Genomic DNA, 72089 nt, shown 5'->3' with positions numbered 1-72089 from the left:
TTGGACCATACATGGAACATTATATTCAGTTTTGTGCACTATGTTTTTGTGATAACACTGATAGACTGGAAATCATCTGGGATGGTAACTGGTCTTACCGTGTCATGAGTATTTGCTGAAATTGGCTGAACTGAGCATGTTGATCCTGGAGAAGAGAAGAATTAGAGGGGTCATTGCTATCTTTAAACAGTCAATTTTAGTGTTTTTCACTCTCGAAATCTCCCTACTTCACCTTTATGCAAATGGAAGGGGGCTTTTGAGCTGGGGAGTAAGAGAGAGTGGTATGATCCCAGCCGTGAGAGCAGAGACATTCTGTTGCCAAGATTAATGAGAGAGACACCAGGGCAGCAAGGGTAGAAGCAGACATTTGTCTTGCTAGGGCCAGAGACTCTTGTTACTCACCTTGTAACTGCCCGGGTTGGGTGATCAGACAACTGATCCTGGGGAGAGCATCAACCCTCATGAGCTTCAGTTTGGGCCAGACCCTCAGCTCCACGCACTGGACTAAGCTAAGATCCTTTCAGTTTCTGTATCTTAAGCTGATGACCAGCCCTGATGGACTCATGAGTTAAACATCTCTGGAAACTATGTTGTGTACATTCCCTTGTCTCTAGGGGTAGCTAAGGAAAACCAAGCAAACTAAAAGTCTCCTTCTTAAAACCCCTTCAGTTTCTGAACTATATTTGGGGAGCTTCCAGAATCAAAGAGAGTGGTGGGTTTATGGTTACTTAGTGTATGTTTTATTATCCATTGGATTGTTTTTATTTATGTACTGTGTATTTGCTTATTTATTCTTTGCTAGGTAAAAACAAAAAACAATGGTTTGCATGCATCCAAGTATGCTTATCTGCTTCTGTGCTGACCCACCTACAATATACCTTAGATGGAGTTTGCAAATTCATGGGGCCTTGAGAATTAGTTGATGATAAGGTAGATCCAGAAATCTGTGTATCTCCCAACAAGGAGTCATCATTATGATGTAGAAAGGAGTAGGGCTGAGGCATAGGTCATTGATGCTCCTACTGCTGTAGAAAATCTGTCACTCAGCACTTCCACCCATGGGCTGCATTGGCAAACCACCAAGATTGAGGATCTGGATTCATTCATTCATTCATCCACTCATTTTTGCTGAACAAGATGAGGTTAATGGCTATAAATGTCACTTGGTGAGTAAATGAAAGCTGTAATGTGAAAATAATTCTGCTTGGTCTGCTTATCTCCAAAGGAAACAACTTTGCAATAGGTTTCAGTTGCAAAGAGATCAATTCAGGCTTGATGTAAGGAGAAATGTCCTAACAAAATGGAGATCCAAATTCCAAAGGTGGGATGGATGGGCTCGGGACAAAATTGTCCACTTATTTCCCCTGTCCCCATGCTACTTGGACTGCCCCGACCCCTTGGCCCTCCTTTCCTTTCTTTCCCTTCACCCTCTTCATAGACCTTTAAGCAAAGGCTAGATCACAGCTATGCCCATCACATTTCCTCAGGGTATTGCACCCAGGGAATTTTACTATTTTCAAGGTGAGTACTTTTTGAATGCTCAGAAAGGACATTTTTATTTATCAAATAAACTAAAGAAACTAAAATTTAAGCTTTAATGTTTTTAACAGCTAAACTTGGCTTTAATATATAAACATGAAAATGAAACATCAAATAATAATTTTCTTTGCTTTTAGGAATTTATGAACTAGCTGTTTTTTTATTTAACCTTATAGAAAAATTCCTATTTTATATGGATGAAATCAGGTACCCTAGGAAGCCTCTTTCACCTCTGAAATTTTTTGGGTCAGTTATCCAACTGGTATTTATTGAGCACCTACTCTATGTCAGGCACTTTGGAGTAAAATGTCTTTCCAAAAAAATGTTAAATTCTGCTTATAGAGAATTAAATCCAATTTTTAATCTCCAAGCAGTGGTCCCCAAGTCACTTTGTCTCAGTGTGATCCTTTGTACAATAACTCTAAGGGCAAAGTGTTTTCAGTAAGACCTTAGTGTTGCTGATTAGTAACTTAATGGTTTAACATTTAATAAATATTTCCTGAAACATGGATTGCTAAGATTTCCAATTTGCATACAGAATATAGTGATTAAGCTATTCATCTACTAAGGTATAGATTAGGAGCCATGAGATTTTTCTTTCTACTTGTACTGTTGTCACCGCTCCCCTGTGTGACCATGGTCTCAAGGTCAAGTCTCTGTCTTGTTTTCCTCTTTCGTAAAAACCTATCCAACCTACATCACACTACTGTAGGATTATACAAAAATATGTCTTTAATATCATGTACTGGATAAATATACTGGATAAATGTGAAAAATTATTATTGGTTTTCAAGAGTTGACATAAATCAAAGCCAAATATGCAAAAGACAAATAACACTGGTGCAATTCCCTATTTCAGCAAATTTAGAAAAGTAAATGCCAACCTATCCTTTGTCAAGGATAATTGGAGTATCTGCAACTTGCTTGCCAGGAATGTGCTGTTAATTTGCAATTTACTCCTTGCTTTTAAAGTAAGTAAATCAATGGTTCATACTTTATAAGACAATTAAAAAGGAATAGTTTCTTAAGAGGCAGATTATGTTGGGAACATTACATTATACTACCTTGTTTACTACTGTGTCATCACGGAGAGTATTAAATGAGTCGATTGGCTAAATGGTATAGGTTCTCCCTGATTTAGTTTTATTTTTGGTAGGGCTGTAGAAAGGCTTACTCATCAAATGAGATAATATATTATTATAGCGCTTCACTAACCTTAAAATGTTATATAAACGCTTGCTATGAAAAAAAGACACACATACGGAGGTTCAGAATCAAGGGTCACAGAGGCAGTGTGGCGCAGTAGCTCCTTATGGTCTCTTTCATTTGTATCAGAGGCCTGAGGTGAAGGTGCCAGTCTCGCAATACGACACAAAGGGCTTTCAGCAGATAATTCACAGAGAAAATTCTGATCAGTCTCATTGACAGGTAACTGACAAAGTAATCACACTATGAAATGCTACTTGGGATCAAGCCTGCTTTATACTTTGGATGCCTTTAGGAATAAGACACCCCCGTGGGAGATGAGGCAGGTAATGGCAGAGTTGCCTCTACTACAGAGGAGAAGTGGTGGTTTGTCTTGCTTCTGAATCTGATTGCAACTTCCTGGGAAGCCTGAAAGAAATCGGGGGCATAATTCATTACCGGGGAGACAGATAGGCAGCTAGATAGCATCTTTGATGGAATATGGGACTTTGAGTTAGGAAGACCTAAGTTCAAATTCTGCCTTACACATTTACTGGGTGACCCTATATGGTCCCTTGACCTCTCTGTGACTTAATTTCCTCCTCTGTAAAATGAAGGGGAGCACTAGATAGCTTCTTTCCCAGCTCCAAATCTATGATCCTGTGAGATTGCTATCACAGGCAAACACCTGCCAGGTTTCAACTCCGGACACTGACGGAACATTCATTTAAAACCCTTCACAATCTAGCTCTAGCTTATCTTTAAAAGAAATTTGTTGGTAGATATTTCTTTCTTTCTTTTTTAAACATTGCTGTCATTTTAAATGAAAGGTAAAGATAAGCAAAATTTTTAAATGGTCTTGATGAAATTATAAGAGAGAGAAAAGAAAGACAAATAATTCCTAGGATGCATCTACAACCCTTAGGGGAAGATGTAGCAGACCTTGCTTTGGTTGAATGAGGCCAGAACTTATTCACTTCAGAGAGAAGAGTGGTCCATATTCTCCCACCTATTAACTCTTATGAGTGCCAAAATGCATGGAGACATTTTCCATATTCTTTCACCAAAAACCTGCTGCAGAAACTGGTAAAGGGGAGATTTAAAAGATTTAAAAGAAAAGAAAAAAGATGATACCAACTCTATGGTAGCATATAAAAGCTATATACCTTCCACCTAGGGATCTTTTTTATTTTAGCAGTAGCCAGTAGAATATCTGGATGGCTGAGACTTATTAAATAAATAGACCATTTTGCTTGAAAGAGAGATATTTATGCAACGAGAAGACAGCTGAAAATATGTAATGCAGAAGCAAAACATGTAAAGGTATAAATACCTCCTATCTTATATATAATAACATAGTATATAAACATATAAGGCCCAAGTGGTTTCTCTTACTAGATTTGGGCATGATTTTCTTTTTTTCTTTTTTTTTTGTGGCAAAGTTAATTGACTTACCTAGGGTCATACAGCTAGTAAGTGTCTGAGATCATATTTGAACTCCGGTCCTCCTGACTCCAGGGTTGGTGCTTTATCCACCTAGCTACCCCAGGAATGATTTTTTTATTTGTACAACCACCTAGGCAATCTTATTGCATGCTTCTACGTGGCTCAGCAAGATGAATTTTTTGCCTCTTGTTTCCCCAAGTTCTCATCTCCAAGGTCAAAAGTCACTGTTTCTCTGACCATAGAGTAAAAGTCTATTCAAATGCCTCTAACATTTTTTGTTTCCCTGGATATGCTCAGAGACTGGAATGCTGGGAGGTGCTGGGGACAATCAAGCATTCAGAGCGTCAGGGGAGATTTCTAGATCAGAATAAATATTACTATTCATTAAAATCACCTAATATGCAATGAAATGGAATCCTTAACAATAACCTGAACACAGCTTTGAAATTCGCATGTTGAATTTATTACATATTCAAAAATAAAAGGGTTGCATGTACAATCTTCTCCCTCTCTCTCTTTCTCTCTCTCTCTCTCTCTCTCTGTCTCTCTCTCTCTCTCTCGTCATCCTACTACCAAACTGAAATGCTCATTTTATATGATGTTTGCTAAGCCCAGAATTTTAAAAAGTAAATTCTTAAACAAACCTAAACATGTGAGAAAAATATTTATTTTTGAGGAGGATTGCAATGACTTACCTCTTCTCAGCTCATCTGGACTTCCGTTAACAAAAGGCCATGATGACTTTGTAACTTCTAACAGAGAAAAAGACAATAAGTGAGACTGAAATGACTGCTGGCTACATTTCTGTGTACTAAAAAATGATCTTTCTGGTCTGTTTTTGATCCTGAAGGCCTAGAAAAGAAGAGAAAAAGAGATCAAGGGGAAGCGACTGCTATGTTGAGGAGAATGGGAAGATCTTTCCCATCCATGAATAGGCCTTTGTGACTTGCTTTGAGCCCCTCAGTCACACAGAAGCCTGAGTCACAAGAGCCTGAGTCGCATGGAGCTTGTGGTGGGAGGAGCTTGCTGAAGGGGTGCAACAGGAAGTGTGAGTGTGGTAGAGCTAGGAGAGAGAGAGGAGGCAGAGCAGCTGGCAGGGATGAGAGAGGGGCATTTTGCCTAAGGGAGCTTGTTGGTGGGGAGACCTGACGGAGGGAAGGCTTGGGGATGGCAGTGCCCCCCGCATTGCTAATGTGTATAGATTTTTTTATTGCTATGATGGATTTGGCTTTCTGCTGTCTCACTTTCTCCTCCAGAGCCATCTGGGTCCAGTGGCCTGACATTCACCAGGACGACTGGAGAGATGGCCCAGGAATAATAATAAGTGTCTGAGGCTAAATTTGAACTCACAAAGATGAGTCTTCCTGACTCCAGGCCCAGGGTTATATCCACTGTGCCACCTAGCTGCCTTTAATAAATGCACCTTTCTAAAACCCAATTTGTCTGACTAATTAATATCAGTCACTAACCATTGGGGAAGGGAAGAACACTAATGAGGACTTATGAGCTACAGCTTAGGAAGATCACCCCAACCCCTCAAGGTTTATCCCTAGAACCCTGAAAGGAGATGCAACAGCCACCTTCTGAGGATCCAGATTGCCAGTGAGAGTGGGGGTTGGGAGAGGAGCTCCAGAGCCTATGCTACATAAACAATATTGTTTCTTCTTCATTCCAGTTCTGCAGGTCCATTTTCAAGGGATAAGCCAATTTTAAATACCCTGTTAATAACAAAAATACCCCCCCCACTTCAATCCAATCATGTGAATGCTATATGACTCCTATTTCCAAAGACCTATTATTCTGGGTGGAGTCAAGTGGAGGAGAGAGTAGGGTATCCTGTTCCCCATTGCAAATATTTAGAAGGTGACTAGGTGTTGTTTGATGACTTACAATGTTATCGAGGTTAGCTGAGTAAACAGGCATCTCTTCTACTTTTTCCAGGGTAAGAAAGTTAGAGACAAAGTAAAGATGATGTTTTCTGTAATCATGAACTGCCTGACTTGGGGAGAAAAAATCCCAATGTGTGAAACTAAACCTAAATATTAGCTGCTGCTGCTGAGCTAGACAAAATGCTGTTTTAGTTCAAGGAAGAACCCCAACCTTTTCTGCTTCCTGCTGCCTTACAATTCACACTACTCTTTCTAATTGTAACGTATCCTTAAATCTTAAAGGCCATATTAGGTTTCCAACATGACTCTTCGATATGAAACAAACTCGTGTGGCAAGATCAAAGCAGTCAGTGATCTGCAACATTAGACAAAGCCTCTCATTTTCCCACGGACTGAGAGCATGGTGCACTTTCTAAACTCAGCTCGGTCATTCTCGTGGGGCTGTTCCCTCTTCCCTCTGGACAAGGCCTATATCAGCACTTCTAATATAAACTGTTAGTTTCAAGGGCCTTTACAACTTGACCAAAATAATTTCCATCATGCTGGAACTGGTAAAAGCTGTCTCTTTTGAGATAGGAGGATTTTTTTTTAAAGAACAGGATTGAAATCTTGAAGGCACTGTTCTGTACTCCAAGAGCTAAAATTACTGCTTTAATTTTTTCCCATGTGGTTAATTATGTGTATATTAGCTTCATATATTCCGGCATTGATGAAGAGCGATTGTGAATCCAGCGCTCTGCCCCTTGAAAATATCGCACAAATGTTGAATGAGCAACTGCATACGTGCCAAGCACCAGGGACTGCTTGACCTTAGAAGCCCTTTATCCCTCCTAACTTCCTTGCAAGGCTCACCATTGTGAAGTGGGTGAAATTCCGGCTGGGAGCGGTCACGCACACCTGTTATCCTCATTGCTGGTATCTCTGAGCCCTGCGGATCGCTTGAGCTCGGGAGTTCTGAGCTGCAATAGGGTTGAAGCCAACCTTGTAACTGCATTAAGTTAACACCAACACGGTGAGTTCCCAGGAGAGGAGGAGTGGGCATCAGGCTGCCCAAGGAGGGGAACCAGCCTGGGTCAGAAATACTCACTCTTGCCTCACATGAAGAGATGAACTTTCTCCTTGCCAAGGCAAACTCCTCAAGAACCCTTGACCCCATTTTATCTGGTCTTCAGCAGGTTCACTTTTTATCACTAATCTTTAATCTCTCCCTACTATGGTCCTTTTTCTTTGCTCCTGATATGTTCATATCTCCCTTAAACTTAAAAAAAAAAACCTTGGGGCAGCTAGGTGGTGCAGTGAGTAGAGCACCGGCCCCAGAGTCAGGAGGACCTGAGTTCAAATCTGCCCTCAGACACTTGGCACATGTACTAGCTGTGTGACTTTGGGCAAGTCACTTAACCCCAATTGCCCTGCCCCCCCCAAAACCCTTACTTGAACTAATGACCCCCACTAATTATTTTCTGACATATCTCCTCTTTTTCGTGGTTAAACTCCTTGAGAAAATCATCCTCCATTGAAGCTTCCATTTCATTCCTTTCAGTCTCATTTTGCATTCTGGGTTCAAGCTTATCGTTCACCTGAAACTGCTCTCTCCAAAGTTACCAATGATCTGTCACTTGCCAAATCTAATTAACCTTTCTCAGTCCTCATCCTTAGTAACCTTTCTGCAGCCTTTGACACTGTTTCCTGGATATTCTTTTCTCTCTTGATTTTCTTGACACTGCTCTTTCTTGGTTCTCCTGCCTTTTTGACTGTTTCTTCTCAGTCTCCTTTTCTAAATTTTCATCTAAGTCATGTTTGCTAGCTGTGGGTATTGTCCAAGGGTCTGTCCTTGGCCCTCTTTTTTTTTACATTATCTCCCTTGACAATCTCATCAGCTCCTATTGATACAATTTTTATCTCTACAGGTGATTTTCAGATCTATTTATCCACCCCTAATTTTTCTTCAGAGCTTCATTCTCATGTCGCCAATTGCCTTTTGAACATGTCAAACTGGACATCTCAAACTCATCATATCTGAACCAAATAATTTATTCCCCCCCCCCTCCAAACTCTCCACTCTTCCCAAATTCCCTATTCCTATTAAAGGCTCAGCCATCCTCCCAGTCATCTAAGCTCTCAACCTTGGTGTCATCCTTTACTCCCCACTTGCATTTGACCTACAAATGCAATCTATCACCACATCTTTGCAAAAGAGACAGCTTTTACCAGTTCTAGCATGACGGAAATTATTTTGGTTAAGTTATAAAGCCCCTTGAAACTAACAGCTTATATTTCTCATTTATGTCCCCTTCTCTCCTGACACTGTGTAAGTAAGGTGAATTTTAATGTAAGTAAGGTAGATTTTAGTGTGTGTAAAGTGGATTTTTCTTATTATTTCTTAGAGTTCAGTTTCCCCGGATCTATGACCATAACAACCTCAGTTTCCCAGGATCCATGGCCATAACAATCTCTGTTTCCCAGGTACTAGATATAAGTTCCCAGGCCCATGGTTCAAAACATCTCTACCATGCTTGTGCAGCATTATATAAGGATAAATAATACAAACATGTGTGCTGAAACTATAAACATCCACCGCGACTGTGCAGTGAGATGTAGGGATGAGGTGATGGAAATTTGTGAGGTTATTGCTGGCAATATGCCTTCTTTGTCTGCTGCCCTATAAAACGGGTGGTCAGTGGTCGGTGAGTTGGGGAAGCTTTATGGTTGAATGCACAAACTAGGATGCTGTGCACCTTGATCAGCCACCATCAAAGATCAGAAGGGGGGAATCTATGTTTGCCTCAACTGGCCCCCATTGAGGCTTGAGGGGATTCAGGGGAACCCTTTAGGGTTGAATGTCTCTACTGGCCCCATGGAGACATAGGGGTAGTTGCCCCCCTTTCTCGCCGACCCCTGTGAGAAGGGTGATTAGGGAATACTGTAGGAGTTTGTAGTGCTTCCGTTATCAGCAATACTGTTAGAGAAAACTAGACTAGAATAAAGCTTATTATTAACCCCTTTGAAGCTGTCTTTCCTGTCTGACCAAATCAAGAGCGAACCTGTTAGGGGCTGGAGTCCAAACCTCCAGTGCCTCCTGTGTATTATTTGTCTAACACACTGTCTCCTTCTTATGTCTTCTCTCCTGACACTGCCACCACCCTGGTGCAGGTCCTCATCACCTCATGCCTGGATTACTGTAGTAGTCGTCTTCTGCTTGATCTCCTTGCTAAAGTCTCTCTGCAACTGAACCCACATCCACTAAGTGGCCAGAGCGACTTTCCTAAAGCAAAGATCTTGTTATATTGCTCTTCCTAGTCAATAAACTCCAGTAGCTGTCTACTACCTCCAGGATAAGCTATAAAAGCCTCTGTTTGGCCTTTTAAGCCTTTCACAACTTGCCTGAATCTTACTTTTCCAGCTTTCTTGTATTTCACTTCCCTACCATGTGCTCTCAAATCCAACTGCAGTGGCCTACTAGCTCATCTTTGCAGGGAAATCTAATTCTCAGCTCTATGGCTGACCCCTGTGCCTGGAATGCCCTCTCTCCTCATCTCATTTCTGACTTTCTTGGCTTACTTCATACTTAGCCGAAATTCTACCTTCATCAAAAAGCTCTTCCTGCCCTGTCTCTCCCCACCAATGCTTCTCCTCTGAGATCATCTTCCATTTACAATATGTATATCCTGTATTTACATAATTTTTGGCATGTTTGCATTTTGTTTCCTCCATCGGAATGTGAGCTCTGTTGTAGGTGAGTCTCCAAAGCCGGTACCTGATTAGGTTCAAGTTTGATAATGGGATGAAATGAAACACTTGTGAGTCATTAAACAAAGGAGGTTTACTTTGTCTAAACACAGCAACGATATAGAGACGAACTCCTTCTCTAGACTTGGCCCCCTCCTTCCCTTGTCTCCATCTGGAAATGTGTCTGGTCAGTATGCCTTCAGTGTATGGGGACCCACGTGATTTTAGGCAGCCTTCAAATCAGAGAGACACCCTACTACACTGATCTGGGACAATTTATGCCCTGAGGCTTGACAGCTGCATCTGAGAAGCTAGGACTAACCAATTTGTATGGGGGGTGGGCGGAGGAGGGGAGGAGGGGAGTCAGGGAAGCTGAATCAGTAAAAATGCTGGTCTGATCACATACCACTCCTTGGTGGCAAGGTACAAATAATATTCTATTAGACTTTCCACCATTTAAATGACTGGACAGACCACCTATAGTGTTAAAAGAGAGAAAAGGGGGAACAAAACCAAAACAAAGCAAAAATACGGAGGAGGACAAAAGACAGAAATCCTAAACCTTTTCTTCCCTATTCAGAAAGACCAAATCTCAAAGTTTCACTGTCTGATCCATGTGATAGGTGGTCTTTATAGTTCACAGTGGGTTTCCTGATGCAAAAAAATGATGATAATGAGCCAGAGCAACACCGAGAATACTGGAGCAACAGCACAGATGACAATAACTGCCATCTAGTCACGGATTTCTTCTCCTGATGTGAGGAGGCAATATTTGGGAGCAGCTCCAGGACCATCAAGGCTTCTGAATGTATGCTTCTGGCAGAGTTGACCATTCTTCCTCTATCATAGTAATCTGTAGTAAAATGACAGATTCGAGTCTTCAGACCCAGATGCTGCATCAGGAAAGCTGGGGCCAGTCACGGAGATTGCATCCAGAAAATGCTCATCCTACCATAAGTTCCTTGAGAGAAGGGATTGGGTTTTTGCCTTTATGTCCCTGGCACTTGCTTTCTGTCTCTGGGGCCATTTCCAGTGGTCCTGATTTATATCTTGTCACTGGACACAGTTGCCTCCAAAGGAGAAAGTGGGGCTGGTAACTTTGTAGAGCCCTCCCTCACATAAATCCAGTTCCCTCGCATGTCATGGCATCACCTCCCTGATGTCACGGTCCTCTTCAGGAATGAAGGGCAAACAACAACAACGAACCTGCTTTTCTGCCAAAGAGAAGACGAGATGACTTCCAGTCTACCCCAGGTCTCTAATCTAGTACTTTTGGGAATAGTCCAACGTGTTCTGAGGCTCATGGCTTTCCCCATGAGAAGGAAGACTTGATTTTTTTTTCCTTTTTGTTGTTATTTTTGGTTTGGGAAGGACTTTTGCAAGCACAAGATAGTCTGTAACTTATAAGAACTTCATAAAGTGATTCATTATTTGGTAAATTGTAGTACTATATGGTTGAACATGTGGAAGAATGTTCATTTCCAGACTGATTATCAACTGTCCCATGTAGATTTTTTTTCTGAAGCTTTTTAATCTGAGACACTAGGGAAGCCAGCCCAAAAGAATACTGCTACATATCTACCAAGTCACTAGAGAGGACTCTGTAGGAATACACACACACACACACACACGGACACACGGACACATGGACACATGGACACATACATATATACATGGACTTTGCCAAACACAGTACAGTAGATTTGGGACTTGCTGAGTAGAGCAAATGTTAAACTGGAGAAGCATGTAAAAGGAATGTCTCAACCTGGGGGTACACTAAAGACAGCTCTTGAGAGGCAATTGTTAAATTGTGAGCATTTACACTGGATATCCACAAATACTACAAAAGAGGGATTAATTTTTTTTGTTGTTTTTGCTTGTCTAGAAAAGAAAATGATGGAGAAAATGTTAGCGACGCAGATTAAACTTAAAATGCATGCATACTTTTTATTCTAGAGAGTTGCACTCTTGTGGCACATTGGCCACAATCCCATTTAATTGTAGCTAACAAGATGCTCTATGACCTGATACCTATATCAAGTGAGAATGCCTTTGTATGTTTCACAAATAAGTAATCAAAGGTGAAAAACAGAGGTGAACAATTCATAGACATATCTATTGAATCAATCAAAAGCATAAGTAAACCAGGTTTAACAATTCTAGTTAATTAAGTTGGGAAGGAATGAATTGCTTCAAGCCATTGGATGAAGTCAGATAAAAAAAATGCATTAAAATTGGCTAAAAAGATTATATACCTCTCTGGACATATATGTATCAGAGAAGGAAATTCTAACAGAAGCATTCCAGTGATTCCTTTGTAAAAGCTAATTAAATTTAATTGGTTAATTGATATTAAAGGGATTTCAATTGGTCAATAGAGTTTGGGCCACACCAGTGGGGGCTTATGAGCAAGAGTGTCAGACATCAACCCTAAATCTTCAGGGTTACCCCTAGAACACAGAGGCTAATACTTGCCCCTGGACACTGGGAAACTTGCCACTAGGACTTGGGAAAAATAAACCCAGAGCCTGCACTACCATAACAACAACAACAACAACAGAAAATTGTAAGGCGTTTTAAGATTCGTAAAACATTTTCTCTAAGTGATAATAATAACTGCATTTTAATGGCATTTCAGGGTTTGGAAAGGACTTTACAAATATTATTTTATCCTTACAACAACTTTGGGAAGTAGGTAGAATCATTATCCCCATTTACAGTGAAGTGAGGCAAATGGAAGTTAAGTGACTTGCCCAGTATCACACAGCTAGCAGGTGTCTGAAGCCAGATTTAAACCCAAGGATTACTGACTCTAGGTGCAATACTCTATGCACATAGCCGTTAATTTGATCTTCCCAACCAACCTATGGGACAGCCAGGTGGTGAGGTGAATAGTGTGCTGGGCCTAAAGTCAGGAAGACCTCAGTTCAAATCTGTCCTCAGACAATTACTAGCTGGGTGACCTTGGGCAAGTCACTTAACCCTGTTTGCCTCCCTCAATTCCTCATTTGTAAAATGAGCAGGAGAAGGAAATGGCAAAACCACTCCAGTATCTTTGCCAAGAAATCCCCAAATAGGGTCACGAAGAGTCAGAAACAATTGAAATGACTGAATAACAGCTCTGTGAGGGAGGTTGTGCAGAATATCCCTGTTTTACAGATAAGGAAACAAGAAATCAAAAAAACTAACTCACCCATGTTCACACAGATGGTAAATTTGTGAGGTGTAACTTGAATACATGACTCCAAGTCCAGTTTTTTATCCATGCTTCATAACACAGCCCAGTGTATCAGCCTAAGCCACTGTTATTTTTCAGTAGAAAATATTGGTGGCCAGGTTTTCCCTAAAAGATGATTTTGTTTGAGACTTGAATTTGATCATCTTAAAACCCTGCCGCCTGGTTCTTCTCTCTGCCTGCCAGCTATGGTTTTGATATGACACTGTTGGATTGTTCCTGAAATCTTATTCTGCCTTGAGGTTCATGCCTTTAATTTGACCTGCAGAAGTGGGAGTACCATTGCAGCTGGTTCATCTAGAATATAAAACCTCCGCAATGAGAAATGAGATGGTTTGAATGGGGCTTGGAATTTAGATGAAGGTAGATTTATAGGATTGGGTTTCATGATTCTTCAAAAGGTAATTATGATACCACCCTAAAGCCAAATATACAGAGTGAATTCAGGACTAGAATTCAAATCAATTGATCCAGGAATTGAGTTTAGATTCATTAGCCTTTTCATCAAGGAGCTCTGAGGGAGACTAGGGAGACTTTGCATTAATAAAATCTGAAGAACAGAAGCATAAGAGAGTGGAATTCAAAATTCATCACGCCTAGATCAATTGACGAATTCCTATTGAGAGTACAGATTTATCACCAAACATTCCCAGGACACAAGCAATATACCAAGCCTGTGCTATGTATGCACTCGGCCTCTGTGCTGATTACTGGAGGGGGTCCAAAAAAAGAAGATTCCCTGGCCTCAGTGTGTTAGGGAAACATGATTAACATAAACCACATCAAATCATATTTTTACTGAATTGCTACTTAGTGCTGAATTGGGTCCTATGTGGGATAAAAAGAAGCCTCTGTGACTCCACGCCTTTAAAGAGCTTGGAGGGAGCTGGAGAGAGAATGCCAAACAAGCGAAAAGTTCTACAATGTGCCTTTTAATAACAACTAATGCAAGCAGCTAGGTGGAGTAGTGGATAGAGTGCCAGGCCTGGAGTCAGGAAGAATTGAGTTCAAATTCGGCCTCAGATACTTACTGTGACCCTAGGCAAGTCACTTATGCCCTTTCTGCCTCAGTTTCTCATCTATAAAAAGGAGACATGCTGGAGAAGGAATTGGCAAACCACTCCAGTTTCTTTGCCAAGCAAATCCCAAGGGCTTTCATGGGGGTCGCATATAGCCAGATATGACTAAATGACTAAACAACAACACAAGCAGAAGAGATATTACAGGGCAGTATATGTAAAACCCATGGGGCAGCTAGGTGGTGTAGTAGGTAGAGCATGAGGTTTGGAGTCAGGAAGACTCCTTTTCATGAGTTCAAATCCAGCCTCAGATAACTACTAGCCTGGTGACTTTGGGCAGGTCACGTAACTCTATTTGCCTCAAGTTACTCATCTGTAAGACGAGCTGGAGAAGGAAATGGCAAACCACTCCAGTATCTCTGCCAAAAAGAAACAAACAGACAAACCCAAATGGGGTCACAAAGAGTTGGGACACGACTAAAAAGACTTGACAACAACAACAAATATATAACACGTAAGTCACAAAGCAGGACAGATGGATGCATGAAACGACAGTGTTACGAATCTATGAGTAAATGTTAACTCAAGCAACGAGGGTTGAGAGGAAATGGAGACCAGTAAGTGTTGCAATTCTCAGAGAAGGTGGGACTTGAAGAAAGAAATTTGTTTTAATTGATTTACTAGCACTAATTAAACATTGACTATGTGCCCTACACTATACTTTGCATTGGGATTTTTTTTGAAAAGCAAAAACAATTTCTGCCATCAAGGAGCTTATATTCTAGGGAAGACATACAGAGTTAATAGGATATAACATAAGTTAGAAGGGAAAACACAAGCAGCCAGAGAAGGGCAGGGGAGACTGGCAAGGCTTCCTGTAGAAAGTGATGCTGGAGCTGAGTCTGCTGACCTCCTTGGCTTTCTTTAAGTTCCAAATGAAATTCATCTTTTATAGGAAGACTTCCTTAGCCCCTCTTGATTCCAGTGCCTTTTTCTGTTAATTATTTGCTATTTATCCTGTATATAGCTTGTTTTATTTATATTTGTTTGTATGTTGTCGCCTCATTAGATTGTAAGCTCTTTGAGGGCAGGGACTTTCTTTTGCTTCTTTTTGTATCCCCAGTGCTTAGCATAGTGCCTAGCACATAGTAGGTGTTTAATAAATGTAGCTGGAATGGGCCCCATATGTGTAGTGAGGACCTCACATGGAAAGCGGGCTGTCGCTGTATGACTCAAAGGTAGGCAGGATAGACATCTTCTCCCACCCTTCTCCAAGAAAGACTTTAATTCATGCTGAGAGGGGAAGCAGGAGGTTGGGACCAAAAAGCTTGGCTACTCTGTTCTCCTCAGAGAGAGGGCAAACCAGGCTAGAATTATATCTCTCTGCTTACTTAAATATTGCTAGTCTAGGGGATATGGGCTCCCATCTAACTTCTGATCAGTTGATCATTTTGGGGGGGATGCCAAGCTCTGTATCTGAGGCTTGACCCTTTTCTCACCAAATACCATTTGCACAATGAATATATATAGCAAATAACCAAGAAATGCATTTATCCAAATCATAGCAAAAAGGAAATTAGAGGAAGTGGGTATAGGAGAATATACATCAGACAATGCAGAAAGAAAGAGCTCTCCTACTGAGAGTGAGATAACTCAGCTCAGTCAAGAGAGATTGACCTTGATCTTACCCAAGTACAAACTCCCCACGGTTTCTAGAGTATCAAGCTGGGAATAGGGAATACGGACATGATGGAGACTGCCAGTTCCTCTCATGTCTTCCCAGAGTCTTCTTCTTTAGCAACCTGAATTAGGGTTGCCTTTGTCTGTCTTCCCCCTGGAAGCTGGAAGCCAGTATGGCCAGAATCAACTAGACACTTGAAGAAGACTCAAAGCCCTGAAGAGGACCAAAGAAAGTTGGCATTCTCTCACTTCTCTCTCACCAATTATGCCTTGTTCCTCATACAGGGCAGGGAATCCACCCCCACCCATAAGGAGAGAGTCCCATGCCAACGGGCTCTGAGACAGGTGTTATAAACACAAATGTTTGATTGATCGAAGGAAGCCAGCTATTCCAGAGGTAGAGATAGGTGGGAAGAGCATTCTAGGAACCAGGATGCAAAAGCACAGAGACAGGAGCTTGTCTGTCTTGTGTGAGAAACAGCAAGTAGACCAGTATAAGTGGGCCAGAGAGTAGTAGACATGAGGAATGGGTGAGAAGACTGGAAAGATAGAAAGGGATCAGGTTGGGAAGAGCTTTAAATACTAACCAGAGGAGTTTATTTTTGATGCTAGAGGGAGCAGGGAGCCACTGGAGATTATTGAGTAGGGGTATAACATTGTCAGACCTAGCCTTTAGCAACATCACTTTGGCAATTGTATGGAGGATGAATTGGAATGAGGAGAGATTTGAGGCAGGGACACCAACTAGAAAACTGTTTCAATAATCCAGGAAGGAGGTGACGAGGGTATGATGTTAGCTGTGTAAGTAGAGAGAAGAAAGCATATGCAGCAGAGGTAGAGAAATAAATAATGAGATTTAGCAACAGGGAGGGGTTAAGGAGAACACTAAGATTGCCAGACTGAATGACTAGAATGAGAGTGGTGTCCTTGACAGTAAGAGGAAGTATGAATAAGTGGTGGGTCTGACAGCAAAGACAGTAAGTTCTATTTTGCACATATTGAGTTTGAGATATCTGTGGGACATACAGTTTGAAATGACCAATAGGCACAGGAAAAGAGAATGGTAACATATATACATGTATTTGCGTATATATGTATCTGCATGTATGGATGTATGTGGAAATAAGATCATTTTCTATATATAGATCATCAGGAAAGAGATAATCGAATCAATAGGAATTGATGAAATCACTAAGTTAGAAAGTATGGAGAGAAAAGGCTCTTGGGAGTATACCCACACTTAGTGGGAATGGCCTGGATGAAGACCTAGCAAAGGAGACTGAGGTGTGGTCAGGCAGAAAGGATGAGAACTAAGTGTCCTGAAAATCCAAAGAGGAAAAAGAATCAATGATGAGAAGGTGGTTAACAGTGTCACATACTGTAGAGAAATCAGGAAGAATGAGGATTGAGAAAAGGTCATTAGTTTTGGAAATTAAGAAAGAGATCACTGGTAATTTTGGAAAGAGCAGTTTTGGTTGAACCTTGGGATAAAAAGCTGGATTTCAGAGTACTTAGAACAAAGTGAAGAGAAAGAAGGTGGAGACTGCTTTTTCAAATTTACCTGAAAGGAGAGATACAGGGCAATAGCTAACAAGGACCCAGTGTGGATTTTTATTTTATTCTACTTTTTTAAGGATGGGGGAGATGAGCTTGTTTGTAAGCAGCTGGGGAGAGATTAAAACTAGAGTGAAAGCAAGAATGATAGTGTGGGCAATCTGCTAGGGAAGATAAGAGACGGGTAAGGGCATAGATAGAAGGATTGGCCTTGGCAGGGCAAGGGCTGCCACCTCTTTATCAATGAAGGAGGAAATAGTAGATCATGATCCCAGAGGGATGTCAGATGAAGAGAAGGGGAAGAGAAGGAGTTCTTAAGAAATAGCCTCATTTTTTTAAAATGAAGATCCTTAAATGAATGAATAAGGGGAGGGAGTGCCATGGGAAACTCAAACTGAGAAGAGAAGGTCTGAATTTGATGTTGCAATGAGCTCCTTTCAGGGGCACGTGAACAGGACTGATTGAGGTAGAAGGTGGGAATAAACCTGTGTTGCTACAGCAACAACAAATGCTTCCGTGAATATTTGGGTATAAATAGAATCTTTCTTGCTTTGTTTGATATCACTGGAGTATCTGACCAGTACTGAGGCCACTAGGTCAAAGGGTCTGAGGAGTTCAATAACATCTCCCTGCCTTCCCAATTGTTTCGAACTAATTTATAAAGCTATCCAGAATGCATTAGCATTCCTGTCTTCCCAACACTCCTTGACTTGTGGATTCTGAGTTTTAATGTGCACTTCTCATAGCACAAGTGATTTGGAGTATTTTCAGCTTAGAGCTGATGGTTTGACATTTTTCTTTTGAAAATTATTTTTTCGGAGCCATTGACCTTTTACAACATCTATTAGGGAATGGCCATTGGGCTTTTCTCTTTGTGTCAATTCTCCATAGCTTTTGGAAGGCAGACTTTTATCTGAGAATCTGAAGAAAGGCTTTATTCCGCTTGATAGGTTCTTTTATTCTAGTTGTAATGAATCTGTTCTTATAAAAGATTTTTTTAAAAATATATAATTTAAGTTGATTTTTTGATTACTTTTTTCCATTATCAAATCTTGCCCTAGCAACAGATCTAGAGAATACTTTGTTCTCTATTTTTCAAATGATATGACTATGTACATTTTAGATCACTTACTCATTAGGAATTTATTGTGTATCTGACATTAAGATGCTTCCAAACAATTTCCCGGTTTTCCTATTGCAGGCATGTCTCTAAAACTGTCACTGTCTTGGTTCAGGTTCAATGTTGGGACAAAATGAAACATACCCACAAGTCACTGAACATTTTAAAAGGATGCTTAGTTTGCTCTAACAGCAAGGATATGGTGGCAGTTAGCTTCTATGGATGCGTGGGATGGGGCAGGGCGAGAGGTTCTCTCCACCAGGCTCCATCTGGAAAGTAATCTGGTCATCTGGTCAGTCAGTAATGGATATAGCGATTTGCATAGTCTCAGACACCCACCAAGTCTGAGAGGCCCAGAGTCCACATGGCTTGGGCATTTAATTGGCCCAAGGCAGGAAGCTGCATCAGAGAAGCTGGGGCCAATTAGGTTTCATGTGGGGAGGAAAGTGCACCAAGGAAGCGCAGGGAAGCTGCAGCTGAAGACAGTTGTGTGTGGGGAGGAAGCTGTATTAGGGTAAAGAAAGCTACATCAGGAAACAGCTGTCCTAACATACCTTCATTACTATAGAGAAGGAAAAGGGAGACAATTTGTGCCAAGTCACACAATTATTTAATAACATTATCTTCTTCACTCTTGGGTGGGATGAAGAGGTAAGGCCACCTCTTCCTTGATCATCTCCCACATCTTCTGCCGCAGATTGCCCACACTACCATCCCTAATCTCTTCCTTACTTTCATCTCTCCCTAACACTACCATTTCTCCTTCATCCTCAAACCTTCACTTGGTCCAACAATCCCTGCTCGTTATCATCCTATATCTGTCTTCCCCTTCTTGGTTAAACTGGAGAAAGTCATCTACATTAGCAACAGCCATTTCTCCTCTCATTCTTTTAAATGGTCTCTCCTGGGTCTATTTTCCAGGTCAGTTGTTTTTCCAATGAGATATTTCACATTGTCTTCCATTTTTTCATTCTTTTGGTTTTGTTTTATTGTTTCTTGATTTCTCAAAAAGTCATTCACTTCCATTTGCTCCATTTTAATTTTTCAAATAAGTTAATTTACTTATTTTTAGTTTTTAACATTCACTTCCATAAGTTTTAAATTTTCTCCCCCTCCCCAAGATGGCATGCAATCTGATATAGGCTTACATATACATTCCTATTAAACATATTTTCATATTAATCATGATATATAGAAGAATTAGAATGAATGGGAAGAACCATGAGAAAGAAAAAAAAAAACAAAAAAAAGAAAATAGTCTGCTTTGATCTGCATTCAGACTCCATAGTTCTTTCTCTGAATGTGAATGGCGTTTTCCATCATGAGTCTTTTGGAACTGACTTAGGTCCTTGCATTGCTGAGAAGGGCTAAGTCTATCAAAATCGGTCATTGCACACTATGGCTGGTTTTGTGCAGCTCTTTTCAGAGATACTTCTAAGGACCTGTAAGTTTTCAGGTCTTCCAAGGTGGTATGATCTAAGGACAGCTGTTTATTAATCTCCTGGCCTGTGCTCTGGTCTGTGAGTGACCACAAGCATTCTTTTCTGCCCTGGAACTGTGAGGAGGGTCCCCCCTCCACTGTGACCACAAGCTCTGCTGTGCTACTGCTCCTCCTTGCCCTGGGACTGCCACCCAGGACTGCAACCAGGATCTGAGTAGGGGCAAAGCAACAGAGTCCTGTCTCAGTGCTAGCAAAGAATCCCCTGGAATCTTCTTATGACCATTTGTTAGACTCCCTCACCATCTGTGGGCTGAGAGGTCCGGAAGCAGCCGCTGCATCTGCCACTGCTGATTCAGTCACTCCCAAGGCCTGCTCGTGGTTTCCTGGGGCTGGGGTTGTGTTGGCACGGCCTTCACTAGACTGAGTTCTACTTTCACCCAGGCGTGACAGACCTTTTCCGTTGACCTTCTAAGTTGTCTTTAGTGTGTGGGCTGAGAGGTCTGGAAATGCAGTCCCCCCGAGGCCTGCTCCTGGCTTGCTGGGGCCAGATCTATGCTGCTCTCTCACCCTGGTGCAACAGACCTTTCCTGCCAAACTGCCAAGTTGTCTTGGACTGGAAATTTGTTTCACTCCATCTTTTTGTGGGCTCTGCTGCTCTAGAATTTGTTTAGAGTCATTATTAAGAGGTATTTGGAGAGGTATAGGGGAGAGCTCAGGTGAGTCCATGCCTTTACTCAGCCATCTTGGCTCCCCCTCATTCTCACTCTTTTTCTATTACCTACAAACATGCCCATGTCTCCCCCATCCTGAAAAAAACTCCCACTTGATCCTTCCACTTCCACTAACTACTGTCCTATATCTTTCCTCTCTTTTGTAGCTAAATTCCTAGGAAAGCTATCTATAAAGCTTTCCTTTCTCTCCTCTAGCTCTCTTCTTAACTCCTTATACTCTGACTCTGGCCCTTATCATTCCCCTGATACTAAGTTTGCAATGATCTCTTAGTTGACAGATCCAGTGATCTCTTCTCAATCCTCATGAGCCTTGACTTCTCTGCAGCCTTTGACACTGTTAATCACTCTCTCCTCCTTGATGCTCTCTTCTTTCTAGGCTTTCAGGACACTACTCCTGCTTGCCCTCCAGCCTATCTGACCCCTTCTTCTCTGTCTCCTTTGCTGGATCCTCTTCCAGACCATATCCTCTAACTATAAATATCACTCAGGGTTTTGTCGTGGGTCACTCTCTCTTTTCCTTCTATAGTACTTCACGTTGTGATCTTATCAGCTTCGAGGGATTTAATTGTGGTCCCTTTGCTGATAATTCTCAAACCTCCCTTTCCTGCCCCAAACTCTCTGTTGACCTCCAATCTTATATTTCCAACCACCTTTCAAACATCTTGAACTGAATGTCCAGTAGATATCTTAAACTCAAAATGTCCAAAACAGGACTCATTATCTTTCCCCCAATCCTCCCCTCAACCCCCTGCTTTTCTATTACCATAGAGGGCGACATTTTGAATGTACCGTTCGAATGCAAAATGTACGCTTGCCAAAAAGATTATTTTATATATAACTCACACAGGGCAAGAGTTCACATGGTAGTCAGGGGCAATGAGGGGAAGAGGAGAGGGTGACAGATTAGATCTGTGGTTTAGGAAAATCAGTTTAGTAGATGAATAAAGGATAGATTGGAAGGGAGAGAGACTTGAAGCATGCAAACCAACCAGGGGGCTATTGGAATAATCAAAGCATGAGGTAATAAAGATCTGCACTGGAGTGGTGGCAGTGTCAGAGTTAAAAAAGAATATTACAGAGATGTTGTGGAAGTGAAATCAGCAGGCCTTGACAACAGATTGGATACGGGGGTTGAAAGATAGTGAGGAATCCAGGATGGCACATAGGTCGTGAGCCTGAGGGACTGAGAGGATAGTGTCGCCCTCTGGTTGGTTGGTTGGTTGTTTGTTGTCCGTCATTCTCCAAGAGAACCAAAATGATCTCACTATGCTAGAGTCAAGTTTCAATATGTCCAACTGTGGCTGATCAGACCAATATGAGCCTGGAGTGCTCTACCACAGGTTGGGCACAAATAGTCCATGTGAACATTTGGGGTGGATTCTCTAAATTTGTGTGTCCTGCAATTCCTTTGAGCTGTTTCAATTCTGCTTTGCTCATAGAACATAGCACCTTCTCTGATGTGGGCACACCATTCTGAGCAGTCCTGTGCCAATGTCTCCTGTGTCACACAATCAATTCCAAAGTTCTTAAGAGAGACCTTGAGAGTGTCCTTGTATTGCTTCTCTTTCCAGTGGTTTCCTATTGCCTCCAGGAGCAAATAGAAAATGCTCTGTTTGACATTCAAAGCTCTTTACAACCTAGTCCCCACCTAACTTTCCAGTTTTCTTAACACCTTACTCTCCTATACATACCTTCCATGTAGTGACACTGACCTGGTTTTTCAGGGAACATTCCATCTCTCAGTCCCAGGTATTCTTTCTGGCTCTCCCTCTGGACCCAGATTGCTCTGGAGGAGAAAGTGAGGCTGGTGACCTTGCACAGCCCTCCCTCACTAAAGTCCAAGTCAATTGCAAATCATGTTATCATTTCCCTGATGTCATGGTCCTCTTCAAAAATGAAGGGCAACACAACAACAACCTTCATGCCTGAAATACTCTCTCTCTTCTGCTCGGACTACTGACCTCCCTGGTTTCCTTTAAGTCTGGAATAAAAACCTACCTACCTACAAGAGGCCTTCCCTGATGGCTCTTAATTCCACTGCCTTCCCTCTATTAATTAATTCCTTTTTATCCTGTATATAACTTGCTTTGTATATATTTGTTTTCATATTGTCTCTCCCATTAGAACTGTATGTTCCCTATGGGTGGGGACTGTCACTTGTCTCTTTTTGTATTCCCAGCATTTAGCATAATGCCTGGCACAGAGTAGGCATTTAATATTTATGGACTGATTGATTCTTAAACATCTGTAGTATGTCTTCTTACCTCATCAGTCAAACAAATTATCCTAAAAAAGACCAAAAAAAATAAAAAAAAAACAAACAAAAACAAACTACCCTATCTTTGAAAAAAAGTTGTTTTAATCATCCAAGATCTGCCATCTCATTTGCCTACCTGAACCCTTCCTCCTAATTGAGGAAATAAAAAACCCAAAACTATTTACAGACATGTATAGTCAACGAAAAAAATACATTTACACATCACCTTCTCTCCCCCTGACCAGATTGTCTCATTCTGCATTCCAAGTCCTTGACCTCTCTATCAGGGGGTGTGTAGCATGGTTCATCATTAGTCCTCTGGAATCCCAGTTAATCATTGCACTAAGCATTCAGCACACTAATATTCCGACACATTTATATAACATAACTTGTTTATTCATTCTTCAATTTATGGGTAACACCTCAGATTCCCATCCTTTGTTCTTCAAAAATAATTTGTAAATATATTTGTGCATCCTTAGAGTTTGTTTTGCTTAAGTCTGAACTCTCCCCTAATCTGCCCTCCCTCTAATTCCCCCAGGTACTCTTCTTTTACTCCTAGTTTATCACTGAATAAAATATATTTCTGTACTCAACTTTGTGTTTGTGTATTCTTCCTTCTTTTGACCCATTCAGATGAGAGATTTCAAGTGTCAATTGTTCTCTGCCTGTAATGTTAAAGCAGAGTGGGACTTTTTTTTTTTTACTGTTTTTTCTTTGAGAATGCTAAAGTAATCATTAAGTAATAAAGTAATGATTAAATCTTACTAGATGCAAAGCCCCAGGCCCACACCCTTTTGCTGTTTAGGTATGAAGTCTTCAGGCCCTAAGAAGGTATATTAGGAAGGCAGAATTTATGATTTCAAAGAGAATCTCATATGTGCCTAAAAGGTCCGGAACCGCAGGATATAAGGAATTCTCTAGGCAGAAGGCAGGAGAACTAAAGCATGTATTTACACTCCACAATAACAAGCCCACAAACCAGCGTCCCCATTTTGATATTTTCATCAAAAGCTTCCAGGCCCAATAAGTCCGCCTCACAAGGGTAATCAGGAGGCCACAGAGAAGTGAGATGCTATAAGGCAAAATCGTATACATGCTTCCCCTCTACGGTAAGAAGATTACCCACTAGCCTCTAGTCAGCTCTGCTACCGGCCCCTCAGCTTCGGCTGTAGGTGTCTCTGGCTCCAACCGGAAAAGGAAAGGAGGATCTTCAAGCTGTCCTCTCCCCTCTTATAGAGTTTTTGACATCATCAAGCGCCGCCTGAACGACCAGGGCCGATTGGTTCTTGACTTGGCCCCTCCCCCAGCGTAGACCACGTTAACACACCTCCCCTCAGCCAGCGCCACGACTCATCACACAGGAAGCTCTGGTCCTGCCCCGGAAGAGCAAGCCCCAGCATCCAGGGAAGCTCAATGAGGCGAGCTGAGTCATTCAAAGAAAACAAAGTCCATTCTGGCTACAGAAGGATATACTTAGAGGTTAGTGTTTTGTTTGGGGCTCTCAGCTGCTGGAAGAGTGTTGTGTGATTTGACCAGATGAGACTCTGGGTAGCTGTTGTTAAGGAGTCCCCTCCCCACTCCCCCCAGCTTGAAAACTCAGAGGTTGGTGCTTCCCTGGTAACTATGTACTGAGATGTTGGACAGAAAGCTAGAAGCCTGGCTACTGGTTTGTGTTATTTGATCTGTTAACATTTTCTGTTTGTATTTGCTCTGAAGTTCAAGGTGCTGGCTTTTCCCCCTTAACCAAGTGAATGCTATATGTATGCTTGATTAAAGTGAGATTGTTAACCCTTCAAGGTTACTTTCCTTAGAAAAGCAGATCAAAGAACCTGTGCTGGCAGCTCTTGTTGCTGGTCTTGTTGGGTCTCACACCTCAGCAGCAGCTGCTAGCTGCATTGTTGTTACACCCCCCTCCCTCCTCCTTGTTTATATAGATATCTGCTTGTGCACCTGATTATGTGAGATAATTTTCTCTACTCTTCCTTGCCCTTCTTCCTCTCTACCTCCATATAGTCTTCCTCCCCTCTCTTTCCATTCTTTCCTTAAAATCATCAAGACATAATAGAACCATTCCCAGACCTTCCCTAATTAGACTTCTTCTTATGGCCTCTGGTGATGGTAGGTTTCAAAGGTGATTCATGTATCCTCTCCCCCTGTTTGAATGGAAGCACTTTACCCTTCTTCAATCCTTTATCTTTACTCATTCATGTTTACCTTTTCATGTTGTTGTTTTTAATCCTGTGTTTGAACTTCAACATTTTCATGCCACTCTGGCCTTTTATCAAGAATGTTTGGAAATCCTCTATTTTGTTAAAGATTTATTTTTTTTTCCCTATGTAGTATTATCCTTACTTTTACTGGGTAAGTATTCTTGGCTGTAAACTCATATCCTTTGTTTGCATTATGGAATATGGCATTCCAAGCTTTGTTCTCCTTTATATGATGGCTGCTAAATCATGTGTGATCTTTATCATGTGTGGCTCCTTGGTACTTGAATTCTGTCTTTCTGGCTGCTTGTAATATTTTTTTCCCTTTGGTCTGGAAGCTTTAGATTAGGGGAATTTTCATTGAGGATTTCTTTTAGGAGGTGATCAGTGGATTCTTTCTATTTCTACTTTACCCTCTGGGTCTAAGAGATATAGACAGTTTTCTTTGAAAATTTCTTGATATAAGATTTCTAGCTTCTTTTTTGGATCATGATGTTCAGCTAGTCCGATGAGTCTTAATTTGTTTTTCTTCTTGATCTGTTTTTAGGTGAGTTGTTTTTGCTTTGAGATACCTTATATTTTTTCCTATTTTTAAACCTTTTGACTTTATTTTAATATTTCTAATTGCCTCATGGAGTCATTGGCTTCTATTTGGTCCATTCAAATTTTTAGGGAGTTTGTTGCTTGAGCAGGATTTTGTACCTCTTATGCCAACCTGTTAATTCCCTTTCCAATTCTTTCTTCCACAGTTGTTATTTCTTTTCTAACTTTTTTTCCTCAAGCACTTTCATTCCATTTATAAAAAACATTTTCAAATTACCAGTATCAAAAATGAAAAGGGTGAGGTCACCTCTAATGAAGAGGAAATCAAAACAATAATTAGGAATTATTTTGCCCAACTGTATGCCCAAAAATTTGACAACCTTAGAGATATGGATGAATATCTACAAAAACATAAACTGCCCAGGCTAACAGAGAAGGAAGTGAAATTTCTTAATGACCCCATATCAGAAAAAGAAATTGAGCATGCCATCAACGAACTCCCTAGAAAAAAATCTCCAGGCCCAGATGGTTTTACATGTAAATTCTATCAAACATTCAAAGAACAACTAATTCCAATACTTTGTAGACTATTTGGGAAAATAGGTGAAGAAGGAGTCCTACCAAATTCTTTTTATGACACAAATATGGTACTAATACCCAAACCAGGTAGAGTTAAAACAGAGAAAGAAAATTATAGACCAATTTCTCTAATGAATATTGATGCAAAAATTTTAAATAAAATATTAGCAAAAAGATTGCAGCAACTCATTACGAGAATAATACACTATGACCAGGTAGGATTTATTCCAGGAATGCAAGGCTGGTTCAATATTAGGAAAACTATTATCATAATTGACCATATCAACAACAAAACTAGCAGAAACCATATGATCATCTCAATAGATGCAGAAAAAGCCTTTGATAAAGTACAACACCCATTCCTATTAAAAACACTAGAAAGCATAGGAATAAGTGGAACCTTCCTCAAAATTATAAATAGCATCTACTTAAAACCATCAACAAGCATTATTTGTAAGGGGGATAAACTAGATGCATTCCCAATAAGATCAGGGGTGAAACAAGGATGTCCATTATCACCCCTATTATTCAATTTGGTACTAGAAACATTAGCTGTAGCAATAAGAGAAGAAAAAGAAATTGAAGGAATTAGAATAGGAAAAGAAGAAACTAAATTATCACTTTTTGCAGATGATATGATGATTTATCTAGAGAATCCTAGAGAATCAAGTAAAAAACTACTTGAAATAATAAACAACTTTAGCAAAGTTGCAGGATATAAAATAAACCCACATAAATCCTCAGCATTCCTATACATTACTGACAAAGCCCAACAGCAAGAGATAGAAAGAGAAATTCCATTCAAAGTTACTGAAGGCACTATAAAATATTTGGGAGTCTATTTGCCAAGACAAACCCAGGGCCTATATGAACATAACTATGAAACACTTTTCACGCGAATAAAATCAGATCTAAATAAATGGAGAAATATCAGTTGCTCATGGTTAGGCCGAGCTAATATAATAAAAATGACAATTTTACCTAAATTAATCTATCTATTCAGTTTTATACCAATCGAACTACCAAAAATTTTTTTTACTGAGCTGGACAAAATAATAACAAAATTCATTTGGAAAAACAAGAGGTCTAGAGTATCTAGGATATTAATGAAAAGACATGCTAGAGATGGTGGCTTAGCCACACCAGATATTAAACTGTACTACACAGCAGCAGTCATCAAAACTGCCTGGTACTGGTTAAGAAACAGGGGTGTAGATCAGTGGAATAGGATAGGTACACAAGTAGGTGAAATCAACAAGTTTAGCAATCTACTCTTTGATAAACCCAAAGAGGCCAGCTTCTGGGCTAATAACTCACTATTTCACAAAAACTGTTGGGAAAATTGGAAAATGGTAGGGCAAAAACTGGGCATAGACCAATATCTTACACCATATACCAAAATAAAGTCAAAATGGGTTCATGATTTAGGAGTAAAAGCTCATACTCTAAGTAATTTGGGAAAGCAAGGAATAGTTTACTTATCAGATTTGTGGAAAAGTAAAGAATTCATGACCCAACAAGAGATAGAGAGCATTACAAAATGCAAAATGGATAATTTTGATTATGTCAAATTCAAATGTTTTTGTACAAAAAAAGCCAATGCAACAAGAATTAGGAGGGAAGCAGAAAATTGGGAGAAAATCTTTGCAACTAGTATCTCTGATAAAGGCCTCATTTCTAAAATATACAGGGAGCTGAGCCAAATATATAGGAATACAAGCCATTCCCCAATTGAGAAATGGTCAAAGGATATGAACAGGCAGTTTTCAGAGGAAGAAATTAAATTATCTACAGGCATATGAAAAAATGCTCTGGATCACTACTGATTAGAGAAATGCAAATCAAAATAACTCTTAGATACCACATCTCTCCTGTCAGATTGGCTAAAATAACAAATCAGGAAAATGATAAATGCTGGAAAGGATGTGGGGAAATTGGAACATTGTTGCATTGCTGGTGGAGTTGTGAGCTGATCCAGCCATTTTGGAGAGCAGTTTGGAGCTATGCCCAAAGGGCTATAGAAATGTTCATACCCTTTGACCCAGCAATACCACTTCTAGGGTTGTATCCCAAAGAAATCACACAAGCGGGAAAAGGACCCATATGTAGAAGGATATTTATAGCAGCTCTTTTTGTGGTAGCCAAGAATTGGAAATCAAAGGGATGCCCATCAATTGGGGAATGGCTGAACAAGCTGTGGTATATGAAGTTGATGGAATACTATTGTGCCATAAGAAATGGGGATGATGCAGACTTCATAACAACCTGGAAAAACCTACATGACATAATGCTGAGTGAGCGGAGCAGAGCCAGGAGAACGTTGTGCACAGCCACAGATATATGGATTCCGTGAGGACCAACCCTGACATACTGCGCTCTTCTCAGCAACCTAAGGGGCAAGGACAACTCCAGGGGACTCACGATGGAGAATGCTATCTTCATCCAGAGAAAGAACTGTGAAGTTTGAATACAGATCTAGGCGCACTACATGATCGCCTTTTTTTTGCTTCTCTTTTGTTTTTTTGGGTTGGTTTTTTTTTGGTTCTGTTTCTTCTTTCTCATGATTCATTCCATTGGTCAAAATTCTTCTCCACGACTTGACTAGTGCATAAATTAATTCAATGCGAAGTTATACATGACAGTTATATGAGATTCCATGCCGTCTTGGGGAGGGAGGGGGGAGGGAGGGGAGAAAATCTGGAACTCAAAACTATGTAGAACAATGTGTGGTAAACTAAAAATAAATAAAGAAATTAAAAAAAAAAACATTTTCAAACTCTTTTTGAAAACTCTTCATCTCTTCCAGGAAATCTAGTTGAGTTTTTGCCCAAGCTGTGTTTTTCTCTGAGGCATTACTTACAGTTATTTTGAAGTCATTTTCTTCTTCTGTGTTTTTGTGTCTTGAGAGTTCCTGCCACCATGATAACTCATTATGATGGGAATTTTTTTGTCTGCCTATCCTTCCAGGCATCCTATCCCTGACTTCAGATTTGATCTTTGGTCTGGGATCTGCCACACTTCTAAAGGAAAGGTCTGGGCTAGGCTTGTTGCTGTTTTCTTGGCGTATTGAGTATTGTATTATTCAGTATCTCAGGGGCAGTCTGGGAACCCATTCACTTTCAGTGCTTCCACAGTGGTTTGTTTTCTGCCCCTCTTGTCTAAGGTTTGGAAGTCATTACCTGGGTTTGGGACCGTGCTAGAGTTGACTGCTGCTGGATTCTACCTCTATCCGTCAGGTAGAAAACCTCTATTGGTTCAGTAGAAGAATCATTGCTCCCCTTTGGTTTGGGATTCCTGCCTTAGTTATTCCCCTGCAGGTTGGGCTAGATCAGGGGTGGGGAAGCTGTGGCCTTGAGGCTACTTCATGAAGGGTTTTTTTAATGTTTGTTCTGTGAAGTTTGGATTTGTTCAGAAGGCCACACTTGAAGACTTAGAGGACCACACGTGTCCTGGAGGCCTCAGGTTCCCCACCCCTACGCTAGATGCTGGCTCCGTCAATCAGCCAATAAACATTTATTAAGTGCTATGTGTAAAACAAGGTGCTAAGTAATGGGGAAAAGGTCCCTGTCCTCACAGGGCTCATATTCTACTGGGAGAGACAAACATAAAAATGACAAATTACCTATAGAATATATACGGAGTAGACAGAAAGTAATCTCAGAGGGAAAGTAATAACTGTTTGATGGAACCAGGAAAGGTCTTCTGGTTGAGAGAAACCGAAACTCTTCATCCCATTTGGGACTCTTATCCATTGTTCCATTGTTTCCACCGACTATAAAATATAATCTGGCTTCCACCCAAACCTAGGGAATTTTGCGTTCCCCTACTAGTGTAAAGGGATGTGTGGCTGCTGAATGGTGGAGAGAATAATGCTAATGATGCCGTTGACCTGCGCAAGGAATTTATTGGGTAGATCACAGATACTCTTGGGAGAGACTTGTAGTCAGAGGGCATTCCAGGGGAAAGAGAAAGAAAGAATTTGAAATAATTGACATGTGTGGGAAGCCAGTCTAATCATGTTTCTGGGCTTGCTTGAAATTCTAGAAACTCTTGAGAATGGTCCATCTCTGGGTAAGATTCTTTTTCTCTAACCTAGTTTGAGCTGAGATCTTATCCTGCTCCCAACCCAAGAGCTCCTTGATATTCCTTAGTATATCCTAATCTGTGTAACTTCTCTGACTTCTGTTTGTGCTTTTGCTTGGACAAATGGCTTTACTTACTATTGACATTATTCAGTATGAATGAAAAAGAATTGATTGTAATTTTTGATGGTCTTCTGCATGATCATTGTTTCATGAAAGGAGACCAAGACAGTGTGTATGAGCTTAAGGATACCCTCCCCCGCTAAGAGCAATTTTACTTTCTTAACTCAGGTCCATATTCTTAGACCAAAGATATCCAGAGCGTAGCAGATAGACATAATTCTAGCCCAATAAGCCTCTTTAAGACTTTTGATTGCGCAGGTTAGGGTGCAGTGAGTAGAGCACCGGCCCTGGAGTCAGGAGAACCTGAGTTCAAATCCAGCCTCAGACACTTGACACACTAGCTGTGTGACCTTGGGCAAGTCATTTAACCCCAATTGCCCTGCCTTCCCACTCCAAAAAAAAAAAAACAAAAGAAGAAGACTTGATCGAAAAAGCTACTAGCCTAGGGGAAATCCTGGGATGTATCTGTCCCTCTCTCACAGCTAGTATGCCAGGAATAGAGAAATGGGCTTTGGTTCTTCTCTCCATAGGGGCAAGCCAAACCTCAGATTGTATTTATCTGTGGAATTGACGAGCTGTATCTATATATTTAAACAACCAACAAAATAATCTTACATTTGGCCATATATCACTATGTAATCTTGGGCAAGTCTGGTAAATTCTCTAGAACCAAGCTCCCTGGTATCTAAAATAAGGGAATCCTAATAAATGATCTTTAAAATTCCTTAGGGCACTATCAGTAACTTTTGAGATCTTTTTATTTTGTAATTAACCAGAGACAAGGGAGACCTTAATGAATTTTTGATTCGGAAACTCAAGATTCAATTGAGTTTATTACTAGGAGGTATTCAGATTCAAAGAAGAAAAGCCATATTGTGCCATAGAAAGAATACTGGGTTGGAAGACAGCGGAACTGGGCTTTTATCCTGGCTCTGTTACTTATTACTCATGGGTGGGACTTTGGGCAAGTCATTTCATCTTTTTGAGCCTGTTCCCTTATCTGTAAAATGATGAGTTAGATAAGATGTCTTCTGAGGTTCTTTCCACCTATGGGTCCCTGATCCTAAAAATATGCCATGGCTTGCAAAGGATAGATAGGTTTCTAAGGCAGACTTCTGAAGTGTTCTGACGTTAGTTCCAGTAGGTCATAAAAATTGTTAAACTGTGGACTGTCTCCCTGCTGGGGTTGGCAGCCCTTATCTATGTAAGGTGAAGGCTATTTAACATATTTTAAGTAAAATGAAATATGTGTCTTTTGTCATGGCTGTGCAGTATGTACTTTTGGCAAATAGACCCTGATGGGTTTTAACTCTAGGGAATGTTTGCTTTATAGGAGCTGTAAAAATGGTTATTTTCCTATTTCATTTTTTTCAAGCAGTTCTTAGCCATGCATGTTTAATGCAAAAAGGCTGTCACCCATCTAGTTATAGCTGCCTGAGAAAAGCAAAAGAGTTGTAAAAGCATAGCAGTTACAGAGCATAAATAAACAGCCCTTATTGCTTAATTACAAAAATATAGCCCCTAATAAAATATGGGCTGTGACCCAATACAAATAATCCCATTGTAAGCAAGAACAGTCAATGGTGGTTGTAGAATCAAATGACTAAGTGTTTCTTTTAAGAGGTTTTCAATTTTTTTTAAGTGCTTAAAAGTATCAAAGCAAATCTTATGAGCATCTTGTAGAGTAAGGAGCAGGTCATGTGCTTGCTAAAAACTTTGACATTATTCAGCATGAATGGAAAAGAATTGAATGTAATTTTTGAAGTGTTTGTTAATAAACAGGAGTGGCAATGGCCTGTCCGATAAAGCTAGAGAGATCATATGCTTGATGGAGCATTTGATTTTATTAATAAGTGCAAGAACAGTTATAAACATGACTCTTTACATTGCTTTCTTCTTTCAGAATTTTAATTCATTAAAAAATTAAAAATTGACTTATTTAATTAATTTTTGTTATTTTGAACTGATGAATGCAAATGTTTTCATATACAAAGAGCAGAGTTCTTAGCATTTGGAATAGGTGGTATCTCTAGGTCTTTTCAAGCTATAAGAATTATTGTCTTCTTCCAATTCTGAGTCTCAGGCAAAATAATCAACTTCTAGGTGTCTTTGCAAATTGAACCTAGGAAAATCATAGATATCAAGATTTCATTGAATATCAGTTGGTATCGTGGATTAATGTTCCCTACTCATCCCCCAATTTTGGAATGCTGCTACTTTAGTAGTAAGTCTCAAAGAGAATTGAGGTCACTGAGAAACTAAAACTAAGTTGAAAATGGTTGAGCATATATTGGGATATCTTTAGGTGATTCCCTTCCCCTTCAATTATCCAAGTAATTCAGGCAAAACCAAAGTGTTCTGCCTGAATTATTCAGGTAATTGGACTTATTGAGCTGTGATTAGAAGAAAAATCAACCAAGAAAAACTTTGATCTTGGAATTTTTGATGATTGAAGGAAATAAGAACAGTAGAGTGGTAGTTTGAGAATAAATAGCTCCAGCACATGAACTCAAAAGAGGAGGGGGTAATGGTGGGGACTGTTAAGTGAGCAATTTGATGAGTCTCCCAATTAACTGGATGAGATTACAGTGTGTAGATCTTGGTCTGAAATGCAAGTCCCATAGAGGGAGACACAATGGCAACACCTTATAGAGAGAATACGGGGATATTCTGGGATTGGTTCCCAGTGATTAAGGCTTCTTCCAAGGGAATTGGTGATTGAGTCAGGGTATGTAGAGTCATCAGAAGTCAGCCTTACCCTATCATCCAAGAAAATTAAATGGGCACATTTTTTTTTCTCCCTGTCTTGGACTTTCAGAGAAGTAGCCATTAGATTTGGAGAGATGAGATCTCTACCTTCCTTCTCAAAGGAACAGAAGAAAAAGCTACCCAAAGGATATATGCTTGCTCAGGTGGCCAGAGGTTTTTGAATGTCAGGGTCCTGAACTTCTTCTGCCCATCTGTTTCTTTTTCTGAGCACAAGTCAAATACTAGAGTTTTTGAGAATAGACATTTTATGCCTTAGATCAGGAAGTAGCCAGGGCATTGATAAAGAGTCCCTGCAAACACACACAGCAGAGGTAGGTATCTGTTTGACCATGGCCTGAGAGGAGAATTGCTAAGAGTGGACAGTCTCAGCTTTAGGTGCTACTTTGTGAGTATAGTAGAAGCAATATTTATTATTACTCTGATCGGGATCCATGTCAGTAGACCTCAGTGCATGGCTAGAAATTTTTCATGCATGGTCTGAGAAGTCTGGAAGGTCTCTACCACAAAAGTTAACTTCCTAACAAGGAAATAGAATCATGCTCAACATTTAATTGTCCAGAAGAAGAAGACTTGAACCACCGAAGAAGCTTTCTGATTGCCCAAGGCAGCTAGGTGGTGCAGTAGTACTGGGCCTGGAGTTGGGAAAACCTGAGTTCAAATCTAGCCTCAGACACTTACCAGCTGTGTGACCCTGGACAAGTCATTTGCTTGCCTTAGTTCCTCATCTACCAAATGATCTGGAGAAGGAAATGACAAAGCACTCCAGTATCTTTGCCAACAAAAGCTCAAATGGAGTCACAGAGAGTAGGACATGACTGAAATGTCTGAACAACAATAACAAAGGTATAAAAAGCTTGTAGCATGAATAGATGGAGTTCCTCAGGCATCAGAGACTTTCCACTGATGTTCAAGTCAACATACACCTCTAACTAGGCATCCTGGTAAATGTGGAAGAGAGGGGAGCTATGAAATAACGCTACGTCTTTGCAGAATATGCTTTCCATGCTATTGAGCAAATTTTATTTTTTGTTCAATTGTGTATGACCTATGTGAGCAACTCATTATTTCATTCCAATCATGAACTTGTAACTATTGGACAACTCTGGGTCAAACCTGGCCCCGAATAACTAATACTAAATTTGGGAATTCCCAAGAGGATGAGAGTTCCTGAGTTCAGGCATTTGGGAACCAACTTCCTGGAGGTGAGGATATTTTCTCCACATGGTACTTGTTGGAGAAAGAAGTACATCAACCGAAAATCTGAAATTTAAGGGCTGAAATTATACTGTGGGGGTAGGGGAAAGGGTGCTAGAGATCTGGACTTTGCCCATCTCACTATTACTGCAAATTGCTCAGTGCCTGCAGGTCCAATGTGAAGGGAAATTTGATCAGCAGCCTCCCCCAAATTATGTCTGCCTTCTGAGGGAAGTCTAATGAGTATGGTGGGTTGTTTGAATACTTTAAGGTTCTCTATTTGTCTATGGGCTCCTGTGAAGTTTTTCTTTTCATCTTATACATTTTCTGTAGTAGATGAAATAAAGACTGAGCCATATCTGATAACCATGGTCAAACTATGTAATTCACTGTGTGAGAGTTGGGAGCCCTACTGTGCACATCTGGAGAGGCCTAACCACAAGTTATACCTGAGTTTTATATTGGATATTTCCCCAGAGTAAAAATATGGAGGCAATGAGCCAAAGGGAAAATCGATCCCTTGGGGATCAGACTGAATACCTACCAGCCCAGAATCCTTAAGGGCCCAGAGCTATAATTTACAAACAACAAAACATTTTCCAAGGTATAGACAGACTGTAGACTTCTTATTCTAACAGTGATTCAGAAGTGATTTTTTTTTACAAAAAGGAAGCTTAAATCTTCCCTCTTGACTGGTAGATTAGAACTGGTAGATTAGAATCTGGCGAAGGACCCAGTGCCAGTGGTTCTCTCTGTCATGTTCTCTCAAGCCTCCCTCAATTCCTCAGTGACTTAGCAACTTGTTCACACACACACACACACACACACACACACACACACACACACAAAAACCCTAAAGCAACTGATGAATGTGCGTCAGATGACCATAGTCCCTTAAGTTTCTTTTTCCCCTTCTTTCTACCAATGCTTGTATTTGACAGGGGGTAAGAGGAGACAAGTCTTTGCTCCTGAATGCTGCAATCTTTTGGAGGGTCTGAGAATCTTTCTTCCCCATCTCAGAACTCTAAAAGTACTTAAATTTCTAGTAGATGTATTGAAATGTGGATCTTTTGGCAATTCAGGTATCTTCAGGGATTGACACATCTTGGGCCCTAAATGTTGTCCTATTCATGTTCTCCACGTATGTTTTCTGGGACTTTTGGGGTGAGAGGGATAGAGTAGTTAGGCTTAGGAATGTTACTATGAAATTTGTTTACAAGCCAGTGCTGAAAGTCATCTTAGGGTGCTATAGTTGGAGACCATTAAGACTAATTTTCAGATGAAAATACAGTTTTTGATTTGAAGTGCCTTGCCCCAAAGCACATAGTTAGTGGAACAGCTAGGATTACAACCGAGACCTCCTGGCTCATAGAGCCAGTTCCTTTTCCATTACGGCCTGCTGATTGGCTCTCAACTTCTGGGATATACCCTTCCTTTATTTCTATCTAATTAGGAAAATTTTCACTCAGCGAATTTCTAGCCCAACAAAATGAGTGGGGATCTGGGATATATCATGAAATGAAGTGTTTGCATTCAAATGATGGCATAATACATGAGTTTTATTAAAGATTACCCTAGTTCCCCTGAATATTTCTAAGGAATTATGCACAGAGAGGTCAGTTAGATTTTTTTTTTTGCTGGATAAAATACAGCTCAAACTCAGCAGCTTTGTTGTTGGCATATGCACAATTAAGGTAGGAATTTGTACTCTACCTATTTCAACTAGCTTTATTTGCATACTAGTCAAACAGGACCTTAGGATCAATACCTACCTTTGCTTCCAGACTCCACAAAGCTTCTATGGAGTTATTGGGGGCTTTTTTTTAGAGTGAGGGGTCAGAATTTCTGACATAGGTTTGGGGAAAAGAACAACACAACGAGAGACTTAACAAAAGTTACGAGAAATTTTCTAACACCAGGTCAGATAGTTGGTGTCATGGATCTCAAATCAATCCCAAACAAGGGATAATCAAGGTATAACTGCATCTTCAATACTCTATCCTATAGAGGTCTTAGGAACCATTGCTAGATCTTTAAGAGGAATAAAATCTTGGGAGAGTGGCATTTAAGTGCTAAATGGTGACTGTTACTGGCATAGCTGGAGAAAGACTATGTGAAGTTCAGAGAGAAATGACTAAAAGAACTTCTTTCTTAAAAGACTGACATGTTAACTGTCATCTTTGAGAAAGACCAAAGAGACATTTCCTAAGAATTGAATTTAACTCTTAGGCAGAAGAATCCTTGACAGCTTCCTGAGAGATCTGAACGGTAGAACTATGAATTGAGAAGTCAACAGTTTCTACTGATGACTAGAGGAAATTTGAGCTATGATATTTCCCAACTTGATTCATTGCTGAAATATTTAAATATTATATTTTGTTTGTTGCATTTGCATTGTACTTTGTATGATCAGGGTAGTTACTTAAACCTGTAAGATTAAATTGGGGGGTGAGGAAAAGAGAGAGAGGAGGGAAAATGTATGAAAAAGGTTTATCAGATTTATTTTATGAGATGTGATGGGAGCTCAGACCTAAATGAATAATTTATGAGAGAAATTGTGTATTTTTATTAATTTATAAGGAAATATCAGAACACGCTCCTTGAACGCCTTAGAGTCTGGGATGAAAATTAATGAGGTGATGAGTCAAGAAGAAAGGTTATGGGTGGAGATTTATCATGGTTATTGACTAATGAGTTACACCACAGAGCCTACCTGATGATGAAGCTACACAGGGGGTAGAAGTCTCTAAAACTCTTTTTCCAAAGAACGGATGGCATTAGCCTGAGACATTTTGCTAGATTTTGTCAGTTCTGTGACTAGGTGTGGTAACTTATATCCTTGCTTGTGCACTATAAGACGCCGCACAATACTCCTTTTAAGACTGATTTTTTTTCTATACACTGCACTTTAGTGGATGGGCTCTGAGAACAGCAGATAGTCCTAAAGAAACGAACCCCATTAGGTGGTAGCAGAGAATAGCTTAGTGACTGCAAGTACAACAGAAATAATCAGAGGGGACATTAGGGGTGAGTAAGGGGAGTACAGTTCCCAAGAGAGACAACAAAACGTCCCAGGGAAATATAAAACTCAACAATGAGTAGCGGAGAGCATTGTGATGACATCACCAGATGATCTGGTAGCTCTAGCACCAGAGGTATGCCCTTTCAAGCCCAAACATTTGTAGCTGAAGGAATGCCAGAGGCACAAAAGTTTCTATTGTATTTGCTGTCCACAAATGTGCCCTGACCACATTGGTTCTTTGTATTTTCCACATATGTTCCTTAATTATTTATGTTCTTTGCATTTGTGTGCCATATTCCCCACTGGTGAGTGTAGCCCAAGGATACATGGTGCATGTGATCTTTTGTTATCACTTCATTTACTATTATATTTGTTTAAATGTTGTTTTTTTTTAAACTGTAATGCAGCCCAAGTTTGACTGGTAAAAACATACATATGGGGGAGGGGATCTTGTGAGCCGTAGCTTTGAGTGGGTGCTGACCCACAGTGACTCAAAACTGGTTTAGCTTTCCAGGGGCACATTGTGAAGGAATGCCCCAACCACTTTAGACGTTTTGGTAAAAGCAGAGCCAAAAAGCATAAAGAGAACAGAAAATTAGATTGATTCATTTCCCAGCTACATTTTTAATGAATTGCTTACAGTTTGTGCAGTAGGTACCTTCCTGTATTCACCAAACAAAGGAAAGAAAGGAGGAAGGATGAAAGGAAGAAAGATAATCTCAAGAATCTAATTTTCCAGGAGAAACGGCAAAAGAGAATTATCATCTATTGTTAGGGATGTTACCATTAAGATTGGTGCCTCCTGTTCTTGAAATGTAAAGGATTTTGATTTTAAAATGAGAGGATAATTATATGGAAATGAATTCTGGTGCCTAGATGTTTGAAACTTTTATATGGTGCTAATCCAGAGCACTGCCTCCATTAGTTAAGTCTGGAGCTCTTTGATAGATTTGAGGTTCTGTATACACAGAATATTGGATTGGTTAATAGCTTCCATTAACACTAGAAGAGGTTTCACATTCTAATCCCCTCACAAATGGGAAAACAAATACAACTCATTCCATTTAGTAAATCAAAGTAATTCAGGCATTTGCACTGGATTCCCCAAGAAAAGCAACTTCAGTTCCTTATTCTCTCAAACGTAGAAAGCTTTCAGTTGGCATTGGTGGGCTTTTCATTCTCATCAGGGTTGTCCAGCATTTTTAACCTTTTTTCCAGCATCTGCTTCCATTCGTCTCTGAGTCTAAGAAGAGGAAACAAATCATATAGATAGTCAATACATTTATCTTGATGTCTCAAGGTCCAGAAAAGTCCTCTTAGACCATACACGGTTTCATCATGGGGGCCGTATATTGACTTAGACACCATGGTATAAACAATTTGGTTTGTTTTCTTGTTAATGTGCTTTTAAACATTCATAATCTCAGTGGACAAAGAACTAAAGGAACTAAGGGGAAGAATGACCATCAGGAAAAATATCGTTGGAAAAATGTCATTTTAGGAACTCCAGAAAAAAAGTTAAATAAAAGCTGTTTTATCCAAATTTGGTGTGATCAAAATAAAACTAAAGTCTGCTCATTTTTAAAGAGCAGAGAAGCGATGGATGAGAGTTTTCACTTCTTAAAAGGCTTTTGTCAAACACTCTTATCTAACAATTCTGAAACTGTTAGAAGCCTGTCTGTGCAGTCATCCTTGGCAATATCATTAGTATCTGACATCCAGTTACCTTCTAAATGTATGGAATTTAAGTGGACGGGCAGATGAAAGGTTGGAAAAATGATTCCCCAATATCACCATTCTATAATTTGGTCCCTGAGAAAAGAAAAGTTCCCAATGCATCAGATTGAGGAGGTGGCTTTCTATTATAAAGAGAGCAAGACCCTCTTAATTCAAAACTGAATTGGCCTTTGGAAAGAGAAAGGAGGATATTTCTACTGACCTTCAGATCTTAAGGAACTTGGGATGGAGAATAGAAGACATTGCCCCAACACTCATGTGGGAGTAGCCAGTGAGAAGAAATACATGAAAAAGTGAGCTGACATTTTTACCAAATTTTCTTCCTCTGCTACTTCTTGATAGCTTCTACTAAATACCTCTCTCCCTTGTTTTCTCTTTTTTGAATAAACTTGTGTGTCATGATTTGGAAGGAACCTCAGAGGTTCCCTACCACCTGCCTCAATTCAAGTTGAACACAAATTCTTTTTATACAGTTCTGAAAAAAGTAATCATGCAAACACTACATAGAGAAGTCTAATGAAGGGAGAAACCCACTGCCTTCTGGAAAAGCTCATTCCACTTTGGGATGGTTCTAATCATTAGGAGGTTTTTAGTCACACTGAGCTAAATCTGCTTCTTTCCAACTTCTATCCATTTCTTCTGGTTCTGCCTTCCAAGGGCAATCAGAACAAGTTGCACTCATCTTCAATATTACAGTCCTTCAAATACTTTGAAAGACATGTAGAATGTACTCCATAAATCCATTCTGTTTGAAAATAAACATCCTTTCTCACCTCCTCCTCTTTTTTAGTGCTTTTTAAAATTTCTTTTAAATTCTCTTAAAATAGCCTTTTTTTGCATTAATTTCATTTCTGAATAAACTTCTTGCTCCACTTAGCAAGCTTTACAATGTTAATATATGGCTAGGTCAAAGTGGAGGTACAGTTTAACAATTAAGAGCACTGAAAAAAATGAAAAGAAACTAAGCAAAGCTAACCAATACATCAGCTGAGACTGGTGGCATATACAATACCCTACCCCTAAGACCCCCACCTCTACAAAGAAGGGACAAACTTAATCATGATACTTACGTAGCTTTCAGTTTCTTTTCTGGTTATTCTTTCTCTTTACATTGCTGTGACATTGGATAATGTATACCTGGCTCAATTTACTTCATGCTGTATTACTTCAAAGAAGTCTTCTCATGCCTCTTTGACTTTTCCATAGGCATCATTTTTTATGATGCATAAATATCATATTTCATTCATGTGCCAAAATTTGTTTAGGTATTCCTCAATTGATGCCACCTAGTGTTTTATTTGGTTTTTTATTTTGCTTTTTTAACAAAGAAAGGTCTAGTTTTGCTTCTTCCTATACTCCTACTTCCCCATTAGAAAAAAAGAAAAGTCCTTGTAACAAATATACCTAATGAAGCAAAACAAATTATCCCATTGATCATGTCCAAAAAATGTGTCTCATTTTGTACCCCAAATTCCTCTGTCAGTAGGTGGAGAGCATGCACCATCACTAGTCTTCTGGAATAGTGGTTGGTTATTGTGTTGATGAGAGTTCTTAAGCCTTTCAAAATCGTTTGCCTTGACAATGTCGTTGGTGTATAAATTCTTCTCCTGGTGCTACTCACTTCACTCAGCATCAATTGAAACGAATCTACCCAGTTTTCTCTGAAACTGTAGCTTTCATGACTTCTTACAGCACAATAATATTACAATACATTCATATGTGACACTTTGGTCAGCTCTTCCCCCAATTGCTAAGCATCTGGTTCTTTGCCACCACAAAATGAGCTGCTATAAATATTTTTGTACACATGGGTCCTTTTCCTTTTATCTCTTTGAGGTATAGATCTAGCAGTGGTGTTGCTGGGTTTAAAACCCTTTGGGGCACAGTTCCAAATAATTTTCCAGAATAGCTAGCCCCATCCATAGCTCTACCGACAATGCGTTGATGTGCCTGTTTTCTTACAGAACCTCCAATATTTGTCATTTTCCCTTTTTTTTGCCAACTCCACCAAGTTGATAAATATGAGGTAGAAGCTCGGAGGGGTTTTAATTTGCATTTCTCTAATTATTAGTGCTTTGGAATGTTTTTTCACTTGACTACCTCCACTTCTTTAAATGTGTAGATTCCTTCAAGCCTCTCTAGCTGCTCCTTTCTTGATAGTCTCCCAAACTCCATTCTGAAATTAATTAATATTTAGTTTGTCTGTATCTTACATTGACTTATCTGTGCAATCTGAGTACTCTCCCAGTATGACGTAAGCTCTCTGAGGGAGATATTGTTTTGTGTCTTGCCCTTATATCCTTCTCACCTAGCACAGTGCCCTTACACATAGGAGTTCTTTACTAAATACTTCTTGAATTGACTTCAATAGAACCAATTCTCTTATGAAATTCTATTAAGACCTCTACCATTTTGTTTACTCTCTTCTGGACATACTCAAGTTTCTGAAGGTTCTTCCTGAAATATGGTGCCTTGTAATGGTCATTGTGCTACTGAACACAGCTGCTTGTTTGACTGAGGAAGACTAAAGCAAAATAACAGATCCTATGCCTTTCTTCATGTGCCTGAGATAACAAGCGCTATTTTTGCCTGCTATGTCCTACTATTGACTCATATCGATGGCACAATTCATCAAAATCCTTGATGTTTTTCACACAAATGTCTTTAATCTATGGCCCATTTATAACATTTTCCTATTGAACTACCTTACTCCTATAAACTTTCACTTAACGTCATATTTTTAGGGAATAAATTTATCATGTAGCTGCGACCGTATGTGAATTGCATGCATAGGTGCTTAACAAATGAGACTGATTTAAAAATGTGTAGGATGGAAGTATGCATTTATTAAGTTCTTACTGCATGTCAGATACTTTGCAAATGTTATCTGATTTGAACCTCACAATAATCCAGGGAGGTAAGTGCTTTTATTATCCCCATTTTACAGTTGAGAAAACTAAGGCAGACACAGAAGTTAAGTGACTTGACCAGGATTATGAGGTCACATTTGAACTCAGGTCATCCTAACTCCAGGCCCACTGTTCTATCCCTGAGCCATCAAGCTGCTTTATAAATGTAGAACTGGATATGGCAGCCAGAGAGCACTGTTGTAAATAAAATTATTTATTGAGCTTTACTTATCTATGCTATTCTCTGTTTTTAATCTGTAAGTATTATTTCTTTCTATATTTAATTTTAATTTTTCCATTTTGATATAAAAAACTGATCACTAACATAGCTGCACATCTTAGTAGCTTGAATCTGCTCCAGGTCTGTGACCAATACCCCTTTTCTATCTATGATCTCAAAGTACATGGATGAGGGGTTCTCTATTTTTTCCTGTCGTTCAAATGGTTCTACCTCTTCATGGGTTTTTTTTAGGCTTCTCTGTCATAGTGGCAGGAATACAAGGCAAAAGTCAATTCAAAGTAAGTGATCAATTAAGTTATTAAGCTAGGACTTAATAACTCCCTATTGAAAGTTGAGTCAGGGGTGGTGAATAAAGTAAAAACAAACAAAGAAAACAAATAAACATACATCAAACATACATACATATAGATGGATAAACAAACTAGCAAACATAAATGGCTAACTAGATAACGGAGTGGGTGATAATAATAATATATAATAATAATAAATGATTGAATAAATTAGTAAAGAGATAGATAAACAAATGAATAAATAAGCAAATAAGAGAGATTTGACAGCTACTTAAGAGATACTTTTGTGTGGACTAAGTGTCCCTGAGGAGTTGGCCTATAAAAAAAGGTGAAAAGATATTGATTATATCTAGGAATGTTGGACTAAAGTAATCTCACAAAAAAATGCTAACACTTTCTTAGATGAAAAAGGAACCATAGCAGATGATAGCTGCAGCAGAAGCAAAAGCAGCCTTTCAGAGAAAAATTTGTAATAGCAGATGTTATCTCCAGGTTATAGCAGCTGTAGTTCAGGAGAAAATCGCGGAGGAAGCAGAGTGGAACATCACTGAGGTGCAGAAAAAGGTCCCTTGGGTGGCCATCACACCAGTCTTTTTAAACCACACTTTTTGCTTTACTCCTTTCTCCCCTCTTCAACTTGAAGTTCTTCAGCCCTCTTTCCTTGTTAAACTGAGGTAAGTAGATTATTTTCCACTCCCAGTTTGAGCTTAGGTAGTGCAAATTAAAAATGGGTTCCTAATGAGCCTCAAGGAAGTACAGTTAGCACCTGCACATAGAGACTTTCCCCATCTCAGTTTCTCTATATTGTGCATTGGCATAAGAAATTAAATGGAAATTTTGGGGGAGTTTTGTGCAAGCCGCAAACAGCACCCAAAGGCCAGCAGATGACACAGAAAAGGTTTAGAAACCCTGAAATGCATAAAATATAGGTATAGTATTGTACAGTATCAGCATATTTTACCTTTTAATACCGTAATAATCCAGGCTTCTTTTCTGGTATGAAGGGAGAGCTGGAATTTTTTACACAGATTTTCCAGATTTGGAGGGCACTGTTCCCCTAAACCCTGCTACATGGAAGGGATAGCTGTAGAGTCAGTTCTGCTATGCAGAACTGCACAATAAAAAGCACAGGACTTCTAGGGAAAATGGGGTTACGGGCACAACCCTAAAAACTTCATTGGTGACATATTAACAAAAGATAAGAACCTGATAACAAAGAGTAGCATAATTTATACATGTTAGATGGTTACTAGACAGAGACAGACAGAGAGATAGATGCTATAATAAATAGTGGGTCAGTCTACAGTCTTAAGTCCCTACTTATCACTGTAATTTAGAGATAAACAGTATAGATTCATCAAATACTACAGACTCACCCAATTTATTGCTAATCCGGTTTGTGATTATTCAGACTGCCTACTGCCACCTGCTGGGTGTCATCCTTCATTTTAATGCTTCCATCAGTCTTAGAAGTTCTCTGAACCGGTAGGTACACTGCCTCATATGTACTTTACTGAATCTTACTTTGATCATGAAAGGCAAAAGAATGCAAGGAATGGTCACACAGTGAAGATATTCCAAAATTTCAGTGAATCCTTCCAAGTTCAAAGAGTATTACTGGTTTTTTTTCCCCCATGAGACCAGCAAAGACTGTCATGACTGATTAGTGCAGGCAACATGTTTGCTTTTTCTTGCTTTGGCTTTGATTTGTAAAGGCACTAAATTTAGTATTTTCTCTTTTTTTAAAAAAAAATTATTGCCACCCTCTTCCAAGTACTATCTTTTGTCCTTCTGACCAGGGGTGGGGAACCTGTGGCCTCAAAGCCACATGTAGGCTTCTAGGTCCTTGGGTGCAGCCTTTTGACTGAGTCACACCCAAGAACCTAGGAAGGCTGCATGTGACATTGAGGCCGAAGGTTCTCCACCCCTGGGTATATGAACAATCTCAGATATGCAGGTGATACCCCTCTGAGGGGAGAAAGTGAATAGGAATTAAGAAGCCTCTTGCTGAAGATAAAAGAGGAGGGTATAAAAGCTGGCTTGAAGGTTAATATATATAAAAAACAGAACAAAACTAAGTTCTTGGCAACTAGTCCCATCACTTCCTGGCAAGTAGAGAGAGAAGAAATGGAAGCAATGTCAGATTTTACATTCTTGGGCACAAAGGTCACTGCAAATGGTGACTGCAGCCATGAAATTACAAGACACTTGCTCCTTGGAAGGAAAGCTGTGGCAAATCTGGACAGCATACATAAAAGCAGAGACATCACCTTGCCAACAAAGGTCCATAGAGTCAAACCCAAGGTTTTCCAGTAGCAATGTATGGCTATGAGAGCTGAGTGCATCAGAACTAATACTTTCGAATTGTGGTGCTGGAGAAGGCTTTTGAGAGTCCCTTGGACAGAAAGGGGGTCAAATCAGTCAATACTTAAGGAAATTAATTCAGACTATTCACTGGAAGGTCAAATACTGAAGCTGAAGCGTAAATATTTTGGCCACATAATGAGAAGATGAGACTCATTGGAAAAGACCCTGATGTTGGGAAAGATTGAAGGCAAAAGGAAAAGGAAATGGCAGAGGACGAGATGGACAGATAGTGTCATGGAAGCAATGGACATGAACTTGGAAAGACTTCAAGAGGTAGTGGAGGATAGAGCGGCCTGGCATGCCAAGGGTCACGAAGAGTCACACATGACTGAACAACAAAAATCTAGCCTTCCTAGTTTAAAAAAAAAATAGACAAGACATCAATTGGATCATTCGTTTCTTGTTGAGTTTTGGTCTCATATCTTTACCTAACTTAAACTGCAGGTAGTACAGTGGAAAAGATTCTAGATTTGCAGTCAGAGGAATTAAGCTTTCTAAGCCTCAGTTTCCTTGTTGGTAAAGAGAAAGGGTTTGAAACAAATGACTGATGACTTCCAGCTCAAAAACTATTTTTCTATGTGTGCTATTAATTTGCACTTGTTTAATGATTTGCTTTAGGCCCAGACCAATTTTGTTCAGACAATGGGCCAGCAGGCTTGTGCTAATTAGTATTTTTGTGATCAAACAGTTATTTTTTTATCGGCCTGGCAGAATTCTCACTGGCTCTGCCTTTCCTTAAGAGTGAAGTCGGTCGTAATGATGCACCTGACAGCTGTGAGTCTCGGTAGCCTGTAGAATGCAGGACTGCTAAACTGAGTTTAGACTTTGCTTAATTTCATTTAGACAATGAGCCAGTAGATGTGCGCTAATTAGTAGCTCGGTGATAAAAGTCTTGTTTTCGCTTTGTTTTTATTCTCCTTAGTTTTTGATGGAATATATTGCTGTGTTAGCCCAGGCTGAGGGGGAGTAACAGATGCTAACACTGGTTGTTTTGTTGTGTTATCAGCAAGGCACAGAGTAACTGGAAGTTACTAAGAAAACACTAAGATTTTTCTTAACATTCTGGTGGGAAGGGGCCCTCAACAGACTCTCTTAACTCTCTTCTAACTGGCTGAAGAAAAGATGTGAATCTGAAGCATCTCTTTGGCCATACCCCCAAAGGGCAAAGAGAAGTACAATTATTCCTTCCACATTGCAGGGCTTAGGGGCATGGCACCCCTGCAATCTGGAAAATAGTGTAAAATGTTTTGGCCCTTTTGTACCAGAGAAGAAGTCTGATTTTTTTTTGCATCTCTTTTATGGGATGTTCGCAATATGTTATTGTAAAATTCAGTTAAGTATTTGGTCATAGGCTCTGTGTCATCTGTGGATTCTGCACAATCCCCCCAAATACTCATTTAATTTCTTATACAGACCCATGATACATTGAAACCATGAAGGGGAGTCATGATACGGAAGGCATAACTGTAGTATGAGACATTGCTAGACAGTGGTCAGGCAGATTCCCTAGTTTCTCTTCCCCTCGTGCAGTGTTGTTAGACTAGAAATGAATCCCCGTGACCTGCATATTGGCTTAGAAAACTACAAATTAACATTATCTATGTTGTAATGAATTTTTATTTATTTTGTTGAACATTTCCCAATTAGATTTTAATCTGGTTTAGCCTGCACCAGGGAATTTTCTCTTGTGGATGACAGGAGGTAAGTTTGACACCTCCGCCCTTGTGAATGGTTATGGGATACAGTTATTTGGAAATCAAAGGTGAAACATAAAAGCAGTGTGTGTAGGGGAGGGGAATTGTCATCCAAAAATACTGTGAGAGGGGCCCGCTGGCTTATGAAAGTCTTTAGGATATAAGGCCGTCATAGAAGACAACAATCCCTTTAGAAAGGACCTTCAGGAATGGGATTTTTGTTTTTGTATAAGAAATATCAATTCGGTTCAGATTGGTTTCCAAACCAAACCAAACAACTTCTTCAGTGTTTGTTCTTGACTGGCAAAGATGGGAAAGTGTCCTTTAACCATGGCGTGTACAGTACTAACACTGGCTGTTGTGTTTGAGGTTTGTTGCCTCTCAGTGTAGGTATCGTTTCTACTGTTGCACTCCTTGTCCATTTGTTCCGTCGTTTTGCTTTTTTACTCATTATCACTCCCCTTGTTTCTTTCACCTTCTCCTACTTCTTGTTTCTTTCAACTTGGGTTCTCAGAACCTAATTGACTAAAGTGTGTCTTATTTTCAGAAACATTGGTGCAAGACAGGAAAATATATTTGTATGACACAACACATAGTGTCAAGCACACAGTAGGTGCTCAATAAGTGCTTATTTGTACGTAGTTGTTTGCATGTCATTTTCCTGAGCTCCTTGAGGGCAGGGACTGTGTTTGCCTTCCTTTATATCCTCAACACTTTGCCATGCACCTAGCACATAATAAATGCTTAATAAATACTTGTTGATTTGACTTGTTGGTCAATATGATGACTTGACAATTCTCTGGGAAGAAGGTAATTTTCCCTTCTAAGATTTAAAATAGAATATTGTTGCTTTTTCCTGTTCTGGAAGGAAGGAAGGAAGAAAAGAAACAAACATTCATAAACATTCAGGTTATGGGGCAGCTAGGTGGTGCAGTGAGTAGAGCACTGGCCCTGGAGTTAGGAGGACCTGAGTGCAAATCCAGCCTCAGACGCTTGACACATGTACTAGCTGTGTGACCCTGGGCAAGTCTCTTAACCCCAATTGCCCTGCCTTGTCCCCTCAAAAAAAACATGCCTAGTTGTAGCCAGAATGGACTTTGTTTTCTTTGAATGACTCAGCTTGCCTCGTTGAGCTTCCCTGGACGCTGGGGCTTGCTCTTCCAGGGCAGGACCAGAGCTTCCTGTGTGATGAGTTGTGGTGCTGGCTGAGGGGAGGTGTGTTAACATGGTCTACGCTGGGGGAGGGGCCAAGTCAAGAACCAATCGGCCCTGGTTTTTCAGGCGGTGCTTGATGATGTCAAAAACTCTATAAGAGGGGAGAGGACAGCTTGAAGATCCTCCTTTCCTTTTCCGGTTGGAGCCAGAGACACCTACAGCCGAAGCTGAGCTGCTGGTAGCAGAGCTGACTAGAGGCTAGTGGGTAATCTTCTTACCGTAGAGGGGAAGCATGTATACGATTTTGCCTTATACCATCTCGCTTCTCTGTGGCCTTTTGGTTACCCTTGTGAGGCGGACTTATTGGGCCTGGAAGCTTTTGATGAAAATATCAAAATGGGGATGCTGGTTTGTGGGCTTGTTATTGTGGAGTGTAAATACATGCTTTAGTTCTCCTGCCTTCTGCCTAGAGAATTCCTTATATCTTGCGGTTCCGGACCTTTTAGGCACATATGAGATTCTCTTTGAAATCATAAATTCTGCCTTCCTAATATATTTGGCGACGAGGATGGGATCTCTGCATAACTGAAATTTCAACTAAACTGGAGATGATTTTATTTAAAGGATAATAGCCCATACTTGCCTACTCTTTTTGTTCTCTGTTTTAGTTAACCTTGTCACTAGTTCTGTCTCCTGCAGGTTTAAGCACCCTGCAGTTTCCGGTGACTGCCTAAGCACGTAGCATTCTTGGAATTCCTGCCAGCTCGCTAAAGAACTGAACTCTGGAATTGGACTCTTTGGGGCAGGGACACCTCTACATCCAATTTCAGCAAGAAGAAGCTATGGAAAATGAGACCTTCACCCCATACCCCAAGATTTTGAGCCCCAATTGTTTGAGGGGGGGATGATGATAGTGTTCTGTGTACTTATTTTGTGTTATCCTTGCTATATTGTTTTATTGTTATGATATTATTGATCCTATGTAATGGATACGAAGATCTAGGGGTGGACATTTGAATTATTAATGATTATTTTGGGATGATTGATTGAAGAGATTATCTGGCTGGGATCTAGGGGTGGATCACATTTGAATCGTAAACCAATATTTGGGAATGTCACTGAATGATATGTTTTGCTTTATTGTGAATGATATGTTTTAGTTTCCTGCATAATTGGATCACAATGTTCTAGGATATATAATTTAATTTGAATTATGATTGGATTGCGCATCCTAGAACATTGTGAGGGGTGGAGTGTAGCCAGAATGGACTTTGTTTTCTTTGAATGACTCAGCTTGCCTCGTTGAGCTTCCCTGGACGCTGGGGCTTGCTCTTCCAGGGCAGGACCAGAGCTTCCTGTGTGATGAGTCGTGGTGCTGGCTGAGGGGAGGTGTGTTAACATGGTCTACGCTGGGGGAGGGGCCAAGTCAAGAACCAATCGGCCCTGGTCGTTCAGGTGGCGCTTGATGATGTCAAAAACTCTATAAGAGGGAAGAGGACAGCTTGAAGATCCTCCTTTCCTTTTCCGGTTGGAGCCAGAGACACCTACAGCCGAAGCTGAGCTGCCGGTAGCAGAGCTGACTAGAGGCTAGTGGGTAATCTTCTTACCGTAGAGGGGAAGCATGTATACGATTTTGCCTTATACCATCTCGCTTCTCTGTGGCCTTTTGGTTACCCTTGTGAGGCGGACTTATTGGGCCTGGAAGCTTTTGATGAAAATATCAAAATGGGGATGCTGGTTTGTGGGCTTGTTATTGTGGAGTGTAAATACATGCTTTAGTTCTCCTGCCTTCTGCCTAGAGAATTCCTTATATCTTGCGGTTCCGGACCTTTTAGGCACATATGAGATTCTCTTTGAAATCATAAATTCTGCCTTCCTAATATATTTGGCGACGAGGATGGGATCTCTGCATAACTGAAATTTCAACTAAACTGGAGATGATTTTATTTAAAGGATAATAGCCCATACTTGCCTACTCTTTTTGTTCTCTGTTTTAGTTAACCTTGTCACTAGTTCTGTCTCCTGCAGGTTTAAGCACCCTGCAGTTTCCGGTGACTGCCTAAGCACGTAGCATTCTTGGAATTCCTGCCAGCTCGCTAAAGAACTGAACTCTGGAATTGGACTCTTTGGGGCAGGGACACCTCTACATCCAATTTCAGCAAGAAGAAGCTATGGAAAATGAGACCTTCACCCCATACCCCAAGATTTTGAGCCCCAATTGTTTGAGGGGGGGATGATGATAGTGTTCTGTGTACTTATTTTGTGTTATCCTTGCTATATTGTTTTATTGTTATGATATTATTGATCCTATGTAATGGATACGAAGATCTAGGGGTGGACATTTGAATTATTAATGATTATTTTGGGATGATTGATTGAAGAGATTATCTGGCTGGGATCTAGGGGTGGATCACATTTGAATCGTAAACCAATATTTGGGAATGTCACTGAATGATATGTTTTGCTTTATTGTGAATGATATGTTTTAGTTTCCTGCATAATTGGATCACAATGTTCTAGGATATATAATTTAATTTGAATTATGATTGGATTGCGCATCCTAGAACATTGTGAGGGGTGGAGTGTAGCCAGAATGGACTTTGTTTTCTTTGAATGACTCAGCTTGCCTCGTTGAGCTTCCCTGGACGCTGGGGCTTGCTCTTCCAGGGCAGGACCAGAGCTTCCTGTGTGATGAGTCGTGGTGCTGGCTGAGGGGAGGTGTGTTAACATGGTCTACGCTGGGGGAGGGGCCAAGTCAAGAACCAATCGGCCCTGGTCGTTCAGGTGGCGCTTGATGATGTCAAAAACTCTATAAGAGGGAAGAGGACAGCTTGAAGATCCTCCTTTCCTTTTCCGGTTGGAGCCAGAGACACCTACAGCCGAAGCTGAGCTGCCGGTAGCAGAGCTGACTAGAGGCTAGTGGGTAATCTTCTTACCGTAGAGGGGAAGCATGTATACGATTTTGCCTTATACCATCTCGCTTCTCTGTGGCCTTTTGGTTACCCTTGTGAGGCGGACTTATTGGGCCTGGAAGCTTTTGATGAAAATATCAAAATGGGGACGCTGGTTTGTGGGCTTGTTATTGTGGAGTGTAAATACATGCTTTAGTTCTCCTGCCTTCTGCCTAGAGAATTCCTTATATCCTGCGGTTCCGGACCTTTTAGGCACATATGAGATTCTCTTTGAAATCATAAATTCTGCCTTCCTAATATACTAGTTGCGCTAAGCATTTTACAATTATTATCTCATTTGCTACTCACAGCAACTCTAGGACGTAGGTACCATTTTTATCCCCATTTGAGGAAACTGAGTCAGAGATTAAGTAACTTGTCAAGGGTCACATAGCTAGGAAGTGTCTGAGGCCACATTTGAACTCAGGTCTTCCTGGTTGCAGCCCAGCCCTCTATCTCTTCTTAATGTTTTTAGTCCAAGTTACAATGGGCTATGATAGAAATGTTGACCAAATATACCTATCATTATGTTTACCTCAAGGTTAACAAATGCTAGTCTCCGTGAATAGAAAGTCAAGTAGCAAGAGTGTTCTTAGGTGGATTAAAAGACTAGAAGACGCAAACAGAGAGAGAACCTGATCGTCTGCACTTGGAACTACAGATGGGCCTGTGTTGACTCCTTGCTGATCGCAGCTTCAAAGTCACAGTAGCAGAGGAGGTCACAGGATCGATAACTCAGTAATGACAGGGTTCACCTACTTGAGCTGACCCTTGAAATGTAGTCTTTAAATCATAGAGAGAAATCGAGACTGGAAAACAGGCACAAAGTCTTTGGACTTAACAGGGAATATCCAGTGAAGTTTAACTGTGAACCACATGCATCTGAGCGCCAGTGCCAGAGAGAGATTTGGAAGGAAAGATATGTGTGGAACACATTAAAAATAGCACTGGCCTGGAGTCATGAGACCTGGTTTCAAATCCTGCTTCTGATAATGCCTCTGTGAACTTTTCTGAGTCCCTTAGCCTGAGGGTCTGAACCTCACTTTTCTGAAGTATAAAATGAAAGGAACTAGATAGCCTCTGGGGCAGCTAGGTGAAGCAGTGGATAGAGCGCTGCACCTGGAGTCAGGGAGACTCATGTTCCTGAGATCAAATCTGGCCTCAGACATTTACTAACTGTATGACCCTGAGCAAGTCACTTAATCTTGTTTGCCTCAGTTTCCTCATCCATAAAATGAGTTGGAGAGGGAAATGACAAACCACTCCAGTATTTTTGCCAAGACAACCCCAAATGGGGTCATGAAGAGACAGACATGACTGAAAATGACTGAACAACAAAGAGCTTCTAAGGTCCCTCCCTTCAGCTTCTAGAGCTATGATCTTATTCATGAGATCAAGAGGTGCAGTTTTAATTGGGCATAGATTTGTGTTGGTTAAAGTGTATTACCCCAAAGGTAAAAAGAAGGTTGACTCAACAGGAACTACAATGCATTGATAAAAAATTTAGAGCCATCACTTCACTGGTTTGAGGTCCACCAGAGAGAAGGGTTGCTGGACCTATTGTAGAAAAGGAAGAATTCCTGATAATGACCTTGGGTAGAGATTTGTCTGTGTTTTTGTTGTTGGATCAAATAAAGTATGTACTTTATCTGATATCTGAGTGCTTGCAGGAAAACTGAACACTCTTAGAGAAGAATGAGTCAAATTATGATGTTTCAAGTGGAAAGCTTGGTGGCTGCACAAGACACACTGCTGTTTTCAAAGTAGACATATAAGGAAGAAAAATATGCTACAGAGATCATTACTGATAGAGGACCCCAAGGTAAACATAGTTTGTCGGGTCAGGGGCCATGGCCCAATTTACACATGGTTTACATAAGGATGATAATAAAAAGGAAGTTCTCTCCATTTTGCTTTAAAAAAAAACCCACAAAACATTCTAAACTAATATGTAACCTTACCATTGATGATCATATAATTATATATATATATATATATATATATATTTATAAATAAATTAGATAAGAAGTATTATATACCTCATAGCTTTGGACAGGAGATGTATTTTTAATCAAACAAGAGACAGAGGCAATTATAAAATGGATAACTTTGATTAAAAGCATGGATCCAATTATGTCACCACCCTACTCAATAAACTCCATGGCTCCCTTTTGCCTCAGGAGTAGATACAAAATGCTCTGTTTGGGATTCAAAGCCTGTTTTAACCTAGCTCTCTCCTATCTTTCCAGAGTTCTTATACCTTACTCCTCAGTAGGTACTCTTTGACCCAGTGACTCTGGCTTCCTGGCTGGTCCACAAACAAGACACTCCATCTCTCGACTCTAGGCATTTTCTCTGGCTGTCCCTCATGCCTGAAATACTCTCTGTCCTCTGCTCTGACTACTGACAAACCTGGCTTCCTTTAAGTCGCAACCAAAATCTTACTTTCTATAGGAAGCTTTCCCCAACCGCTCTTAATTCCACTTAGAGTGCCTGGCACTCAAGAGGCTCTTCATAAATGTTGATTGATTGATTATATGAAACTGAAAAGCTTCTGTACAGACAAAATTAATGCACCTAGGATAAGAAGGTAAGAAGTCAAATGGGAAAAAAATCTTTGTATCAAATTTCTCTGATAGAGGCTTAATATCCAAGATACTTGAAGAATATATGTACATATGTACATTTACACACATATACACATACACATATATACACACATTTATGTATATGCATATGTCTCCAATATATAAATGGCCAAAAGATATGAAGAAACAGTTCTCAAAGGAAGATTGCAAATTATTCACTGCCATGTAAAAGAATGATCCAGTTCACTTATAAGAGAAAAATGGAAGTCAAAACAATTCTGAGGTTTCACCTTATACCCTGCAAACTGGCAAAGATGGCAAAATGAGAGTGACATTCAATGGCATAGGGGTTGAGGAATGATAGGCACATTAATATATTATCAGGAGAGCTGTGAGATGGTAGAACCATTTTGGAAAGCAGTTTAGAATTATGCAAATAAAGTGACTAAAATGTCCATACCCTTTGAAGTAGAGACTCCATGACTGGGCTCATGTCCCAATGAAGGCGTCAATAAGAAGAAAGTCACCACGAACATCAAAATAATTATAGCAGCACGTTTTGTGATAACAGAGAATTGGAAACAAAATAGATGCCCTTGTTTGAGATAAGGGTAAACAAATTGTGGCATATGAATGTCACGGAATATTGCCATACTGTAGGAAATAATGTGTGCGATGATAACAGAGAAGCAGGGAAAGATCTACGTTTATAGATGAAGAGTAAAGTTAAGGAGAGCCCAGAAAATGATTTGAGGAGACATCCTTCAACCTGCCCTTTATGTAGGTGGGAGGTCCACAGATGTTACACATTACATGTTTTCAGACTATTTTGTTTTTACCATATCCATCATTTGTGCTGATTTTTACCCTCTTTAGAAAATTGCTATTTTTTTCTATGGAATGGCTGTCTGGGAGGGAGAGGGAGAAGGACACTGGGGATAACTATGACAATATAAGAAACAGAAGTCATCAACAAAAACTTATTTAAAAAGGGAAACCACATACTTTGAAAGGGCACTTCTTCCCTGACGATCTTCTTCCAATTCCCGATAGCAAGTCTGTTTGCCAATTTCTTTTTCCCAGAAGCTTTTAAGATCATGACAGGTTTCACAGCAGAAGACTTCCCTTCGTATATATTGATTATTCATTTCCTGAAAAAAAAATAAAAGAAACCAAACTACCACAGTGTAACTGTTTTAGCAGATTCAACCTCTACCCCTTCCTGTCATGGAAAATGTAGCTTGTCTGAAAGAGTTGCTTTTTGCCCCCCATGGGAAGGAGGGTAGGCTTGTTATATGCAAAGAAAAGTCACCTTCAGATCATCACTAACACACATCAGTGAAACAAAGTGGGCAAGAATAATAAAATACAAAATAGGTTTGCTTCTGATAGTTGGACAGAACCTGTTGTAGAAAGAATAAGGAGACATAAAAATGACTAGTAGTGAGGTGTCCCCTTGTTTTATTGGAAGAGATGAAGAGTACTTAAAAAAATACAGTGATAATTTTTTAAAAATGTAAGCTTAAAAAAACTTTAAATTATTTTCCATTAGGAAATTCTTTATATTTGACACATAAATATAATGTAAATATGATAAAATTTAGAAGGAAGAGTTTACTTTGAAGTGCTTTATCATGTAAGAAGAAAATAGAAACTTGCACAGAAATACATCCTTATTCAGTTTTAGAATTTCCTGTCAACTATATTTGGAAGAAGCAGTGTGTGCATTTAATGAAAGGCGTAGTTTCATATTTATAAAACTAGGAAGAAGGAACAGAGTTAAAAACAAGTATAGGTTCATAGGTCTGAGGTCTAAAGGAAATCAGTATGTCTAAACAAAATTTAATATATGCTTTCTCTTCTTTCTATTCCCTTGTTTGATTATTAAGAGAATCTGTGTTTTCAGGGGAAATTCTGAGTAGGCTGATGCCTACTCTCTCACAGGCTGGTAACATGGGACAACATTTAGAGAAAGCAGATGTCTCTTTTTAAGAGATTGGCTTTCTTCCAGCCAAGCTTCTGTACCATTGCCAAAGCTGTTTTCTATATTCATCACATGGGCCACTTCACCCTGTTCCTTTTAGATCCTCACAATAGCTCCCAAGGATCTTCACCCTCTGTTTTCAAGTACCCAAGTAGGACCCCTTGAATTTCTGTATTTTTCATTTTTCTTCCTACTTTTCTATACATTTACTTTATAACTCTTTCTCTAATCACTCTCTCCTTCATACTTTAGCCAAACTACATCCTAGGTTGTAATGCTGATTGCCCAGTTTGTCCAACATACTCTCTTTATCACTCAAGAAGCTTCTGAAATTCTGTATCTTCTGAGAGGATTTTTAGCAGAATTTATTCTGCTTTCCATCCCTGTCCCTCACCTGGACATGGAATTCCACCATCTTATTCACTTATTCCAGTTACTAAAATATCTCTTCCTTTTGCTTGCATATGATGTAAAATGCATGCTTAATTATTTAACATATGTATCTAGTCTCTGTTTCTATGTATTTAAATTCATGATTCCAGAACACTCAAGCTCACACAGTAGACACCAGATCTAGAAACATCCACCTCAGGATTGCTACTGAGTTACCTCTACGAATAGTTAAAGGAACACAGAGCAGAAGATGCAACCAAGAGCTTGAAGTCCTGTCTTTTGCTCATCGAGGCAAGCCTATGTTCATGCTTTCATCTGTGTGCCTCAGAACTATCTGTCTTAATTAGATGTTCATAGACTATAGGAATTATGCCATTTTCTCATTTTGTTCAGTGTTCAGAAATGGATCACATGCACAAAGAGTTCTAGGGCTTTTTTCAAATGTTGAATTTCATTGAAGGTGCATATTCAAGTGTTTGAGAAACTCAAATGGTGCAATGAACTCTCATGAACTCCCTTCAGCACTGAAGGACGTGCACTCTGGGTTGGTGCAACAATTCCTTATTTGTCCCAGTGACTGTAGAACTATATTGAAGAGGATTCACAACCGAGCCAGGAAGAATCACTTATTCAGATATAAATGGAGCTTTCCCTTCCCTTCAGTGAAGCTTTTCATTTGTGGTTCAGATAGTTTCTCTCTTGGATTTCCAGCAAGGGGTGGGAGAAGGGGTTGCTCTTCCTACTTCCATCTACAGTAGTGATGGTATTCAGACACATGTCATCCAGAACACGTGTGGGCTTAGGTAAGCCTGAGATTGGAATTCAGGTCCCTGGGTACCTCTTCTTTGTGTTCTTTCCCCAGTGCACAGGTAAAGAACAACCATCATAAGATGAACGTTTCTAGCCTTGGTGGGCGGCTCATGAGCTTTGGAATTTTAAAGTGGGATAGGTGCTATTTGCCAGCTGTAGCACTTCTTAGGGGAGAAGGGCACCACAGGGCTAGAGTCCAAGCAGTATTCTGGCTTGCTAGGAAATCTGGATTTATGAGCCATTCAGAAAGTACAGGTCAGGGGCAAAAGTAAATTATCTACTGAACCATCCTGCAACATTGCTTTCAGCTCCCGAGAAAGGAGATTGTCACTGTTTCATGTTTTATGTATTTGCTAATGCATGCTTGTAAAAAACATTTGCGTTTTAAGCATTTGCTTGTTGGTGGGGGCATAAATATCTGTCCTATACCGATACTGTTTTGTACATTGAACATCTTTTCTAAAAAGGGACGCTGATAGTCCAGGAGACAGTAGACATGAGCCGTACTTAAGCTTTATTAAAAAGATTTTCCCTGAAACTCTGGCTCAGGCGATATCAAGCTAGAGAGAACGAGAAAAAAGCCTGACTCCACTCTGTTTGGTGTCAGACTTCTCCAAGACAGAAGAATGTGGAACATGTAAGTCCTGAACGGGAGCCCCTTGTGAATGGAGGTGATAATCATCACTATTAATGACTATCACATTAGCCTATTAACGTTAATAGGCTAATGTCAACGTTAATTACATTTGTTGGATAAAGTCTATCATTATCAAGAATATAAGCTCTTTGAGGACTACTTTTCATTAGTTGTTTTTGTAGCCCTAGCATTCAGCCTGCACATAGTAGGTCCTTAATAAATTCTTATTTAATAAATGGTTCCATATAACTCCAGAAAAGTTGTCGATTGTTGTTTCTTTAATGTTTGAAGGAGAACTTTCCCATAATGTTTCATAACTTAACTAGACATTCTGATTAACGTTGAGACCAGCTGGCTAATTTCTACTTCCGCAGCAATACTATGAACAATTCTAAATACTTTTCTAATGAAAATATATTTTGAATCTAGATGAAAAGCCAGATTCCTTCCTTCAGTTATTTATGTATTATTGATGGCCATCTCTGTATCCTCAAGAAGAAAGATAAACTACAGAATCGATAGCAACTTTAGAAATGTGCTTTTAAGGAAATATCAAAATAAGACTAGTGAGAGACAATCAAAGAGATCTATTTCCCCTCTCAAGGTTTTGGTGGGAAAACCTACAGTTAATGAGTTGCTCTTACTGCAGTTGCCATGAGAAGAAAAATGTCATAACCTACCACAAAGGTTCTACCTGCCTCACAGAATTGCTGCGAGGAAACTGTTTTGAAAAACTAAAAGCACATGTAAATACGGTTCTTTTCTTCCAAAGAAGTCAGATCAGCTTGAAAGTGCATGACTTGCTCAGTTCTTTCATCAGAATTTAAGTCACGTGGAAGGGGAATAATGGGGAAACAGCTGTGCCTGAGATATAACCATAGCCAATTAGCACTTTACAGTCATAGAGTCGGGGACCATCTGGGCTTTCAGGGATCTCCATAGATCACATCAAGTCCAGGCAAAATGTCTTCTTAACACAACTCTGAACAGCTGTCCTATTTTCAAAGATCTACTGGGTGGAAGAATGCTCTACCACCCTCATTCATTGGGCTTAATGCTATAGGCAAAAAGTCTGGTGTTAAAGTCCAGAGGCTGCATGATATAGGGGAATGAGGTTTAGCTTTGGAGGCCGAGTTCCTAGGTTTCAATCCAATTTTTCATCAATGTAACTTTGGGCAAATCACTTAACCTCTCTGGGACTCGATTTCCTGGTCTGTGAAATGAGGAGACTGGTCCAGGTTAATGAAGTGGAAGCCACTACACTTTACATAAGAATCCCTGTGGACTGCATATTCATTTAGAAAACCACACAGTTATATATGTGTGTGTTCGTGTATGTATATACATACATGTTTTTTTCTTGATACATCAACACATTAAAATCAGATAGGAACTCTATTTTAGTCTGGTTCTGGATGTATTCTCTTGTCTTGTGGACGATGCTCAGGATGCATATTGACTTGTCTTTTCTAAGTGACCCCTCCAGATCCCTTTCAGCTCAGAACTGATGAACCTTTAGCCAGTCCTCACACTGGAGACAGAGGGAAGGCATTACAAAGAAGAATGCTAGACTAGCTAAAGATAGAGCAGCCTATGCTAGCAAGACAGCAACATCAGGCAAGAACCCTAGTGAGAATTATGGTCACGGAACCCTTGTTCCATTGGATTCACTAGATACATAATGCTTTGGGGGTAAAACAAACTTTTAGTGAGTAATGGAGCACTTTAAAACTAACTAGGAGAATTAGAATTTTGAAACCTTTCCTGAGTTTGCAGTAGCCTAAGTAGTTAGATTGTAAACTACTTCGGTATTGTGCCATCTTTTATAAAGTGGAAAGTATCTGGGTTTTTTAAATGTTGGGAAAACAGGAGAACTGAAAACACCTTCGAGTATGTTACCTCCCGATCATCATGCCTAAACTATCTGAGGCAGAGGGGTCTTTGTATCTTCTTCTTCTTGTGTTGTTTTTGGAGGGGGGAAGGCAGGGCAATTGGGGTTAAGTGACTTGCCCAAAGTCACACAGCTAGTAAGTGTGTCAAGTGTCTGAGGCTGAATTTGAACTCAGGTTCCCCTGACTCCAGAGCTGGTGCTCTACTCACTGCGCCACCTAGCTGCCCCATGTATCTTCTTTTTCTTAAGGATTTATTGATAAAGAAAGGAAATACCATAATTTCCCTCCATTCTAGCATCAACCAACTCTTATAAACAAAAGTTGCATTTCTCATAACCGTAATAGCTCACATTTTTATGGCACTTTGAGAACTACAAAAAGCTTTACATCCATTATCTCATTTGACTATTTAGAACAAACCAGCCTTAGACACTTGCCTGCACTGGGTCAATTTCACTTGCAGTATCAGCCCTACGTGTAAATTCCTCTCGGTTCATCCTGTTCTCTCTTCCTATCACTTTCATTGTGTCACTTTCGTCATTCACAAACATTGTATCACTCTCTATTTCCTGTCACTTCTACAATTCTCAGCTTGGCTTCCATTATCTATCCCCACCCTCTCTAACTGGTCATCAGGCCAGGTCCCCTCAGTGTCTCACTGACCTGCTTTATTTGTTCCTTCCTTTATGCTTGGGCTCACTTTTTTGTCCTCATCTGGAATTCCCTCTGTTCTTCCTTCTGCCATCTTTTTTTCACTCTATGGCCCAAATCACCCTCCATTAAACCTTTCCTAACTATCCGAAACCTTCTCTAAACTTTTATAGCAGGTGACCATTCCTCCTGCAGGTGTCTCTAAAGAGATGAGGATGGAGGGGGTGGATGTCTATGGGTTTGGGCAGATATTTCCCAATGTCCCTTTCTTCTGAATACTGGGAAGGCCCCTTTGACCTTAAAGCTAAAGGGATGTGTGGGACCAGGAATCAAAAAGACTTGAGGACAAGATCAGAGGGGATCTAAGGTATTAGGTGTATCTCTCTAAAATCTAAGTTAGAGCTGCCAAAGTAAGACGGTTAGCTGGATGTAGTTTATTTGAGGGAAAAAGAAAAAAAACTCTCAGGACAGATATTTCTAGTATATATGAATGACATATTCATGGGAGTAAGTAAGCTGTGACAAGGCAGGCGTCATTTCTTCCATTTATCTTGAAAGAGGGACTTGAAAGGGAGGCCACATATCTCAAGGAGAGGGGCTACCAAGGAAACTTCAACTTCCAAAAGGAGGAGGAGCAAATTGTGGAACCTGCCAATTAAGTCACTAGTTCAGTGGATGACTGACAGCTCAGCCTGCCTTGCCCACTTAGCACCACCTTGTGGTTATAAACTGTTTCACAAATTTTAGTACTAAATATAGTATAGCTATTGGAACCAGAATCATAAAATGTTAGCATTTGAAAAGACCTAAAAGATACAAGCTCTTTATTTTATAGATAATGAAAATGAGGCCTAGAAATATTAAATGACTTTCTTAGCATAAAAAGGCTAGTTTATAATGCAGAGCAGGGACTACACCCAAAGTCTACAGGTTCCTTATTGGATAGTTTGTTAGTCAGTCCTTCCCAACTAGATGCAAGGCTGGTGTCATGGCTTATATTTCTTTGCACCTCATGCAGTGTTAAAGTGCTATACCTTTGAGCCTTCTCCCCACCTCCACAGTAAACCTTAAACCTATCAATTCAACCCATGGCATTGATACAGACACCTGAGTGTGCCTATCGCACCCCTTACTCCCTCCATCTCAAAAAATCCTCCCTTGACCCTCCTATCTTTGTTAGCTATTGTCCCATATCTCTGCTCCTTTTTGTGGCTAAACTTGAGAAGGTCATCTACTCCTTTTCCTTTCTGCTTACTCCCTACTTAATTCTTCATAATTTGGCTTCCCATCTCATCATCCAACTGAAACCCTTCTCTCCAAAATTACTAATGATCTCATTTGACAAATCTAACAGTCACTTCTTGATCCTCATCCTCCTGGATCTCTCTGAAGATTTAGACATTGTCAATCACCCTCTTCTTTGATACTCTAATGTGTCTTGGCTTTCCTGACACTGCTTTCTCCTGTTTCTCCTACCTATCGGACAGCTCCTTATCTGTTTTCTTTGCTAGATCTTCACCTGTATCACTCTTGCTAATGATGGGATCCTTCAAGACTCCATCCTGTGCCCTCTTCTCTTCTCCTTCTACATGATTTCACTTGTTGATCCCATCTGCTTCTAAGGTTTCATTTTTTTATCTCTGTGCAATGAGTCTAACCTTCTATAACCTGCAAACATCCTAAATTCACCTTGGCCCTTTAGGGGCTTCTGGATATAAAATCCCCTCTCTCTTTATTTACTCTATCTCTGCTAATGCCCTTTCTCTAACAAAATAATCAGTACCCATAATTTCACGTGGATGAAAAAGAATTTGCAACATTAAAATACATCATGCAAAGAATAGCCATCTTTTTCTGATAATTAAGATACGTGAAGTGAAGTACTTCATTATACTGAAGTATAGCAGATGAAAGGCCTACTTTGCTTAGAATTTCCACTCTGCCTCATTGTGATTGGATTTTGTCTCGAATCATGCCTTAGCTTGCCAGGAGCTATGAACCTTGAGTGAGTTGTTCAGTCAAGGTGAACGTAAAATGCCTGTTCAAATATTACAATGTTTCATGTTTTGAGCATAATAGGACAGATAGGTTACTTATTTGTGCTTTAAGTATTTGCATCATGTTTTAATTACTTAATGCATGATACATTTAAGTGTTCATACTTATGAGTCTTTTTGTTGGAACATTTGTGTGTGTGTACACAAATACATGTGTGTATGTACTGGAGAAAATAAATAGCTGTCTTACGTGATCTACTTTGTACACAGAATTCTCATGGTAAATTCCTTTGGAGAAGTCCTAGATATGGGCCAAATTAATGCTTCATTTAAGAGACTGTCTGCAGACAGTCTGGCTTAGGAATATAATGATGCAGAACAACGAAAAGGCTGATCTCTCACTTTAGAGCCCTGGCTCTCCTAGGACTGAATCTGGTCTATGTGAATCCAAAGATGAGGACCCTTAGTGAGACAGGGTGCCTTGGCCCCTTGGGCCAGTGAGTTTGTTACCTAAGCCAATAGAGAAAAATTGACAAATGCCACATATGGATAGCACGATATGATTTTATAAGAGAAATTATCTTCTCTTTTCTGCATTAATTTTAACTATCTAGGAAGCTGACTTTCCAAAATCCTGAACAAATTCTTCATAATCCCCAGATCCCCTTATATGAAATACAGCTCTAGTTGCTATATTTCTATCCCACTGAGTGTATTTTCTAAACAAACTAGATGCATGGGAGTACAAATGAACAATTGGATTATTTTTTACCAGTGAAGCATAATGTACCTCAAAAACCCAGGAGGCATGAAATAGGCAGCATTGATCTAAACGTGGCAAATTCAGGAAGATTTGTTACAGTGGGAGGAAGGGATAATTTGTAGTATTGTTGATGAATGTAAATATGCTTGGCTCACTTTGTGTGAAGTAAAAAAAAAACTTGACAGCAAAGATTATGAAGCATTCTAGCAGGTGCTGATGCAGTTTGAACAAACTAGACCCCTCACTCAGAGGGGATGGGGGCCAGATAGAAACAGTTAGAATGACTGATGAGTCCATAAGTCTAGCTCCTGACACCGGAGGAATTTTGCCAGCTCTTACTCATGTTCGTTGTAATCAAAAGGCATCTGGGGCCTGCTTAACCTAGACAGATGCTCTAACTTCCTTTTCCCTCCTGAGTATAAAATTAGTGGGGCCATTTCGATTCAACTTGGGCGGAATTGGTCTCCTAAAATTGCCATGTGAAATGCCTCTTAGAGCCGATGATCATAGAACTGCTGATTTGGAGTCAGAAGGTCATCTGGGCCAACCATTCTCTCTTTTATAGAGATACAATGGAAAAGAATGCTAGCTTTAGAGTCAGAGACGTGGGTTCAAATCCTCGCTGTGCCACTTACTGCCCGTGACCTTGAGCGTATTATTTAACTTCTCTGGGCCCCAGTTTCCTCATCTATAAAATGAGATGGTTGTACTAGATGTCTTCTATAGTCCCTTTAGCTCTAAATCTGCGTGCGTCACTTCTCTAGGAAATCTCACTCTATGCTATTGAATGGAGAAAAAGGAGAAAAAAAAAGATAGAAAAAAGGTTAAAATAACATTAACTGCACAAAAAATATCTTACTTTGAACATTTCCTGGGAATAAACTACTGTCTCTATAAATAAGAATGTGCAAATGCGCTTATGACCAGGGTTGTGCTGGTAAGTGTTTAACTACTAGCTCTTCAGAAGGAAAAAAATGTATGTAAGATAGACCTTTCAGTTTCGTCTGTATTATTAACACTTTCTTAAGCTTAGATAAAAACAAAACAATAAATGATACACTGCTTTGTAGCTTGCTGATTTCTAAGGTATAAACTCTCACATTAAAATTTTAATAATTGGCTTTTGAGAGCCAGCTGGCTGCAGTACTCCCTTGCTTGTGACCCTTCTACCAAGCTCGAAAAACTCGGGAGATGGAGAGAAAGCTACAAGTCATATTTTCAATATTGCTTTTTTGTCATACCCACATATTTTGGACATCAAAAAAAATTTTTCTATTTATAGTACATGTTATTTAGTCATATCCAATTCTTTGTGACTCCATTTGGGGTTTTCTTCGCAAAGACATTGGAGTGGTTTGCCATTTTCTTCTCTGGCCCATTTTACCAGTGAGGAAACGGAGGCAAACAGGGTTAAGTGACTTGCTGAAGTTAACATAGCTAAGTGCCTGAGGTCACATTTGAACTCAGGTCTTCCTGACTCCCGGTTCGGTTCCTTATACACTGTGCCTCCTGGTTGCCCTATGGCACATATGTAATTATTTTGTGAAATCAAGTTACATGTGTTTCAGTGAAAGAGTAAATCCTCCTATGGACCACAGAGGGGGTACAATTTTCCAAGCTTGCCTATGGTTCACAAATGCTTCATCCATGTTCTGCCTTTGTACCCATTTCATTAAACCAGATGCGACCCTGCAGACCTGGTGTGGATCACTTCTCTACACCCTCTGCTAGCTGCTTCTCTTATAAGCGAACACTCATGTGACTGTCTGTACTCTTTACGAAAAATCTTGTGCTGGTGGAAATAACTATTTTCTCAATCAATCAACTTCAAGTGACAGAGTTTGATTTATCTCACAGCGGTTTTAAAATGTCCCTGGATTTGTGTAAAAACCCATCTTCTCCTCACTGTGGAAAAGTGGACTATGTCCCAACTATACCTTGGCCAAGATGTTTCACTATTTGTACCATTATATGCACCCCAACTCATACATACACCCTTGTTTCCAGTTCCTCAGTCCCCTACGACTAATTGATTCAGTCTGAGGACCTGGCAATAGCAGGAGAGGTTTATTTTACAGAGTTAGAACTTGAGAAGACCCTAAGGGTTTCCAGTCTGATCTTTTTCTTTTGCAGTTGAAGAAACTGAAACCCAGAGGTTAAGTGACCTTGCCCAAGGTCACAGAAGAGATAAACAAAAGAGCCAGGCCTATGGACTCCAAATCTAGTACCGTACCATCTCTTGCACGTCTGCTATAATAAAAAACTCCTAGCTTCTTCGTTTAGTTTGATACCAGGTGCTTTTGGTGAGTCTGGGCCCAAACATGAAGTGGCAGCTGCAAACAAATTGTGGTTTCTGAATATGTCATTCTAGCATCTAAAGAAATGAGGAAATATGAGGAATTCAGAGAAACAAGAGAAGCTTTCTATGGAATGATGCATAATGAAGCAAATAGAACCAAGAGAACAGTGTGCAAAATAACACCAATAATGCTACTAAAATGAAGCCAAACACAAATTCATTATAAAAGACCAAGCTCGGACCCAGAGAAGAGTTGAGGAAGACACCTCCACACAGCGCCTGCACACAGCAGATGTTTAATAAATGTTCACTGACTACTTGGTACAAAGGTGGGGACGACGGACGCAGCGTGTTGTATAAGTCATCGGTATCGCTTTAGGGTTTCCTTAAATATTTTTCTTTGTTATACAGATCTTCTTCTTCAGGAGGGTGAGGGGGCCATCCAGAAATGCCCATGTGGTAGGAACAAAAGACATCGATAAAACTTATTTTTCAAGTGACTGACAGCCAGTGAGTGGCTTAGATGAAATCTCTTTCAATCACAACTCCGTAGGGCCACAGTAGTTTGAGCAGCTAATGGGTTATCATTCCAGGCCCTGAGATTTATGGGCAGCTTCCTTAGAGTTTTTCACATACTTTCAGTAAACATTACTGGCTGCTAACTTTATAACCTGCAAACACCCTAAATTCACCTCAGCCTTTTAGGACCTTCTAGATATAAAAGCTCCTTTGTCCTTATTTACCCTTTCTTTAACAAAATAATCAGTGCCCATAGTTTCATATGGATGAAAAAGAATTTGTGACATTAGAATACAGCATGTAAAGAACAGCCATCTTTCTCTGATAATTAAGGTACTTGAAGTGAAGTAGTGTATAGCAGATGAAAGGCCTACTCTGCTTAGAATTTCCACTCTGCCTTATTGTGATTGGATTTTGTCTCAATGGCCCTCTCTTCTCCAGTGTGTAAAGTTATTATAGTGGCTTTTCCTTGTCACAGGGGCTACTCTAGAGCTCAGAGTTAATAAGATTTTTTTGTACCCAGGCATCCCCTTTCTATGAGGAGCTTGAAAGGACTTTTCATCCATTATCTGAGAGAAGGGATAGGAAGATGGCAAACATTAGCATATAGGACTGCCAGGTAAGCCTTCTTTTGGTTTTGATCCCCTGTCCATGACTCTTGGATATCTTTCTGTGGAACTTGCCTAGAAATGACACTTCTCTGAAGCTCTTCAGCTAAAATTCTTCCTGGGCCAGGGAATGAGTCCCTTGAAGAAGGTGGGGGTGTTTGGTGGCCTCATGTTCCTATGCTGTCCATGGCACTCCTGTCTTCCCATAACTTCAGTCACAGACCATGAAGAGAAGGGAGCCTATCTGACCAGTGGTGTTTTCCATGACTCTTAGTTTACTATAGGAAATTAAGGCTAGAAAGAACTTGTGCTTCATCTTGAGACTTACAGGACAGTTATTCAAAACTCTGTTTCTTTCTGTTTCTCTCCATAAAATATGTATGTGTATGCATGTATATATGTGTGTGTGTGTATACATACGTATACATATATACGTGTATACATACACATAAATGTAAAAGAGGTAGCTAGGTGGCACAATGGATAGAGTGTCTGGCCTGGAGTCAGGAAGACTCATCTTCCTGAGTTCAAATCTGACCTCAGACACTTATTAGCTGTGTTACCCTAGACAAGCTGCTTACCCCTGTTTACTACAGTTTCCTCACCTATAAAATAAGTTGGAAAACGAAATGGCAAATGCTCTAGTATCTTTGCCAAGAAAAGCCCAAAAGGGGCCACAAAAAGTTGGACATGTCTGAAACGACTAAACAACAAGATGTGTATAAATATATGTGTGCATGTGTGTGTGTGTGTGTGTGTGAGAGAGAGAGAGAGAGAGAGGGAGAGAGAGAGAGAGAGAGAGAGAGAGAGAGAGAGAGTGGGAGAGAGAGAGAGAGAGTATATAAATTATATGTATATAGCTAGGTGGTGGAGTAGTTAGGATGTTGGATGTGGAGTCAGGAATCCCTGAGTTCAAGTCTGGCCTTAGACTGTTAATAGTTGTGTGACCTTGGGCAAATCACATAACCACTCTCTGTCTCAGTTTCCTCATCTTTAAGACTGGGATAATAATGGCACCCACTTCCCAGGATTTTCGTGAAGAAATGCTGGCCATTATCATCATCATCATCATCACCATCACCATCATCACATTCTCTAAAACATTACAAATTACACACACGTTTTAACTTCATCCTGGATACCCAAAGTCATGGTCAAACTTTAAAAACATTTACAAGTATGTCAACATAGAATTTGCCTCCACTGAAGATGTCTTCAGGTCTTCAAAAGAGTAGCTACTGAAACACTTGGCAAAGATAATGATGGGGAAAATATTTTTCTTTCCTTCTGTATTGTAGTGGCACCCCTTTATATTTCTGTTTAAAAGCCTTGTTTCCTTCTATTTAAACATGTCTTGCAAGCAGGTAAAGTGCATTATAGCTCCAATGTGTGTGTGATGGTTGCTAAGGGCATAGGAAAAGTTTAATTTTTTAAGTTTTATTATTGTTTTGCAACTAGTGATAACAAAAGCTCTAATTTCAAAAGACAGACACAATATGGCAGAGAAACCTGAGACTGAGGAAAATTGCTCAGGGGAGGGCTTGGATTTTTGCTCGCACATGAAAGCTTTCTTTTTCTGCTTTGCATGTGATATGAAGTTAAAGAGGAACTAATTTATAGGTTAAATGACTTGGATGAGACCGCTCCAGAATTCAGAGGATTGCTAAAGCAACGCCTCTGCAATAGTCTAGGGAGAGGAAATAGATGACTGAGGGGGGAGGAAAGATGATGAGAAATTTGGATGTTAAATTAGCCAGATTAAACAAAGAAGTTGACTTGAGCCTCTGCAGAAGAATTAAATTCTGTTTGGAAAGGTGAGTTAGTTACAACCAAGCCACTATGAAAGACAAAGTTAAATTGAGCAGAGAATAAAACAGTTAAAGCTATTGAGTAAATGTATCTAATGTACCTAGAACTTTGAAGTTATTTTCTTTAAATCTTGCTTTAAAATGTTTACCATTTATCTAAATTTGATAATGGTGGTTAATGTCTTTGCTTAGATGTTTTAAAGCTCCCACCCCTACTGCTGCCTCGGAACCTTTTTCCTTCACTTCACCCTAGTGCTAGTGCCTGGGAGTGTCTGAAATGCTAAGGACGGAGAAAGAAATCCCTCAGTCATCTTATTTTTTCCATACCCTAATATTCTTCCCTTCCTCCCCAACATACATATTTCTGCCACTCCTCATGCCCGGAATTGGTCTTTCTTGAAGTATCCTCAGTGTCTGGCCAAGCATGTTTTTAAGCTCAGAACCCCCAAACCAACTCCTTTCATGAGTTGCCTAGAATAGCCCACATTGTCTGGTTTCTCCTTTGAAACATGAATCTTTTGTTATTCCTCTGTTTAATGAGTTGGTATTATCACTTTTCTCTTTCTGTAAGAGTTCTAATTTTTTAAAAAAAATGTAGTCAATTAATAAAAACAACACATGTTCATCTCCGTCTCTCATTTAACCATAACTATGGGAAGCCTGACTGTCTGGAACACAAGACCATAACCAAAACACACAATTCATTCACCTGGTGGCAGCATTTCCTAATCATAGATGAAATATTTAGGAGAAAATGAAATCTCCTATGATGGCAGATATCACACCCACAGTATGTTCAGTAGGTTTTCTTTCCATAATCAAGTTTCCATAAATAGCCATGTGAGTAATCATGCATTAAAAATAAAATGTAGTCTGCAGTTTAAAAAATACTACATCAGAGAGAAAACTACCTTAAACCTATGCTTTGGTTTCTTCTTTGAAATTTTTTAGTTTTTCTTTCTGTTCCATTTAACAAATGCAAATCTTGATGTGAATAGGAGTTCCTTCATAAAGAATAAAAACCCCTATAAATGAGGCTACAATCTAGTCGCTTATTGTCATCTGGTCCCTGAACTAGATCCTTGCATACAGCTGTATGTGTGTGGCTATCCTCCTAGATACCAATCTCGCCTCTACTTTGTCCTTTGCACATCGCTTCCGTCTTCTATTGCTCCCTTATTTCTTGGCTGTCCCTTTTCCTTTCACCCACTCCCCAGAAGTGATCCTCCATAATAGAACACCAGCCTCGAAGATCAGTGTAAGTAAAGCTGTTACAGGCCTTAAAGCTCTAGAGATGTCGGCCATTGCTGTTGTTCCTATTCATGTAGTAGCAAGATTTCCAAATATAATTAACTAAGAACAAAGATAATGTTAGTATACTAGAAATGATAAAAAAGATGTTTACCATTCCACTAATTAATATGACTTTACTGATGTTAAAAGCCTCTGTTATATGCCCGGTAACAGTGGTCCTCAAACTTTTTGATCTCAGCAATGCTTTTTATTCTTAAAAATTGTTGAAGATACCCTTCCCTCACCAAGAAAGAGCTTTTGTTTATGTGGGTTATACTTATCAATAAAGTTATCCCTTCCCCATCATGACTTTCCTCATCATGGTTCTGATATATCGCAGGTTGACATAAGAAATTAAATGGGAATTCTTTTGGAGTTTTGCGGAAGCTGCAGACAACACACAAAGGCCAGCAGATGACAGAAAAAGTTTAGAAACTGAGAAATGCATAAAATACATGTATAGTATAATACAATACCAACATATTTTATCTTTTAATGCCATAATAATTTAGACGTCTTCTCTGGTACAAAGGGAGGGCCAAAAAAATTTACAAGGATTTTCCAGATCAGGGGGTGTCACACCCCTAAGCCCTGCAATATGGAAGAGATAATTGAATTTGCACTATTAAAAATTTAAATGACTTAGTATTATTATGAAAATAATTTTGACCTTATGGCTGGGTGAACCTACAGGCATCCCCAGACCACACTTTGAAAACATATGTCACTGTACCACCATCAGTGTCACCTAGCTCGATGATGAAATGTTTGAGGAACATTTGTTAATTTATTTACTAAAAAAAATTTTTTTTAGCGTTGACCTGTTTTCTCATTAACTTCAGGAAATTCCCAGTATAGGAATTTCTTTCATTGGCACAGGTTGACAGCTCATCTGTAGCATGAAATCGTAGAATTACCTGGGGGCACTAAGTTAAACAGCTTGACCATATTCACATAGCTAATATATTTCAGTTACATGACTTGAACCCACATTTTTCTGAATCATGCTGGGCTGCCCTTTATATTTCTAAATGCTAAATAAGATAATGATTTTATACACAACCACACACAGACACACATGCATACACACATGCTTTTATATGCATATTGGGGCAGCTAGGAGGCAGAATGGATAGGAGGCCAGATCAGGAGTCATCTTTCTAAGTTCAAATCTGGCCTCAGACATTTACTAGCTGTGTGATCCTGGGCAAGTCACTTAACCCTGTCTGCCTTAGTTTCTTCGGTTGTAAAATGAGCTGGAGAAACAAATGGCAAATCACTCTAGCATCTTTGCCAAGAAAATTCCAAATGGGGTCACAGAGAGTTGGACACAATGGAAATGACCGAACAACAAACATACAGATATATGTGCATAAATACATATATATACATATATACACACATACATGCATACACTTAATCCACAGGATAGGGATAGAGATTTGATCCATTATTTCACTAGCATAGCATATCTTCTTATAGTTAATATAGCAAACCCCCTCTACCAATGCAGGTTAGCACTCCATAACTGAGTTAAATAAATGTCTGATAATTAACTGAGTCTCTGTGAAGTAAACTGGTCCAGGGACCAGCAGATATATGGTGATCAAATACTAGTGTTTACAGGAGAGGGATAGTGAAAAGGGTGTTGCCTCTGAATTTAGAAGATCCGGGCTCAAAACCCAGCTCTGCCACTTTACAGGTAGTAATCTATGGCAGAGATTCTCAAAGTATGATCTGAAGTCCTCTGAGCATCACTGAGACTCTTTCATGGGGGTCCGTGTGGTCAGAATTATTTTCATAATAATACTAAGACACTTTAATTTCTAATGTGGTAAGTATCAATTGATGACTCACATAAACAAAAGATTGGTGGGGTGTTGTATAGTGCGTCTGGTTCTTCATGACCTGGTGGAGCGTAGCACTGTTTTTTGGGCAAAGATACTGGTTTGCCATTTCCTTCACCAGTGGATTGAGGCAAACAGAGGTTATAAGTGACTTGCCCAGGGTCACACAACTAGTAAAATGTTTGAGGCCATATTGGACTCAGGTCTTCCGGACTCCAGGCTCAGCACTCTATTCCCTGAGCCACTCAGCTATCTCCTTTTTGGGGAGGGTGGAGGGTGGTCCTCCATTTTTAAGAAAAGTTTTAGAAGTGTAAAGAGATCCTGAGACCAAAGAGTTTGATCACGGTTAACCTATGGGATCTTAGAGAAGTTGTCAGATTATTTTGAACCTCAGTTTACTCATCTGTGCCATAAAGGAGGTTAAGATAGTCAAGGTCTCTCCCTGCTGTAATAGTCGTGTCAGCTGAGAAGGACTATGGTTCTTCATAAAACATCACACATGTGTGTGACAGCTTACTCTTAGAATGCAAATAAAAGTTTCCTTTGCTCTGTCCCCACCTATGGTATCTTCACCTCATCTGACTATATTTTCTATTCGATGTGGTCATTACTACAATACCACTTACAGGCAGTTTGCTGACAGAATGCCTACTGAACATAATGACCTCCTTTCTCTCTGCACCCGTGCCCTTGATCCCATTCCATTCTGTCTCCTCTGGGGTCTTGTTCCCTCAATCACCCCCTCTGACTCTTGCGTGTTCAGTCTCTCCTTCTTCCTTGTATCCTCCCTGCATGGAAATATCACTAGATCTTCCCTATGCTGTTTCCCTTGGGAGTTCTGCCTTCTTGAACTACCATCCTATCTTTTGTCTCCCTTTCTCTGCCAAATTGATAGAAAGTGCAGTCTTCTTACCAATCACCTCTGTTTCCCTACCATGCCCACTTACTCCTCAGTGTCTTGAACTGTATTTCTATCTTTACCTCTCTATCTACCTTTAATAAAAGAGAGGTGGAAGGAGAGGATTATTTTTGCTAGTATAACAAAAATATAAAGCAAAGAATGACCACTAACCTTTGCACCTCCTATAATACAAAGTACCTCCTTGAAGCTTATGAAAACTCCAAGGCAATTTGCCTAGCCCAGGTGCTAGCTACCAGGGACATAATGGGAGCCGAAAGAGCAAATGAAAAAGTGGTGTAAACATTTATCCCCAGCCTTGGAAAAACTTAGTGAAACTTATAGGCCATTTGGGGACACACAACCTTATTTACTTTGCTATTCTCTCCCCCAAAATTCTATTACTACTTGATT

The 72089-nt window shown here is 39.9% G+C and overlaps 1 protein-coding gene across 2 annotated transcripts; it reads right to left on the bottom strand.

Moving 5' to 3' along the window:
• Positions 1-37948: 37948 nt before the first annotated feature.
• FAM240A (family with sequence similarity 240 member A) lies at positions 37949-54424 on the bottom strand. 2 transcript variants are annotated; one of them, XM_036740499.1, is made up of 2 exons: positions 54282-54424; positions 37949-38587 (listed from the first exon to the last, which is right to left on the bottom strand). In XM_036740499.1, exons 1-2 carry the CDS (start codon positions 54422-54424, stop codon positions 38497-38499), a joined length of 234 nt encoding a protein of 77 aa, XP_036596394.1. In that variant the 3' UTR covers positions 37949-38496. The 2 variants fall into 2 exon arrangements, 1 of the variants encoding a protein (XP_036596394.1); XR_005009282.1 differs by lacking the exon at positions 54282-54424 and adding an exon at positions 43483-43627 and having other exon boundaries at positions 38500-38587.
• Positions 54425-72089: the final 17665 nt, after the last annotated feature.

Source organism: Trichosurus vulpecula, chromosome 1, assembly GCF_011100635.1.
Source record: "Trichosurus vulpecula isolate mTriVul1 chromosome 1, mTriVul1.pri, whole genome shotgun sequence".
Lineage (NCBI taxonomy): Eukaryota > Metazoa > Chordata > Mammalia > Diprotodontia > Phalangeridae > Trichosurus > Trichosurus vulpecula.
The sequence above is the reverse complement of the archived record's forward strand: the minus strand, read 5'-3'. Positions and strand labels throughout refer to the sequence as shown.

Bases quoted from the DNA above. Each gene is read 5' to 3' on its own strand.
- FAM240A (XM_036740499.1), bottom strand. From the start codon at position 54,424: ATGAATAATCAATATATACGAAGGGAAGTCTTCTGCTGTGAAACCTGT. The intron at 38,588-54,281 runs GTATGTGGTTTC...TCCTCTTCTTAG, and splicing joins GGAAGAAGTGCCCTTTCAAA to ACTCAGAGACGAATGGAAGC.